This window comes from Balaenoptera acutorostrata, chromosome 17 (assembly GCF_949987535.1).
Source record: "Balaenoptera acutorostrata chromosome 17, mBalAcu1.1, whole genome shotgun sequence".
Lineage (NCBI taxonomy): Eukaryota > Metazoa > Chordata > Mammalia > Artiodactyla > Balaenopteridae > Balaenoptera > Balaenoptera acutorostrata.
The window spans coordinates 49,466,810-49,538,898 of record NC_080080.1 but is presented as its reverse complement, the minus strand read 5'-3'; the positions used below and the strand labels follow the sequence as shown (position 1 = coordinate 49,538,898).

General features: G+C 37.5%; 1 protein-coding gene and 1 long non-coding RNA gene across 3 annotated transcripts; one reads left to right on the top strand and one right to left on the bottom strand.

The window, feature by feature from the left end:
- Window positions 1-19,173: 19,173 nt before the first annotated feature.
- Window positions 19,174-24,020, bottom strand: LOC103016612 (uncharacterized). Its single transcript, XR_450981.3, has 4 exons — window positions 23,880-24,020; window positions 23,615-23,661; window positions 22,496-22,679; window positions 19,174-20,799 (listed from the first exon to the last, which is right to left on the bottom strand). It is a non-coding gene; the product is annotated as an uncharacterized LOC103016612 (long non-coding RNA).
- Window positions 24,021-24,605: 585 nt separating this feature from the next.
- Window positions 24,606-55,614, top strand: RIPK2 (receptor interacting serine/threonine kinase 2). Of its 2 annotated transcripts, XM_007182112.3 has the most exons (11): window positions 24,606-24,825; window positions 29,534-29,687; window positions 32,017-32,172; window positions 41,553-41,710; window positions 42,791-42,840; window positions 43,683-43,844; window positions 48,198-48,283; window positions 51,233-51,316; window positions 52,424-52,517; window positions 54,090-54,245; window positions 54,819-55,614. In XM_007182112.3, exons 1-11 carry the CDS (start codon window positions 24,653-24,655, stop codon window positions 55,154-55,156), a joined length of 1,611 nt encoding a protein of 536 aa, XP_007182174.1. In that variant the 5' UTR covers window positions 24,606-24,652; the 3' UTR covers window positions 55,157-55,614. The 2 variants fall into 2 exon arrangements, with proteins under 2 accessions (XP_007182174.1, XP_057388153.1); XM_057532170.1 differs by lacking the exon at window positions 29,534-29,687 and having other exon boundaries at window positions 24,698-24,825.
- The last annotated feature ends 16,475 nt before the right edge of the window (window positions 55,615-72,089 follow it).

Genomic DNA, 72,089 nt, shown 5'->3' with positions numbered 1-72,089 from the left:
TAAACTAGAACAAAGAAAACCTTAAAGAAGAGCCATGATTCAGAACTAAAATTAATTAATATGTCACAGTTCATAAAGTACTTCCCTTACGGATGAGGAAAGCAAGTTTCAGTAAGGATAAGCAATGCAGGTACTAAAATAGAGACTGGGGTTAAAACCAAACATGATCCTGTTAACGTGTTTTTATATGTGTGATTAAGGCCAAGCCTTTGCCCATCTACCCACAAATTATAGATAAGATGTTACAAACTCATATTATGGAACCTTAAAACATTTTATTGCCCCAGAGTGTAGTGAGGTACAGACTTCATTCACCATGCTATTGCTTCTTTGCAACATGCAGACCCACCAGTTGTCCTGGTGGGACATGGTTCTCATACTTGGATTTTGTAGCCCTCTCTAAAATGTACCAAAAACTCTCTGGAAGCAGCTAAAAATGATTCTCTCCTTTGAACTGACCTTCAGATCACCTCTTTCTGTAAGTTTTTCTCAATCATTTCATTTACACTCTACAAAATAATAGTGATTAAATTCCTCATTCACTAACTCTCTGGTAACCTCCATACTTCAGCATGAATATAATTGAACATCTTTACAGTGTTTCTGTTAAATATTTGTGTGCATAAACATATGTACACTCTATTACGTCTCCAATGATAGCTTCTTAATAACTGAGATATTTCAGGCATTTAATTCAGATGTATGCACCATTTGAGTACTCACTAAATAAAAATATATTCAATGCTTTTATTCTAGTAAGTTCATTACCTCATCACAAAGCAAATATAAAGAAAGCTGCAAATTTATGATATTCGGCTCTGACTTTTACATGTATAGGTCCTGGTTTTACTGTGATTCTAGGATACTATATCATGTACCTCATTAATAAGGGCCCTCTGATAAACCTGAAATAAACCATCTGGTTTACTCCCAGTTCTATCACCTTTTACTTGTAATACTTGAAGCTAGTCAATCTACTCTTAGACTTAGTTTTCCCATCTTTAAAATGGGAATTGTTGGGGAGAACACTTACCACCATCCCCTCATTCCAGGTATTTTCTTCCAGGAGGAGTTCTTTCGCTGGAATAACATACCCAGGCTCTCGCTGTACCATCCATTCCCCTTCCCTCATCAGGCCAGTACTCCTTCCTAGGGGAAGAGGAGTACCTTACCTGACTTGTAGGTTTGGTAATGTAGTAGCTCATCTTTTTTTCTTCCCTTTCTATTTGGAATCTTCCTGCCTTTATAATATCATTTATTAGCCCCATCATATCTCAATAGGGATAATAGTTACAACTCAAGCTTGTCTTAATGATATTGTATTTGGTAGAATGTAAAACACTTTTATGTGTGAAAAGTTAGTATTTCAATTTTAATACTTCTTTCATCTATTTATTTCATAATAAGTTTTTAAAGAAGATTGATATATTCATTCAATCAGATGACTAAGTTTTCACTAAATCTACTAAAAGGAATAAACTTAATACCTAATTATGCTTAAAATAAAATATCTTTTATCTAACATATTCAGTTGCACATGGTTTCTTTAATAATATTTTAATTTTCTAAGTAGGTGAAAGAAGATACTACTGCTACTTAGACTACAGTCTAAGAGTTTAGAGATAGAGTTTAGATTCAGAGAGTTATCAGAATATTGGCTGCAAAGATTTTTAAAAATCTGGTACTTTTGTCATAATTTTACCTCTATGAACTATAACGATTTTTAAACATGAACTTGTAACTTTGAAAAAACAAAAACTTGAAGTGAGCACACCAGAGAATTCTGCATGCTTTTCACCCAAGAACTGCAGTCTTCTACTGGCTGTAACATCCTTCCACAGCCTAAGGTGATAGTAGGTGGATTATTATCACTTTCATTGTCCTAGGCACTGTTGAACAAAACAGATATGGCCCATGTCTTCAGAGAGATCACATTTGAAACAAGATCATGCCTACACAGTTTTTAAGTCATTTTTCACTAATTCATAAGCCAGTCTTGACAATCATAAAGTTGATAATTCTCACTTAGACTAAAATTGGCAAGGCCCAAATATTTTACTTTGAGAAAGAAAACTAATACTTATTGGGTATAATCTTAGGCACATTATCCTATTTAATTCTCCTAACACCCTTAAGAAAAGTATTATTTTCACTACTTAATATATGAAGGAAATGAGACTCACTGAGATTACAAAATACTGAAGAGGTCAAACACATAGATTAATGAAGAAGGAGACTTTTAACTCCATTGGGTGCCAAAATCCCATATTTTTCTGCTAGAATCAGATCAGTTAATGTCAATTATATTCCAATTCCAAGTTGTTATTATAATAAGGAAGATTTCTAAACAATAAAAATGATGTATATAAAGACTTAAGTCAAGAGATTAACCAAGATGGTGGAGTAGAAGGAAGTGCTCTCACTCCCTCTTGTGAGAACACCAGAATCACAACTAGCTGCTGGACAATCATTGACAGGAAGACACTGGAACTCACCAAAAAAGATACCCCACATCCAAAGACAAAGGAGAAGCCACAATGAGATGGTAGGAGGGGCACAATCAGATTAAAATCAAATCCCATAACTGCTGGGTGGGTGACTCACAGACTGGCGAACACTTATACCACAGAAGTCTACCCACTGGAGTGAAGGTTCTGAGCCCCACATCAGGCTTCCCAACCTAGGGGTCTGGCAACGGGAGGAGGAATTCATAGAGAATCAGACTTTGAAGCCTAGTGGGAATTGATTGCAGGACTTCGACAGGACTGGGGGAAACAGAGACCCCACTCTTGGATGGTGCACACAAAATAGTGTGCACATCGGGACCCAGGGTAAGGAGTGGTGATCCCGGGGGAGACGGAACCAGACCTACCTGCTAGTGTTGGAAGGTCTCCTGCAGAGGAGGGGGTTGGCTCTGTTTCACTGTGAGGACAAGGACACTGGCAGCAGAAGTTCTGGGAAGTACTCCTTGGCATGAGCCCTCCCAGAGTCTGTCATTAGCCCCACCAAAGAGCCCAGTGTTGGGTTGCCTCAGGCAAAACAACCAACAGGGAGGGAACCCAGCCCCACCCATCAACAGTCAAGTGGATTAAAGTTTTACTGAGCTCTGACCACCACAGCAACAGTCAGCTCTACCTACCACCAGAGCCTCCCATCAAGCCTCTTAAATACCTTCAAACACCAGAGGGCAGCCAGCAGAAGCAAGAAAAACTACAATCTTGCAGCCTGTGGAACAAAATTCACATTCACAGAAAGATAGGCAAGATGAAAAGGCAGAGGGCTATACACCAGATGAAGGAACAAGATAAAATCCCAGAAAAACAACTAAATGAAGTGGAGATAGGCAACCTTCCAGAAAAAGAATTCAGAATAATGATAGTGAAGATGATCCAGAACCTCAGAATAAGAATGGAGGCAAAGATTGAGAAGATGCAAGAAATGGTTAACAAAGACCTAGGGGGGAGGAAGAAGATGGTGGAAGAGTAAGACGCGGAGATCACCTTCCTTCCCACAGATACATTAGAAATACATCTACACGTGGAACTGCTCCTACAGAACACCCACTGAATGCTGGCAGAAGACGTCAGACCTCCCAAAAGGCAAGAAACTCCCCACGTACTTGGGTAGGGCAAAAGAAAAAAGAAATAACAGAGACAGAAGAATAGGGATGGGACTTGCACCAATGGGAGGGAGCCGTGAAGGAGGAAAGGTTTCCACGCACTAGGAAGCTCCTTCGTGGGCGGAAACTGTGGGTGGCAGAGGGGGAAGCTTCGGAGCCACAGCGGAGAGCACAGCCACAGGGGTGCGGAGGGCAAAGCGGAGAGATTCCCGCACGGAGGATTGGCGCCGAGCAGCACTCACCAGCCCGAGAGGCTTGTCTGCTCTCCCGCCGGGGCAGGCAGGGGCTGGGAGCTGAGGCTCGGGCTTCGGTCGGATCCCAGGGAGAGGACTGGGGTTGGCAGCGTGAACACAGCCTGAAGAGGTTGGAGCACCACAGCTGGCTGGGAGGGAGTCTGGGAAAAAGTCTGCAGCTGCTGAAGAGGCAAGAGACTTTTTCTTCCCTCTTTGTTTCACGGTGCGTGAGGAGAGGGGATTCAGAGCGCGGCCTAAACGAGCTCCAGAGACCAGCGCGAGCCGCGGCTATCAGAGTGGACCCCACAGCAAAAGGGGCGCAGAGGGATAAGCAGAGAGATTCAAGCACAGAGGCTCAGCGCCAAGCAGCACTCACCAGCCCGAGAGGCTTGTCTGCTCACCCACCTGGGCAGGCAGGGGCTGGGAGCTGAGGCTCGGGCTTCGGTCGGACTGCAGGGAGAGGACTGGGGTTGTTGGCGTGAACACAGCCTGAAGGGGTTAGCGCACCACAGCTGGCTGGGAGGGAGTCCGGGAAAAAGTCCGCAGCTGCCAAAGAGGCAAGAGACTTTTTCTTGCCTCTTTGTTTCGCGGCACGCAAGGAGAGGGGATTCAGAGAGCCGCCTAAATGAGCTCCAGAGATGGGCGCGAGCCGCAGCTATCAGCGCAGACCCCAGAGACGGGCATGAGATGCTAAGGCTGCTGCTGCCACCACCAAAAAACCTGTGTGCGAGCGCAGGTCACTCTCCACACCGCCCCTCCCAGGAGCCAGTGCAGCCCACCACTGGCAGCCTCCCGTGATCCAGGGACAACTTCCCTGGGAGAACGCACAGCGCGCCTCAGGCTGCTGCAACGTCACGACGCATCTGACGCCGCAGGCTGGCCCCGCCCCCTCCGTACCGCTCCCTCCCCCCGGCCTGAGTGAGCCAGAGCCCCTGAAGCAGCTGCTCCTTTAACCCCGTTCTGTCTTGGCGGGGAACAGACGCCCTCAGGCAACCTACACGCAGAGGCGGGTCCAAATCTAAAGCTGAACCCCAGGAGCTGTGTGAACAAAGAAGAGAAAGGGAAATCTCTCTCAGCAGCCTCAGAAGCAGCGGATTAAAGCTCCAGAAACAACTTGATGTGCCTGCATCTGTTGAATACCTGAATAGACAACGAATCATCCCAAATTCAGGAGGTGGACTCTGGGAGCAGGATATATTAATTTTTCCCCTTTTCCTTTTTTTGTGAGTGTATATGTATATGTTTCTGGGTGAGATTTTGTCTGTATAGCTTTTCTTTATAATAGCTTTATTTTACTTCACTATATTTTATCCTCTTTCTTTCTTTCTTTCTTTCTATTTTTTCTCCCTTTTACTCTGAGCCATGTGGATGAAAGGCTCTTGGTGCTCCAGCCAGGCATCAGGGCTGTGCCTCTGAGGTGGGAGAGCCAACTTCAGGACACTTGTCCACAAGAGACCTCCCAGATCCACGTAATACCAAATGACGAAAATCTCTCAGAGATCTCCATCTCAACAAAAAGACCCAGCTTCACTCAACCACCAGCAAGCTACAGTGCTGGACACCCTATGCCAAACAACTAGCAAGACAGGAACACAGCCGCATCCATTAGCAGAGAGGCTGCCTAGAATCATAATAAGGCCACAGACACCCCCAAATACACCACCAGACATGGACGTGCCCACCAGAAAGACAAGATCCAGCCTCATCCACCAGAACTCAGGCACTAGTTCCCTCCACCAGGAAGCCTACACAACTCACTGAACCAACCTTAGCCACTGGGGACAGATACCAAAAACAACAAGAACTACGAACCTGCAGCTTGTGAAAAGGAGACCCCAAACACAGTAAGATAAGCAAAATGAGATGACAGAAAAACATACAGCAGATGAAGGAGCAGGGTCAAAACACACCAGACCTAACAAATGAAGAGGAAATAGGTAGTCTACCTGAAAAAGAATCCAGAATAATGATAGTAAGGATGATCCAAAATCTTGGAAATAGAATAGACAAAATGCAAGAAACATTTAACAAGGACGTAGAAGAGCTAAAGAGGAACAAAGCAACGATGAAAAACACAATAAATGAAATTAAAAATACTCTAGACGGGATCAATAGCAGAATAACTGAGGCAGAAGAACAGATAAGTGACCTGGAAGATAAAATGGTGGAAATAACTACTGCAGAGAAGGATAAAGAAAAAAGAATGAAAAGAATTGAGGACAGTATCAGAGACGTCTGGGACAACATTAAACGCACCAACATTCGAATTATAGGGATCCCAGAAGAAGAAGAGAAAAAGAAAGGGACTGAGAAAATATTTGAAGAGATTATAGTTGAAAACTTCCCTAATATGGGAAAGGAAATAGTTAATCAAGTCCTGGAAGCACAGAGAGTCCCATATAGGATAAATCCAAGGAGAAACACGCCAAGACACATATTAATCAAACTGTCAAAAATTAAATATAAAGAAAACATATTAAAAGCAGCATGGGAAAAACAACAAATAACACACATGGGAATCCCCATAAGATTAACAGCAGATCTTTCAGCAGAAACTCTGCAAGCCAGAAGGGAGTGGCAGGATATACTTAAAGTGATGAAGGAGAAAAACCTACAACCAAGATTAATCTACCCAGCAAAGATCTTATTCAGATTTGATGGAGAAATTAAAACCTTTACAGACAAGCAAAAGCTGAGAGAGTTCAGCACCACCAAACCAGCTTTACAACAAATGCTAAAGGAACTTCTCTAGGCAAGAAACACAAGAGAAGGAAAACACCTACAATAACAAACCCAAAACATTTAAGAAAATGGGAATAGGAACATACATATCGATAATTACCTTAAATGTAAATGGATTAAATGCTCCCACCAAAAGGCACAGACTGGCTGAATGGATACAAAAACAAGACCCATATATATGCTGTCTACAAGAGACCCACTTCAGACCTAGAGATACATACAGACTGAAAGTGAGGGGATGGAAAAAGATATTCCATGCAAATGGAAATCAAAAGAAAGCTGGAGTAGCAATTCTCATATCAGAAAAAATAGACTTTAAAATAAAGACTAGTACAAGAGACAAAGAACGACACTATATAATGATCAAGGGATCGATCCAAGAGGAAGGTATAACAATTGTAAATATTTATGCACCCAACATTGTAGCACCTCAATACATAAGGCAAATACTAACGGCCATAAAAGGGGAAATCGACAGCAACACAATCATAGTAGGGGACTTTAACACCCCACTTTCACCAATGGACAGATCATCCAATATGAAAATAAATAAGGAAACACAAGCTTTAAATGATACATTAAACAAGATGGACTTAATTGATATTTATAGGACATTCCACCCAAAAACAACAGAATACACATTTTTCTCAAGTGCTCATGGAACATTCTCCAGGATAGATCATATCTTGGGTCACAAATCAAGCCTTGGTAAATTTAAGAAAATTGAAATCGTATCAAGTAACTTTCCGACCACAACGCTATGAGACTAGATATCAATTACCGGAAAAGATCTGTAAAAAATACAAACACATGGAGGCTACACAATACACTACTTAATAACGAAGTGATCACTGAAGAAATCAAAGGGGAAATCAAAAAATACCTAGAAACAAATGACAATGGAGACACGATGACCGAAAACCTATGGGACACAGCAAAAGTAGTGTTAAGAGGGAAGTTTATAGCAATACAACCTACCTCAAGAAACAGGAAACATCTCAAATAAACAACCTAACCTTGCACCTGAAGCAATTAGAGAAAGAAGAGCAAAAAAAAAACCCAAAGCTAGCAGAAGGAAAGAAATCATAAAGATCAGATCAGAAATAAATGAAAAAGAAAAGAAGGAAACAATAGCAAAAATCAATGAAACTAAAAGCTGGTTCTTTGAGAAGATAAACAAAATTGATAAACCATTAGGCAGACTCATCAAGAGAGAAAGGGAAAAGACTCAAATCAATAGAATAAGAAATGAAAAAGGAGAAGTAACCACTGACACTGCAGAAATACAAACGATCATGAGAGATTACTACAAGCAACTCTATGCCAATAAAATGGACAACCTGGAAGAAATGGAAAGATTCTTAGAAATGCACAACCTGCCAAGAATGAACCAGGAAGAAATACAAAATATGAACAGACCAATCACAAGCACTGAAATTGAAACTGTGATTAAAAATATTCCAACAAATAAAAGCCCAGGACGAGATGGCTTCACAGGCGAATTCTATCAAACATTAAGAGAAGAGCTAACATCTATCCTTCTCAAACTCTTCCAAAATATTACAGAGGGAGGAACACTCCCAAACTCATTCTACGAGGCCACCATCACCCTGATACCAAAACCAGACAAAGATCTCACAAAGAAAGAACACTACAGGCCAATATCACTGATGAACATAGATGCAAAAATCCTCAACAAACTACTACCAAACAGAATCCAACAGCACATTAAAAGGATCATACACCATGATCAAGTGGGGTTTATCCCAGGAATGCAAGGATTCTTCAATATACGCAAATCAATCAATGTGATACATCATATTAACAAATTAAAGGAGAAAAAACATATGATCACCTCAATAGATGCAGAGAAAGCTTTCGACAAAATTCAACACCCATTTATGATAAAAGCCTTGCAGAAAGTAGGCATAGAGGGAACTTTCCTCAACATAATAAAGGCCATATATGACAAACCCACAGCCAACATCGTCCTCAATGGTGAAAAACTGAAACCATTTCCACTAAGATCAGGAACAAGACGAGGTTGCCCACTCTCACCACTATTATTCAACATAGTTTTGGAAGTGTTAGCCACAGCAATCAGAGAAGAAAAAGAAATAAAAGGAATCCAAATCGGAAAAGAAGAAGTAAAGCTGTCACTGTTTGCAGATGACATGATACTATACATAGAGAATCCTAAAGATGCTACCAGAAAACTACTACAGCTAATCAATGAATTTGGTAAAGTAGCAGGATACAAAATTAATGCACAGAAATCTCTTGCATTCCTATATACTAATGATGAAAAATCTGAAAGTGAAATTAAGAAAACACTCCCATTTACCATTGCAACAAAAAGAATAAAATACCTAGGAATAAACCTACCTAAGGAGACAAAAGACCTGTATGCAGAAAATTATAGGACACTGATGAAAGAAATTAAAGATGATACAAATAGATGGAGAGATATACCATGTTCTTGGATGGGAAGAATCAACATTGTGAAAATGACTCTACTACCCAAAGCAACCTACAGATTCAACGCAATCCCTATCAAACAACCACTGGCATTTTTCACAGAACTAGAACAAAAAAGTTCAAAATTGTATGGAAACACAGAAGACCCCGAATAGCCAAAGCAATCTTGAGAACGAAAAATGGAGCTGGAGGAATCAGGCTCCCTGACTTCAGACTATATTACAAAGCTACAGTAATCAAGACAGTTTGGTACTGGCACAAAAACAGACATATAGATCAATGGAACAGGATAGAAAGCCCAGAGATAAACCCACGCACATATGGTAACCCTATCTTTGATAAAGGAGGCAAGCATATAGAGTGGAGAAAAGACAGCCTCTTCAATAAGTGGTGCTGGGAAATTGGACACGTACACGTAAAAGTATGAAATTAGAACACTCCCTGACACCATACACAAAAATAACTCAAAATGGATTAAAGACCTAAGTGTAATGCCAGACACTATCAAACTCTTAGAGGAAAACATAGGCAGAACACTCTGTGACATAAATCACAGCAAGATCCTTTTTGACCCAGCTCCTAGGGAAATGGAAATAAAAACACAAATAAACAAATGGGACCTAATGAAACTTAAAAGCTTTTGCACAGCAAAGGAAACCATAAACAAGACCAAAAGACAACCCTCAGAATGTGAGAAAATATTTGCCAATGAAGCAACTGACAAAGGATTAATCTCCAAGATTTACAAGCAGCTCATGCAGCTCAATAACAAAAAAACAAACAACCCAATCCAAAAATGGGCAGAAGACCTAAATAGACATTTCTCCAAAGAAGATATACAGATTGCCAACAGACACATGAAAGAATGCTCAACATCATTAATCATTAGAGAAATGCAAATCAAAACTACAATGAGATATCATCTCACACCAGTCAGAATGGCCATCATCAAAAATTCTAGAAACAATAAATGCTGGAGAGGGTGTGGAGAAAAGGGAACACTCTTGCACTGTTGGTGGGAATGTAAATTGATACAGCCACTATGGAGAACAGTATGGAGGGTCCTTAAAAAACTAAAAATAGAACTACCATACGACCCAGCAATCCCACTACTGGGCATATACCCTGAGAAAACTGTACTTTAAAAAGAGTCACATACCAAAATGTTCATTGCAGCTCTATGTACAATAGCCAGGACATGGAAGCAACCTAAGTGTCCATCATTGGATGAATGGATAAAGAAGATGTGGCTCATATATACAATGGAATATTACTCAGCCATAAAAAGAAAAGAAATGGAGGTATTTGTAATGATGTGGATGGAGTTAGAGTCTGTCATACAGAGTGAAGTAAGTCAGAAAGAGAAAAGCAAATACAGTATGCTAACACATATATATGGAATCTAAGGGGAAGAAAAAAAAGGTCATGAAGAACCTAGTGGCAAGATGGGAATAAAGACACAGACCTACTAGAGAATGGACTTGAGGATATGGGAAGCGGGAGGGGTGAGATGTGACAGGGTGAGAGAGTGCCATGGACATATATACACTACGAAATGTAAAATAGATAGCTAGTGGGAAGCAGCTGCATAGCACAGGGAGATCAGCTCGGTGCTTTGTGACCACCTAGAGGGGTGGGAGGGAGGGAGATGCAAGAGGGAAGAGATATGGGAACATATGTATATGTATAACGGATTCACTTTGTTATAAAGCAAAAACTAAAAAAAAAAAAAAAAAAAAACTAACACACCATTGTAAAGCAATTATACTTCAATACAGATGTTTAAAAAAAACAAAAAACAAACAAACAAACAAACACCTAGAAGAATTAAAGAACAAACAAACAGAGATGACCAATACAATAACGGAAATGAAAACTACAGTAGAAGGAATCAATAACAGAATAACTGAGGCAGAAGAACGGATAAGTGACCTGGAAGACAGAATGGTGGAATTCACTGCTGCGGAGCAGAATAAAGAAAAAAGAATGAAAAGAAATGAAGGCAGCCTAAGAGACCTCTGGGACAACATTAAACGCATTATAGGGGTCCCAGAAGGAGAAGAGAGAGAGAAAGGAACAGAGAAAATATTTGAAATGATTATAGTCGAAAACTTCTCTAACATGGGAAAGGAAATAGCCACCCAAGTCCAAAAAGTGAAGAGAGCCCATACAGGATAAACCCAAAGAGAAACACACTGAGACACATAGTAATCAAATTGGCAAAAATTAAAGACAAAGAAAAATTATTGAAAGCAGCAAGGGAAAAACGACAAATAACATACAAGGGAACTCCCATAAGGTTAACAGCTGATTTCTCAGCAGAAACTCTACAAGCCAGAAGGGAGTGGCATGATATACTTAAAGTGATGAAAGGGAAGAATCTACAACCAAGATTACTCTACCCAGAAAGGATCTCATTTAGATTTGAAGGAGAAATCAAAAGCTTTACACACAAGCAAAAGCTAAGAGAATTCAGCACCACCAAACCAGCTCTACAACAAATGCTAAAGGAACTTCTCTAATTGGGAAACACAAGAGAAGAAAAGGACCTACAAAAACAAACCCAAAACAATTAAGAAAATGGTTATAGGAACATATATATTGATAATTACTTTAAACGTGAATGGATTAAATGCTCCAAACAAAAGACACAGGCTTGCTGAATGGATACAAAAACAAGACCCATTTATATGCTGTCTACAAGAGACCCACTTCAGACCTAGGGACACATTCAGCCTGAAAGTGGGGGGATGGAATTAGATATTCCATGCAAATGGAAATCAAAAGAAAGCTGGAGTAGCTATACTCATATCAGACAAAATAGACTTTAAAATAAAGAATGTTACAAGAGACAAGGAAGGACACTACATAATGATCAAGGGATCAATCCAAGAAGAACATATAACAATTATAAATATATATGCACCCAACATAGGAGCACCTCAATACATAAGGCAACTGCTAACAGCTATAAAAGAGGAAATTGACAGTAACACAATAATAGTGGGGGACTTTAACACCTCACTTACACCAATGGACAGATCATCCAAAATGAAAATAAATAAGGAAACAGAAGCTTTAAATGACACAATAGACCAGATAGATTTAGTTGATATTTATAGGACATTCCATCCAAAAACAGCAGATTACATGTTCTTCTCAAGTGCGCACGGAACATCCTCCAGGATAGATCACATCGTGGGTCGCAAATCAAGCCTCAGTAAATTTAAGAAAATTGAAATCATATCAAGCATCTTTTCTGACCACAATGCTATGAGATTAGAAATGAATTACAGGGGAAAAAACGTGAAAAGCACAAACACACGGAGGCTAAACAATACGTTACTAAATAACCAAGAGATCACTGAAGAAATCAAAGAGGAAATCAAAAAATACCTAGAGACAAATGACAATGAAAACACAATGATCCAAAACCTATGGGATGCAGCAAAAGCAGTTCTAAGAGGGAAGTTTATAGCTATACAAGCCTACTTAAAGAAACAAGAAAAATCTCAAGTAACCAATCTAACCTTACACCTAAAGGAACTAGAGAAAGAAGAACAAACAAAACCCAAAGTTAGTAGAAGGAAAGAAATCATAAAGATCAGAGCGGAAATAAATGAAATAGAAACAAAGAAAACAATAGCAAAGATCAATAAAAGTAAAAGCTGGTTCTTTGAGAAGATAAAGAAAATTGATAAGCCATTAGCCAGACTCATCAAGAAAAAGAGGGAGAGGACTCAAATCAATAAAATCAGAAATGAAAAAGGAGAAGTTACAACAGACACCGCAGAAATACAAAGCATCCTAAGAGACTACTACAAGCAACTTTATGCCAATAAAATGGACAACCTGGAAGAAGTGGACAAATTCTTAGAAAGGTATAAGCTTCCAAGACTGAACCAGGAAGAAACAGAAAATATGAACAGACCAATCACAAGGAATGAAATTGAAACTGTGATTAAAAATCTTCCAACAAAGAAAAGTCCAGGACCAGATGGCGTCACAGGTGAATTCTATCAAACATTTAGAGAAGCGCTAACACCCATCCTTCTTAAACTCTGACAAAAAACGGCAGAGGAAGGAACACTCTCAAACTCTTTCTATGAGGCCACCATCACCCTGATACCAAAACCAGACAAAGATACTACAAAAATAGAAAATTACAGACCAACATCACTGATGAATATAGATGCAAAAATCCTCAACAAAATACTAGCAAACAGAATCCAACAACACATTAAAAGGATCATACACCAAGATCAAGTGGGATTTATCCCAGGGATGCAAGGATTCTTCAATATATGCAAATCAATCAATGTGATACACCATATTAACAAATTGAAGAATAAAAACCATATGATCATCTCAATAGATGCGGAAAAAGCTTTTGACAAAATTCAACACCCATTTATGATAAAAACTCTCCAGAAAGTAGGCATAGAGGGACCCTACCTCAACATAATAAAGGCCATATACGACAAACCCACAGCAAACATCATTCTCAATGGTGAAAAACTGAAAGCATTTCCTCTAAGATCAGGAACGAGTCAAGGATGTCCACTCTCACAACTATTATTCAACATAGTTTTGGAAGTCTTAGCCACGGCAATCAGAGAAGAAAAAGAAATAAAAGGAATAGAAATTGGAAAAGAAGAAGTAAAACTGTCACTGTTTGCAGATGACATGATACTATACATAGAGAATCCTAAAAATGCCACCAGAAAACTACTAGAGCTAATCAATGCATTTGGTAAACTTGCAGGGTAAAAAATTAATGCACAGAAATCTCTTGCATTCCTATACACTAACGATGAAGAGTCTGAAAGAGAAATTATGGAAACACTCCCATTTACCATTGCAACAAAAAGAATAAAATACCTAGGAATAAACCTACCTAGGGAGACAAAAGAACTGTATGCAGAAAACTATAAGACACTGATGAAAGAAATTAAAGATGATACCAACAGATGGAGAGATATACCATGTTCTTAGATTGGAAGAATCAATATTGTGAAAATGACTATACTACCCAAAGCAATCTACAGGTTCAATGCAATCCCTATCAAATTACCAATGGCATTTTTTACGGAGCTAGAACAAATCATCTTAAAATTTGTATGGAGACAGAAAAGACCCCAAATAGCCAAAGCAGTCTTGAGGGAAAAAAACAGAGCTGGAGGAATCAGACTCCCTGACTTCAGACTATACTACAAAGCTACAGTAATCAAGACAATATGGTACTGGCACAAAAACAGAAACATAGATCAATGGAACAAGATAGAAAGCCCAGAGATAAACCCACGCACCTACGGTCAACTAATCTATGACAAAGGAGGCAAAGATATACAATGGAGAAAAGACAGTCTCTTCAGTAAGTGGTGCTGGGAAAACTGGACAGCTACATGTAAAAGAATGAAATTAGAACACTCCCAGCACCATACACAAAAATGAACTCAAAATGGATTCAAGACCTAAATGTAAGACCGGACACTATAAAACTCTTAGAGGAAAACATAGGAAGAACACTCTGTGACATAAATCACAGCAAGATCTTTTTTGATCCACCTCCTAGAGTAATGGAAATAAAAACAAAAATAAACAAATGGGACCTAATGAAACTCAAAAGCTTTTGCACAGCAAAGGAAACCATAAACAAGATGAAAAGACAACCTTCAGAATGGGAGAGAATATTTGCAAACGAATCAACAGACAAAGGGTTAATCTCCAAAATATATAAACAGCTCATGCAGCTCAATATTAAAGAAACAAACAACCCAATCCAAAAATGGGCAGAAGACCTAAATACACATTTCTCCAAAGAAGACATACAGATGGCCAAGAAGCACATGAAAAGATGCTCAACATCACTAATTATTAGAGAAATGCAAATCAAAACTACAATGAGGTATCACCTCACACCAGTTAGAATGGGCATCATCAGGAAATCTACAAACAACAAATGCTGGAGAGGGTGTGGAGAAAAGGGAACCCTCTTGCACTGTTGGTGGGAATGTAAATTGATACAGCCACTATGGAGAACCATACGGAGGTTCCTTAAAAAACTAAAAATAGAATTACCATATGATCCAGCAATCCCACTACTGGGCATATACCCAGAGAAAACCGTAATTCAAAAAGATACATGCACCCCAATGTTCATTGCAGCACTATTTACAATAGCCAGGTAATGGAAGCAACCTAAATGCCCATCGACAGATGAATGGATAAAGAAGATGTGGTACATATATACAATGGAATATTACTCAGCCATAAAAAGGAACGAAATTGAGTCATTTTTTGAGACGTGGCTGGATTTAGAGACTGTTATACAGAGTGAAGTAAGTCAGAAAGAGAAAAACAAATATCGTATATTAACGCATGTATGTGGAACCTAGAAAAATGGTACAGATGAACCAGTTTGCAGGGCAGAAGTTGAGACACAGATATAGAGAACAAACGTATGGACACCAAGGGGGGAAAACCGCAGTGGGGTGGGGATGGTGGTGTGCTGAATTTGGCGATTGGGATTGACATATCTACATTGATGTGTATAAAATTGATGACTGATTAAAAAAAAAGACTTAAGTCATCATGATGTATATAAAGACTTTAGTCATCACTTTTGTAGATAGCATTGTAGAGCTTATTTATTCTGTAGATAGCAATGTAGAGCTTGTGTCCCATACTACATACCAACGAGCCATTCACATCATAGACAGTCAATAAATGCTGAATTGAAATGTTAATATGTAAAAGAAAAAGCAAATTATAGCCAATGGAATTAGTTCCATAAAGTTTAAATTATTCCTAACAGACACTATTATTAAAGAGACACATCAACACTTTAATATTGCTAGACTGAACTTCTTTAAAAGATATCCTTGCTCACATATAAAATAACTCTTCATATAAAAGTGTGTTGAGTGGTGCCAAATCATTCACACTCCATCTCTCAGTACTCTATTACTTCATGAGAACAGATGAACTGATTCAGAATACAGCAATATAATTTCCTTTGTTCAATTGCTGGCTATGCCTCTTAATAGCTGTGGGACCTTACACAAGTAATTAACATCTCTGTGCCTCAGTTTCTACATCTGCAAAGTTAGAGTGATAATAGCATCTATTGCATAGTGTTGGTGTACTAAGTGAGTTACTCTATGGAAATTGCTTAGAAGAGTCCCTGACACGTAGCAAGCATTATATAAGTGTTAGGGTTTTTTTTTTTTTAATTCATTTATTTATTTACTTATTGGCTGCATCGTGTCTTCGTTGCTGTGCGCGGTCTTTCTCTAGTTGCGGCGAGCGGGGGCTACTCTTTGTTGCGGTGCGTGGGCTTCTCATTGCGGTGGGTTCTCTTTGCTGTGGAGCACAGGCTCTAGGCACGTGGGCTGCAGTAGTTGTGACACGTGCACTCAGTAGTTGTGGCTTGCAGGCTCTAGAGAGCAGGCTCAGTAGTTGTAGCGCACAAGCTTAGTTGCTCCGCAGCATATGGGATCTTCCCGGACCAGGGCTTGAACCCGTGTCTCCTGCATTCGCAGGCAGATTCTTAACCTATAAGTGTTAGTTATTATTGCTGTTGTTGATATTGTTGTTGTTGTTGCTGTTTTAGAAATTCAGTACCTCATGTCCATATCCCCATAATCCACAAAGGACTTGAAGGGTGATATTATGGCCAACCAGAATCTCTTCCTCAGGAGTTCTGGGCTATGAAAAAGAACCAACACCGTAGACAAGTCCCTAGAGAAGTTAGAGGAGCCAGTTCTTTAACTGAAATGCAGATAGTGTGGGCTCCAGGCTGGGTAATAACTGCTCTATGAATCTGCCAATGTCCTCTATCCAAAGACCACCAGGAACACATCTGCAGTTCTATAAATCTGGGTTTACTGACTCATTGCAAGCAGGAGTTATGTGTACCATGAAGAATCAGGACATCTCAGTAATAGGATGTTTGTTAGAAATAATTTATTATAGGATTTGGACTTCTTGTAGGTGATTCTGAGGAGCATTCAAGGAAACAGGTATCTTCCCTGCATTGGATGCTCTCCGGGAGCAGGAGTGATTCTCTGATCAGGTATCTTAATAATTTATATCTAGACAGTGAGAATAATGAAATTGAGATAAAGCTATAATTGGTAAAGAAGAAGCAGGTACTCATTATTAGCCAGGAAAGGGCAATGTTTGCTCATTTTTGTGGTTTGAACAATGTTTTTACCTCTGTCTGTTCAAACATGATAATGAAGTGGTCTTATTTTTTCTTGCTCCACTACAGTGACAAAATAGTCTTATCTAAGGTTGGTGTTCTATGAAAGTGTTTATATTGAACAGGAGAATGCCACAGATTCATTGGGAGTGCCAGGCCAGCTCCCAGCTAATAAGGGTTGCTTTTCTCTTTCTTAAACTAGGTAAGAATGTTTTGCTTGAAGGGCAGAGCTGGCCAGGAAAATAACTATTATGATTATTATCTACATAGATTGACAGGTTTATAACTTATAAAGTTCTTTTATATTCATTGTATAACTTGAGTCTCTCAGAACAATCCTAGGAGATAGGTAGGCTATAGGGCCTCCACATCGCACAACTCTAGGGGGCCCATTCATAACGTATTCCACATGAATGGCACCTCCCCACTGTGAATAGTGTCCTTGGCAGGAGTTGTGCAACAAGGTTTCCCTGGCAGGGCAGACATTTCTATTCCTTTTTACAATTATAAAAATTAAGTCAAAGAAGCTTCCTGAGTGTTCCTTAGTTCCCAATAAACCTTAGAGTTCTCTCTGGCAACCTGTTCAGCTGCTGACGTTGGATCCCTGCTTCAGTCATGTTTCCGATTCCAAATTGCACCAGCTGGCGCTGTTATGACCTAGACTAGAGGTCCCCAACCTTTTTGGCACCAGGGACCGGTTTTGTGAAAGACAATTTTTCCACGGACTGGGTGGGGGGAATGGCGAGCAATGTGGAGCGATGGGGAGCAGCAGACGAATCTGTGCTCGCTTGCCCGCCGCTCACCTCCTGCTGTGCGGCCCAGTTCCTAACAGGCCACGGACCGGTACCAGTCTGCAGCCCGGGGGTTGGAGACCCCTGACCTAGACTATATTGGCTACTACAGTAAGAAAAGCTCTGCCTTCTTCCACAACTTTGTCTATGCTTGCCCAAAAAAGGATGCTAAAAAGGGTTACTGAATTTATAATCTCTTTCATATAGCCACTGCCTAAAGCAGAAAAAAAAAAAAAAAGGTGTGTCTTTGTCTCTGTGTGTGTGTGTGTATATATTGCCTAAAAAATATATCTTAGTATATTTTGCTTACAAGCTAGGAGTGACAGCTGGAGAAAATGATTTTGAGTTCTGAAGACATTTGAAAAAGCAAAATATCCTGCTTAATTCAGGAGCTAACATTTTTAAATGCAGACTGTGCTACTGGTAACATATCTTTCCACACTCTTGGAAACCTGCCAAGTAAAATGTCAAAAGAAAATGGAATTTCCCATGAAATGTCCATTAATTATAAATTTTTGTCCATCACTGTCTTTTTGTAGCTGGGAAATTCCCTCTTGCTACTAAATTCCTCTCCTGAGACATCATATAAAGTGAAACCGAAAATGTACTACCCTAGTGATACAGCAAGCAGCTCCCGGAAAGAATATGAGCTTTAATTCAAATAGATTTGTGCAGGAATCACGTCTCTGTAATTTAAAAACTCTATGACTTTGGGCAGTTTGCCTTACCTCTCTTCATTAAATTACCATGCATTGCTTCTTTCCCCTAATTTCTGAGTGTGCCCTGGACTTCACTATCAGACCCTGGACTTCCCTATCAGAACATTTATCGCACTCTACTGTAATTGTATGCTTAGGTTCTATCTCCCTTAGAACGCTAAAAGCATTTTAAGGACAGAGACCATGTGTCTTTTGTTATCCCTGTATTTCCAGCACCTAGCATTATGGCACATAATATTTGTTAAATTTATTTGTTGTCTTAGGGGAGGTGAACTGGAGATCTGAAGAATCAGGAAGGCTTACCTTTCATTTACATACCTTTTTATAATTCTTGTGGTTCTTTGTTATGGCAGTCCCTGGAAACTAATACACCCAGGTACAACTTTTTAAAACTTTTTATTTGGACATAATAATAGACTCACAGGAAGTTGTAAAAATAATACAGAGCGGTCCCACATATCCTTTACCCATTTTCCCCCAATGGTTACCAGATGCTTTTAGACCAAAAAATAGAAAAAATTAGAATACGAGATGTTTTTAATTCTTGCATTTGTACTTTTTTAAGTAGTTTATTTTTCAACTTTTCGGTCTTGTTTCTAATTTAAAAGACTATGAGATATATCCCCTCTTTTTTTGGATTTCCTTTCCATTTAGGTCACCACAGAGCATTGACTAGAGTTCCTTGAGCTATATACAGTAGGTTCTCATTAGTTATCTATTTTATACATAGTATCAATAGTGTATATATGTCAATCCCAATCTCCCAATTCATCCCACCCCCCCACTTCGTCCCTTGGTGCCCATACGTTTGTTCTCTACGTCTGTGTCTCTATTTCTGCTTTGCAAATAAGATCATCTATACCATTTTTCTAGATTCCACATATAAACGTTAATATATGATATTTGTTTTTCTCTTTCTGACTTACTTCACTCTTTATGACAGTCTCTGGCTCCATCCACATCTCTACAAATGACCCAATTTCATTCCTTTTTATGGCTGAATAATATTCCATTGTATATATATACCACATCTTCTTTATCCATTCCTCTGTCAATGGACATTATATGTATACATATAGCTGATTCACTTTGCTGTACAGTAGAAACTAACACAACATTGTAAAGCAACTACAATAAAAATTAATTTAAAAAATAAAATTAGAAAAATAAATAATAGCACTTACAGGAATAAAAGGCATTGAAGCTTAAAAAAACAAACAAACAAAACAAAAAACAGACTATGAGAGATTTCAAGCATGCCATTTGAAGCTACCATGTCCCTAAAATAGCACATGCAGATATAAATAACCTTTATTCTCAGTAAATGGAAAATATGACTTAATATGATTCTACAGAATTTTGAATAGATGAATTCAACATACAGGTGCTGAGGCTTGTTTTTTAGCCTAATTTGCATAATTTTTCTCATTTTTTTGTTTCTCATTTAGGTGATGTAGTTTGCATCAGTATTCTTTAGGTTTTCTGTCATCAGCCTTTCATTATGGGCATTAATTAAACAATGTACATATCACTAAGAATACATATATTTTAAGCTGTATAATGGTGAAACTATCATGAAAGCTAAAGGTTTGAGGTTGTGATAAACAAATTGAAGCCAGATATTTAGAAGGGCTGCAATAAAAAGAATCTTAGCATTTAAATGAGTTTAGAAGCACTGAAATCCAGGAATCAGCAGATCAACATTATACTATCTATCTCGAAAAGAAATGAAAGAAGGTGTGTGGAGAAACAGCACTCTCATTTGTCTGCAGAAAAAAAAAATTGGAAGAACCTCAGTGAAGATCAATTCAACAATACAAACCAAAATTACAAATGAACATAACTCTTTTGTCCAGCAATTCAGCTTCTAGGACATATATATGGATACACTTGCACATGTATGAAATGACATATGTAACGATTACTTATTGCAGCATAATTTGTAATAGTAAATATGTGGAAACCAGCTAAGTGTCCACCAATGAGGGGTACATTATGGTATATCCATCATCTAAAAAAAAAAAAGATGAGAAAGCTTTTTATGCATTTGTATGGAAAGACATCCGAAATAGATTACTAAGTGAAAGACAAGCAAGGTGAACAGGTATATACTGTAATACTAATTAAATAAAAGTAAGAGACATAATATACACCCACATATATTATTTATTTTGTATTTAAACCTATTAACCTTTTATTGAAGTATAACATATATATATATACAGAAAAGTGCACATTGTATAACCTCAAAGAATTTTCATAACTGAACATACCCATGTAACTGGCACCAAGAGTCTAGGTCCTAGATCAAGAAACAGAACATTTCTATCACCCCAGAGGCCTCATCATGTCCCTTCTAGTCACTATGACCACCCTACAAGAGTAGACATTATCCTGATTTTTAAAAGCATAGGCTAGTTTTGCTTATTTTTGTACTTAATAGGAATTGACTCATAAAATGTATACTCTTCTGTGTCTAGCTTTTTCATCCAGTATTGTATTTGTGCAATTCATCAATATTGTACACTGCTCAATATCATTGCTGTTTAGTATTCCACTGTGTAAATGGGCCACAAATCATTTACCCATTCTACTATTTATGGATATTTGGGTAATTTCCAGTTTGAAGCTATTATAAATAGCACTACTATGAACCTTCTAGTATATGCATATGCATGTCCATATACCTAGGCAAGGAATTGCTGAGGATCTGCATATCTGCAATTTTAATAGTACTGCCATACAGTTTGTAAAATTGATTGTACCAACTGACACTCCCACCAGCAATGTACAAGAGTTCCAATTGTTACAAAACCTCACCCACACTTGCTATATTCTGTCTTTTTAATTTTAGTTATTCTTGTATTTGTGTAGTGATATTGCACTGTGGTTTTAACTTGTAGTTCTCTAATGACTGATGATGTCGAGCACCTTTTCACATTCATTTGCTATTTGCTATTTAGATATACCCTTGTGTGAAGTATCTAGGTCTTTTGCCTAATTTTCTATTGAATTATCTGTCTGTTACACTTTTAAATTTTGAACCATGTGAATACTAATTTTTTAAAATTTAAAAGTAATGTAATTAAAAATTTAAATAGGGGTTTCCCTGGTGGCACAGTGGTTGAGAATCTGCCTGCCAATGCAGGGGACACAGGTTTGAGCCCTGGTCTGGGAGGATCCCACATGCCGCGGAGCAACTGGGCCCGTGAGCCACAACTACTGAGCCTGCGCGTCTGGAGCCTGTGCTCCGCAACAAGAGAGGCCGCGATGGTGAGAGGCCCGCGCACCATGATGAGGAGTGGCCCCCGTTTGCCGCAACCAGAGAAAGCCCTTGCACAGAAACGAGGACCCAATATAGCCAAAAATAAATATAAAAATAAATTTTAAAAATATATAAATAAATTTTATAGCATTCTATGCTGCATGTTCTCTCCTTCTGGAATTATAATATACTAGTATTTCAGAAGCTCTAAAAAGTCTTAAAGTTTTCACCACCACAGAACAGTTGGAGAAACGCTGTTTCCATTCTTGTCTAATTTTTAGTTTTCATGGAATTAATAATTGCTTCCTTTTTTCACTTGCTTATATTTTTTAAGTTCTCTCTCGAATTTTATCACGTATTTCTTTAGATCTATCAAACATCTATCAATATAACTACCCAAATACTCAAAATTAGTAATCTAAATAAATTCAATTACACTAACCAGTCTTCCTTCTTGGAGTCTGCCATCTTCCTTCTCCAGTGAAAACGATTGCTAATTCTGCCACATATCTTTCACCCTGGCATTTCCCTTCACATTCTCCTGGTCCTTTTTTCTGGATCCCATGTCTTTCTCTTTCTTGTCTTGCTCTCATGTTTTGTTGGAGCACATCCTCTAGTAACTTTCCCTAAAAAAAAAAAAAAAAAAAGGTGGATGGATGGATGGAAAATAAATGTTTTCATCCTTGTATATGTGAAAATGTTTTTATTCTACTCTTATACTTGATGGATAGTTTGACTATAGGATTCTAGGTTGGAAGTTATTGTCTTACAAAACTTTAAATTTCACGGTAGTGTTTTAGCATAAAAGTGTTATTGTTGAGAAACCCAATGCCATTCTAATTCCCATCCGTTTATTCCTGCTTCTTCCCTCTGAAAACTTTTAGAATCTTCTCTTTGTTCTTAGTGTTCTGATCTTTTTAATGGTGTGCTTTAACATAGGTCCTTTTTCATTCACTGTGGGTAGCTGGTGGGCCCTTTCAATATGAAGATCTTTGTCTTTTGGTCCTGGCAAAAATTCTTGAATTATTATTTTGATCATGTCCTCCCTTCTTAATTTTTGTTCACTTTCTCTAGAATTCTTAGTTTGTAAACTGACGGGATGAATGAATGAATGGGAAAAGTTTTCTGAGCCCTTTTTTAGCAAAAAGCTTATTAAGGAATGAACCACAGATTATCAGACCATATTTTTAAAGCTAAGTATTTTATTTTAAATTACCAAATTTTAAAACACACTCTTTCATTACAGCTTCCATTTATTGTAAAATGTAACACTGCTACTCTCATTTCAGGCAATACAAAAATACAGGAAGCACTGATTTTCTGTAGGCAGAAATCCCTGATTGAAGTCAGGCATTCCCTATTACTTTTGCTTTAGAATTCATTAAATGCCTAGCATGGACTTGGTCTTGTGTATAATATTTGCACCACACTTCGCAAAATAGTCATTTCAGGTGTAGAAAAGTGTTTGTTTAAGGTAAAAAGATCTTTGCAGTCTTTTTTGGTTGGCATTAAACACCGCATTCTTCCCAGATCTATAAGAAAGAAATGTTTGCAGTCTTACCTGGAATCAGGGGAGGGACTCTCTCAAGGTTACTTTTCAATCTCTGTCTATAATTATGGACGTCAGGAGAGAAAAAAAAAAAAAAGAGTCAGAAAAATACGTCCCTAGTAGAGAAGCACTCAACAGGAACTAAACATCTGAACTTTTAGACAGGATTAAACTCTGACAGGGCTTATCAGCCACCCCCACACGACTGAAGTAGTTGGAAGTGAGGTTAGATTGGAGTCCAGATAAGCAAGTGAATCTACACCCCTACCTGACTCACCGGGCTGAGAAGTGCGGAGCCCTAGTAAGTCAGGACCGCACTCCCTCAAAGGGCTTTCCGCGCAGGCGCGGAGTCAGGAAACGGCAGCTGCCACACCCACCCCGCTACCTCCGGTGTTTGGCGACTCCCGGAAGACGCCCCGATGGGACCAGAGGAGATCCCTCCTGGATGGGAGGGTCCGCTGACTGGGTGTGAGGCTGCGGAGAGGAAATTTCCCCAAAAGAAAACCTTTCCAACCTAGCGGGTTGGGGGGAGAGAAGACAAATTGAGCGCCCCTGACTCACTTCCCCACTCCCAAGCCCCCGCCCGAGCCCCGCCGGTGTGGCACACGTCGTCTGGGCACCACAAAGCGGAGATCTCGGGCCTCAGGCCGAGGCGGGAGCCTTGCTGGGAGGATCGCGGGCCAAGGGCCCTCATCCACGCCTCGGCATCCGCCGCTGACGTCGCCTGAGAAGTCTGGGGAGGGAGGAGCTCCGACAGGCGGGCTCGGGTGGCTGGCAGCGCCTGGGAGGGCCAGGTCGGAGAGAGGAAGCTCTTCCCCTGTGCGCCCCGCCGCCGCAGAGTTGACCCGTCTCTAGAAGAGAAGAGTCCGCTCCGGCTCCGGGTAAGCAGCGGCTTGGCGTGGGCTGCGCGGGGAATGGACGACCTCGTGACCTAGTGTCCCGCAGCCTGTAGGGCCTGCCGACCCGGCTTGCGCAAGGGGTGGAGCCGCGGGAGCGGCGGGCACTTCCGGAATCGACCGGCTTGCCTGAGTGCCCGCGCCACCCGCTACCATGAACGAGGAGGCCATCTGCAGCGCCCTGCCCACCATCCCGTACCACAAGCTCGCCGACTTGCGCTACCTGAGCCGCGGCGCGTCCGGCACCGTGTCTTCTGCCCGCCACGCAGACTGGCGCGTTCAGGTGGCCGTGAAACACCTGCACATTCACACCCCGCTGCTCGACAGGTAGGGCGCCCCGGCGGCTCCACCGCGGAGCCCCGAAATCTGCGTCCCCCACCCCACTGGCTCTAACCCCGGGCAAGCGGGCTCTGAAGCCCAAACGACGGTGACCACTTGGGATCGGCCGCACACCTCGTCACCTCTAGGCAGCCGTTCAACGCTTGGGCTAACATGGTGGGGAGAGCAGGCTTCGCTGGAGATGCAGCAATCACGCTTCTTTTCACTGCCCTCTCCTTTTTTTCTTACTCCTGGGCCTCCTTTCTCCAGACACCAAAAATCAGCAATCACAGCCCAACTCTAAACGTCCTCTTTATTGAAATTGGGTTTTTGTTTGCTTTGTTTTTCCCTTTTTTTTTTTTTTTTTTTCTGAAGTCGAATTCTAGGGCTGCACTGCCCAACAGGTAGCTCTTAGCCACAGGTGGCTATTACTTTTTTTTAAAGTGGCTATTAGAAAATTTCAAATTGTATATGTGGTTCACATATTTTTATTGAACAGCACTGCTCTAGAGTCTGGGACGTTTTGGTTTGGGCTTTTTGTTGTTTTTGGTTTACACATGTAGGCATGAAAGTTTAGATATCAAACTCAATTTAGTTTCTCCTCTTACCGTCACAGGGAAGGAGACCTGTCTCTAGAGGAAACTTGTATTATTTTTGCTAACAATAAACTGAAATCAGAAAGCTGTTAAATGACCAAAAATTTTGAATGTCTCTCCCATCCTGGAACAATTTTAGTGCAATGTCCAGATTTCAAGGGAAGGCTAGATTAGTTCCTGTTTCCAGAGAAACCTTTCAACCATATATATTAATCAGTGAGTCTAGTCACTAGTCTTGTGTATTTTCCTTCCAATAGGAATTTAACTAGGCCCTGCATTCAATTCTTAGTGAGTTAACATCCACGATTGCAACATTCTCCTCTCCTCCCCCTATATCTAAAGTGAAAATATGTCATGCTAGATGCCTGATTAACCAGAGGCTGTCAGTATCCAACAGCAGATAAATTCCTCAGCTTCAGCCCTGCTAATGTTATTGACTTTCATCTGCCTGTGGCTTTTATTTGCTCTCTTGCTATCAGGCTTGGATGGGCTAGATCTCACAGTAAGTTTGAGACACCTCTAGAAATTGTTCCCGCTTTTAGTGTACCATAATCCTGATTTAGTGATATACAGGGTATATTTACCCTGGGTCTTGAATTCTGTGGAGCAATTACTGGGAAATTATGTGTATGTGTATGTAGTCAACTTTGAAGGGTGGTGGTTGATTAGAGAGGGTAGATGTATTTTAGAATCAACTATTAAAATATATGGAGATCTAGCACTGATGGACTCATTAGGTATTTTAAAGGAGATTGATCCTCCTATTTTGGATGCTGCTTCTCAAGATTTTAATTTATCTAAGTTTTGTGCCATTTGGGGCCAAGAAATGAAGAGAGTTCCCTTTCGTGCTCATTAACAATTTCATAATCTAAAATTCTTCACTAAATCGGGTAAGAAATTAATTCTGCTGTCAAAGAAGCCATAAGGACCAGTGCAACACTCTGGCATTACTGTATCACATTTTTTCTTCCACTTGTTACCTAGAATGTTAACATTAGCAGTATTTATGTAGTCTGAGCATAGGACTGGGCTATGCAGTTGACTCACAGGGTGTCTTATGTCCTCACTTACAAAGTGGGAATAACAGATACATGTACTTCTTGGCTCTGGTGTGGATAATGTTTGCATTGTTCTTTGGGATCACAAAAGAAAAATAAGTTTATGTGCTGTAACATGTTCTTATTTTAGTGATTGGTGAATTATTCTCTGTAACCTGACTTCTGCCCAGTGAGTGGACCTTCCCGAACAATCTCCCAACTCCTTATGGTAGATGAGTCTGATAGGTTGTTCAAATACCTTGTGTAAACAGTGTAACTGTTTTGTAACTGAAATTTGCTATGGGTAATTTTGGTAATATGTCTATAAAAGCTGTTTTACATTTTTATTTTTTAAAATATAAAAACCTATTTTTAAACTGTTTTGGCTTTTTCTGTTTTCCCACTCATTCTTCCTGAAATCTGACTTCAAGAATTTTCCTTCTTTGATTAAGCAGTGAGTGGAAAAAACAAAGGCTTTAGAGTCCCACAATTGCAATTCAAATCTGATTCCAAATCCGCCACTTACTGTTGGCATGACCATTAGAAATTATTAATTTATGTGAGCCTTAGTGCTCTCATATATAAAGTAGGGATAATGAAACCAACTGTAGTAGAGTGGCCGACACATAATAGGATCACAAGAGAAGGAAGATTACATCATACTCTTAATGGGAGGAAGAATTAGTATATTAAGTATCACTAAGATATCCCCTAGCATGCCCTCTCTATAATTCTTTCTCAGAGTATCCAGGAATCTTCCCGGCAAAGGTGCCACTCAATAACTGTCTTGTTGACCTACATTTCATGAGGTAAATACAGACCTGTTTCAGCTTAGGAAATATAAATTTAATTAAAGCAGGTCTCACAAATTGGTATAATTGGTTGCCTCACAGTTGGGATATTAAGTGGCTAAAGGGCAGGGAGAAGAAGAGAAACTCTTTATGCATTCTTGTAATTCTTGTATTTTGAAACATGTAAGTATATTACCTATTCAAAACATAGATGACTAAGATTTTTTTGCTTTATTTTGCTTATTGTTTGTTTTTAAAGGAGGCTTCATAGTCTGGTCTGGAATGTCTGTTGCTTTTCTTATTTCAGCAGCCATTCATCAAGAGCTTGGGTGGTTTAAGCACCAACTAATCATCATCGCTTACCTAATAAGCTTCTCCTAGAGACAATTCTCTTTCTATTACTGCTGCTACCAATACCAAATCATCCATGGTAAAAATTGATGACAAATCCAGTTCCCTTCATATATATATGTACACACACACATACATACACACACATATACACATATATATATATGTATATACCTCCCTTAGTCAATCAGGTCAGTCAGTCAGCCACCAGAGCCTGGGTATTCTATTCAGCTCGTGTTTTTCTTTCTATTTCCACTGCAACCTTTATAGTTTCAGACTCTCATTGCTTCACATCTTAACTAGTATTATAATCTTCTAACACCTGGCTTTCAAACTCTACCTCCTTCTGCTGATCCTACACCTTGCTGCCAAGTTAATCATCCTAAAAGTTTGTTCCACTCATGTCATTCCTGTGCTCAATAACCTGTAGTCACAACTCAGTGACTACCAAATAAAGTGTAAACACTCTCACCTGGCTTTAAGGCTCTGAGATGAGGCGCTACCCTACCCTATTCACCTTCACTCCCTTTACACACGCTGTTACACATCCTGATTCATATTAAACAATTTGCCATTTTCCAGATATAGCCTGTACTTTAACTTCCTTGAATTCATTTGATACACATCTATTAGACAAATTCTGTGTGCCAGGTACTGTTCCAGATCCTGGGGATACACAGATGAAAAAGAAAGGCAAAATCTCTCCCATCTTGGAGAGGGACCACATATCTTGGATGCCCTTTTTCCAATGGTTGAAATTCTATCCATCCTTAAAATACTGTTGACATCTCTCTCTAAAGGCTGTAGCAACTCCCTTAGCCCAAATTTACTAGTTCTCTGAGCTCCCTATATTTATTTATTTATTTATTTGCTTGCTTGTTTGCTTGCTTATTTACTTGTTTTTGATGGCACTTATCACATTCTGCCTTATATTTTAAGTATTTGGTTTGCTTTTCTTATTTGCTTTTCTTATTTTTTAACGTTATTGAGGAATAATTGACAAATATAATCATATATATTTAAAGTACAAAACATGATTATTTGCTATACATATACATCATCATGGAATAATTACCAATATCAATATAATTAACACATCCAAAGACATACAAATGACCAATAGGTATATGAAAAGGTGCTCAACATCACTAATCATTGGAAAAGTGTAAATCAAGATCACAGTGAGTACTTATTTTTCTTAAAAAGATTTCTGGACAGTTTGAGGTCACAGACTATGTGTTTTGGTTTTTGTTTTTTTTAAACTTAATAGTCTCCATAATGCTGAGCACAGTTCTTTATTCATAATAAATGTTCAATATTTATTTGTTTTATGAATGAAAAATCAAATGAACCTGGGATCCAGAGTTAGCCCAGGGATCCATTATAAGCATTTACCTGTTCTCAGTGTCCTTTTCCTGTGTTCCAGTATATAATTTCTAAGCATTATTGACCCTATGCAACTATTATCATCTAGTCATTAAAATCTACAACATTTAAGTGTTTTAGTATTCAGGATATTTAGAAAATTTTTACATGGTATGCAACCATAAAATTTAATATAACAGTCTAATCAAATTTGATCATTTTTATACAACATAAACTTAATGTAATTAGTTCAAGCACCTATCATTCTAATATAGATAGACTTTATAAACTTAAACATTGTATTCTTTCCCTTTCCTGAGAAGAGTACAATAATAATCTGTATGTAGCACTTTTTTCTGTCAGTGGCTTATACAGGTATTTTGGTCTCTAAACAGACCTATGGAATATATAGGGTAGATATTATCCCTACTTTAAACACGAAGAAACTGAGAGAAGCTACATAATTTACATGAGGTCAAAAGCTAATGAATGAAAAAATCCAGGATTAATTAATATTTATGGGCATGATTGTATATTTTTCATTACTTTGAAATAATTATACATTTTCTTTCTTTAGTGAAAGAAATGATGTCTTAAGAGAAGCTGAAATTTTACACAAAGCTAGATTTAGTTACATTCTTCCAATTTTGGGAATTTGCAATGAGCCTGAATTTTTGGGAATAGTTACTGAATACATGCCAAATGGGTCATTAAATGAACTCCTACATAGGGTAAGTATTATACATTTTCAGTGGTTATAATTCTGTTATTCAACCTATATAGTGCTTTGGTTTTACAAATGATCAGATTATTTGGGGATATATAGATGAATCAAAATAAGAATAATGAAAAACGTCACCATTTATGGCTTCTTTTGTGTTGTTAAAAATACTGTGGAGTCAGACCCTGCATTCTAAGTGACCTAGATTATTTTGCTTAGGTTACTGTTCCTGAGGTTTGCACTGAATTCTAATATCCACATGTATATATATGTAGGAGAGGAGCAGGAGAGAGAAAAGATAAACTCTGCACATCATACAATTTATTGTTAGTTTAAGCCAGATTTCATTTTATGTTAAAGACAATTTAGGGTTCAAATTAAATGTTAATAATACCAGTTCATAATGTTCTGAATTAATAGGCCAAATAAATCTGAGTATCAAATATATGAGCTTTTCCAATAATAGACAATGGCATGAGCCATGTAACTTTTTCTCAAGGTATCAGTTATCTGGCTTTAATTGTGAATCCCATCAGTAAACAAATATTGCCGGGGTGGGGGGGTGTCCTCATTCTCAAAATGTGTGTATTCATCTATTGTTGTTTGCTTGATCTCATATTACTAAGATTATCTCTAGCCTGCAGTTTCTGTCAAGAAATATTTTTCAAGAACTCGGTCTATTTTGTGAGGGTTGCTTTAGTTAAAACTGAGTAGTAACATAATCTGTAAAATCTAGTCACTGGACACTCCTAAATTCTGATACATCACAGTGTTCTATAAGCAAACAAGGGAGAATGGGTGCCACTGTCACCACTCATGGAGTGACTTCCTCTTTATTTCAGGATACTACACATTCTGTTTGTGACAGGACCATCTGAAACAAGGGCAGAGTAAAGTAACTAGTGTCAGTGTATAAGATTTGTGTAACCAACACAGCAAGTAAGATACAAATACTAATTAAGCACAGTTTCCTTTTGTTAAATGAGTATAAGCATAAATTCTAATGTTGTCTTCCCATACCCCAGCACCCCAGTAGATGCTCTGGTACCCAAATTTGGAGCCCATTAGAAATTCTAGAGCCTCCTACAGGGGGATTGCTAACTCCTGGAAGGAATCATAAAATACATAGTGAGCACTCATCTACCTTCCTCTCCATGATCAAAAGCTTCCATATAGCACTATACTGCAGAGAGGCCTTGTTACTTCTTTAAACTATATAATTTTCAGAAAAAGTTACCTTTTTAAAGATTAAAAGATTCAGTTACTCAAGGGGATGGGAACCTGTGTATACAAGAGGAATTAATGTTGAACATTTGTGTTTTGTGTTTCTTTTGGTGTCCTGTATTATTAGGTCAGGATTTATCTTGAAGCACCTTCCCCCAACCTCACAAAAGATTGTTGAAAAAAATCAAAATACTATGTAAAGAGAAGTATTTTGAGCCATTCCCCTGCCAAGTTAGTTAAGCTGACCCATTTGCAGAAAAATTCTTAAGAACAGTTTTGAGCTCAGTGGAAGCATACTTTTTCATATTATTTAGTAAAATGTACCCAGTGGCATTGTCCCTGATGATTCATTGTTGGATTTTCCCAAATTATCTAATTTTTCTGAGTATGTTCATTCTCCTGGGAAGCTGTATTAACTTTTATGTTCAGAAAACATTTAAGAAAGTTCAGATGACTATCACTTGTAAGTACCAGGAAATATGAAGATGATTTTTGTCTCCTTCACAAAAGCAAAACTCCCAAATGCTAATTTTTCAAGCTGAAATGCAAGTAAATATATGATTTTAAATTATGAAGTATTAGTGCTTAGTAAATAAATATGGTCATAATTTTAATTGATGCAGTGGTTATCATAATCAAGTATGGTTTTATATTAATAGGAAATTTAAAATATAAGTTTTGAATAGAAACAAATTGTGTGTGTGTGTGTGTGTGTACACATTCATGGGCACAAGTTATTTGATAGAAGCCATAGAATGGGAAGATGGGTATGAGTATAAATATATGTCTGGGTATTATACAGATAAAAAATAATTTAAAACTGTCTCAACTGAAGAAAGACCCCATACCATGTAGTTGCATTACCAGTATAAACTAAAAGGAAATATCAGTACTGTAAAGTCATTATTTTCTCTAAAAATTGAGGAAAGTAAGATACAAGGATGTTAAATAACGTCAAATTGATACTGTATAACAAAATGAGTATTTTTTGCCCTGAATTTAGTTATACCAGATATTTAGTTTAATACTATATTTCCTCATGGAATATTTCATTTTCTAAGTGGAAATAAATTTGGCCACTAATTTTAGTTTTGTTTCTTTCCATATATATGAAGAAAAATGAATATCCTGATGTTCCTTGGCCATTAAGATTTCGTATTCTGCAAGAAATTGCACTAGGTGTAAATTACCTGCACAATATGAATCCTCCTCTACTTCATCATGACCTGAAGACTCAGAATATCTTATTGGATAATGAATTTCATGTTAAGGTAGTTACTTTTTTTAAAAAAAAGCTTATCTGCATCCTTGTGTTTAATAGTTTTAAAGACTTTTTAGTTATTTCTTCTACCTTGCCAATTTAATATCTCTGCCTTTTCCATAGCCCCTAATTCAGTGCTACTTCTTCCTGCTGCAGTGAGTTAGTTATTCCTAGACTACAGACATTGGTAAAATTATGGTTCAAAATATAGTCATTATGTTCTTAATTTAAATTGTCAAGTAGACCTTTGTTAACTTTTTATTTTGAAATTATTATAGATTCATAGATGGTTGCAAAGATAATACAAAGAAGTCCCATGTACCCTTCGCCCAGTTTCTGCCAGTGGTTACATCACATATAATTATAGTACTATTTCAAGACCAGGAATTTGGCATTGGTACAATGCATGTATATAGTTCTGTATTACTTTAACATGTGTAAATTTGTGTAACCACCACAGCAATCAAGATATAGCAGTACTCTATCACAAGAAAGATATCACTTATGCTTCCCCTTTATAGTCATACCTTCTCCCCTCCATCATACCTAACTACTGTCAACCACTAACCTGTCTTCCATCTCTATAATTTTGTCATTTTGAGAATACTATATGAATGGAATCATACAGTGCGTGTTATTGTGAGATTGCTTTGTTCACTTAGCATAATGCCTTTGAGATCCATTTAAGTTGTTGCTTGTGTCAATAGTTGGTTTCTTTTTCATTGGTGAATAGTATTCCATGGTATGGGTGTACAAAAGTTGTTTAACCGTTCACCTATTGAGAGATATTTTGGTTACTTTTAGTCTTTGGTAATTACAATAAAGCTCCTATGAACAGTCCTGTGCAACTTTTTGAACAAACATAAGTTTTCATTCCTCCTAGATGAATGCCCAAGAGTGTAACTGCTTGGTCATATGGTAAGCATATGTTTAGCTTTTTTTTTTTTTTTTTTTTTTTTTTAAAGTAGAGTTTCTTTTTTTTTTTTTTTTTTTTATACTTTATTTATTTATTTTATTTATTTATTTATGACTGTGTTGGGTCTCTTAGTTTTCGTGTGAGGGCTTTCTCTAGTTGCGGCAAGTGGGGGCCACTCTTCATCGCGGTGCGGGGGCCGCTCTTCATCGCGGTGCGCGGGCCTCTCACTATCGCGGCCCCTCCCGTTGCGGGGCACAGGCTCCAGACGCGCAGGCTCAGCAATTGTGGCTCACGGGCCCAGCTGCTCCGTGGCATGTGGGATCTTCCCAGACCAGGGCTCGAACCCGTGTCCCCTGCATTGGCAGGCAGATTCTCAGCCACTGCGGCACCAGGGAAGCCCATGTTTAGCTTTTTAAGAAACTACGTAGCTACTTTCCACAGTGGCTGTACCGTTGTATATTCCACCAGCAATGTATGAAAGACCCAGCTTTTCTGCACCCTCACCAGCATTTGGTTTTATCATAGTTTTCTATTCTAGCATTCTAGTAGATGTATAGTGATATATCACCATGGTCTTAATTTTCATTTTCCTATAATGTTGAATATTGTTATTTATTTATTTGCCATCTCTATATCCTTTTCAGTGAAACATCTCTTAATATCTTAAGACCATTTTCTACTTGGATTCTTTGCTTTTTTACTATTGGGTTTTAAGAGTTCTGTATATTTTTTAGATATAAGTCCTTCATCAGATATGTAGTTTGCAAAAATTTTCTGCCAATCCAAAGTTTGTTCTTTTCATCCTTTTAACAGGGTCTTTAACAGAGCAAAAGTTATAATTTTTTTCTTTTATGATCATGCTTTTGCTGTCATGTCTAAGCACTCTTCACCAAGCCACAGGTATTGCAGATTTACTTCTATGTTATCTTCTAAAAGTTCCATAGATTTATATTTTACATTTAAGTCTGTGATCTGTGATCTATTTTGAATTAATTTTTTGCATAAAGCATAAGATTTAGATACCTAAAGGCACCAGAGGAGTAGTGATTTCAGTTACCCTATATGTAACTGATGACAGCAAATAAAAAGTAGTTGCTGAGGGCTTCCCTGGTGGCGCAGTGGTTGAGAATCTGCCTGCTAATGCAGGGGACACGGGTTCGAGCCCTGGTCTGGGAAGATCCCACATGCCACGGAGCAGCTGGGCCCGTGAGCCACAACTACTGAGCCTGCGCGTCTGGAGCCTGTGCCCCGCAACGGGAGGGGCCGCGATAGTGAAAGGCCCGCGCACCGCGATGAAGAGCGGTCCCCGCACCGCGATGAAGAGTGGCCCCCACTTGCCGCAACTAGAGAAAGCCCTCGCACGAACCGAGGACCCAGCACAGCCAAAAATAAATAAATAAATAAATAAAGCAGCTATTAAAAAAAAAAAAAAATGAGGATGGGGAAAAAAAAAAAAAAAAAAGTAGTTGCTGAGAAATTAATACTAAATGTAACTCACTTTATTTTTGCATAGTATTTTGCTACACTTCTTCAAATAATATACATAATTGAAGATTATTATAAGTATCCAAAAATGTTCAAATAAGTAATAAGGAAGTTGGAACAATAGAAAAATAAATATAAAAAGTGTGAGAAAAGTTGTGAAAAAATAAACCTTTATTGAAGGCACTTCCTCTCCCTAGAATAAAATGGAAGGAAAAGGAAGAGAGAAGCAAGCTGCTGCCTCAATATTGCTTAAAAAAAAGAGACAAATCTATTATATCAGTTACAGAACCATACAGGTAGAAGTGACTTATTCTAGTCCCCTGATCAGCTGGTCCCCTGAATCCTCACTACAACAATCCCTCATCTCCCAAGGGAGTTACCCTGTGACAGCAGAGTCTTTAAGATCCATAACTGAATGACTGTGACATTTTTTTATATGGTCAGTCAAAACTCCTTCTCTGTTGCTTCCACTCAGCGGTCCTAGTGATAAAGTGAGTTCAAAGTCCAATTTTATTTCCACCTGACAGCCCTTCTGAGATTTGAAGTTAGCTATAATCCCCCTACTTCTCACATACACTTCTCCCTTATACACATCTTTAGTTTATTCAACCAATTTCCTTATTACATAGGTTTTAATCCCAGGTGCTATCTAGATGCATCTGTGTTTAAATCTCTTAATTTTTGATCCTCAGAACTAAACAAAGCACCCATATTACCTAACACAAGTTTGTGTGGCCAACACATAGTGAGGTCAAACAAACCAAAATGTCAGAGTTTGGAGCAGAGAAAGGTTTATTGCAGGGCCAAGCAAGGAGAAGAGGTAGCTCATGCTGAAAAAACCCTAACTACCCAAAGGGTTTCAGCAAAGCATTTTTAAAGGCAAGGTGAGGAAGGGGCACACCTTGGGTATGTGGTCAGCTCTTGCACAAATTCTCTGGTTGGTTGATGGTGGTCAATCCTTAGGTGCTAGAAGGTCTGGGGGTTACATGCCCATGATCATCAAGTAGTTAATTTCTTCCATTTGGTGGTGGTTTTAGCATCTGAAAAACTCAGGAAATATGCATCGGATACTATTATCTAGGTAGTTTAGAAAGGCGCTAAAGCAGAAGATATGGGGTTGGGGGGGAGGTCTATCCCAGGAAGGCCTCATAGGGTCGTGCTCAGTTACACCCTTGATGTGGTGTGATAAATGTAGAATGGTCCTTAAGTACTTTACTTCGTATTCATAGTTCCTTACTAATTCGTCTTTTGGGGGGCAGTCCTATAACAACATTCAAATTGGGCTCAGTGTCAACAAAAAGCACTGAGAGGTTTTCTTTCTTTTTTTTTTAATGTATTGTTACTTAAGTCATGTCTCCTTGTCATGTACTTTACAGAATATTTTCTGGACATCATCAAAGTTTATCTTGTTAGATTTGGGTGATAACTTCAGCTCTTAAGACCTTTTTGAATGTTTTTTCTGTAGTCCAAGGATTTTTAACTTTGTCCTCCAGCTTTGTGTCATCTTCAAATTTAATTAGCTGCTTTTTTGTATCTTCAAGTCATGATTAACTATTAAGCAGTACAGAGCTCAAATCAGAGCTACACAACATGGTCTGAAAACCTCCCTTCAGGTCAATATCAATCCTTTTATTAATTAGGACTTTTGGAGAATAAGCATTCATTTTGTTTGGAATACTAAAAGAGCTGTTATACAGCCCATATTTCTCCATTTTTTTCCATTAGAATATTACAAAAGTCCTTGCTTGACTGCTTTCCCAGGTGTCCTTGTTACCGAGTCCAAGTTCATACTGCTCACTGCAGGACAGGGCCAGTAAATCAACAGACGAGGTGTTGGGGCAAGGAATAGCAGCTTTATTCAGAAAGCCGGTAGACCAAGAAGATGGTGGACTAGTGTCCCAAAGAACCACCTTACCCAAGCTAGAATTCAGGCTTTTGTTTTTATACTAAAAGGGGAGAGGGTGTGGTTGGTTGTTGCAAATTTCTTGGAATCTTTTGTTCTTGCAGCAGTCCATGTAGGTCAGGTCTTGATGTTCCTGTAAACCTCCAACAAGACAAATGTAATTGTCTGTTCTGTAACTTTTTTTTTTTTTTTTTTTTTAAGGATTTTCTTATTTATTTATTTATTTATTTTTGGCTGTGTTGGGTCTTCGGTTCGTGCGAGGGCTTTCTCCAGTTGCGGCAAGCGGGGGCCACTCTTCATCGCGGTGCGGGGACCGCTCTTCATCGTGGTGCGCGGGCCTTTCTCTATCGCGGCCCCTCCCGTCACGGGGCACAGGCTCCAGACGCGCAGGCTCAGCAATTGTGGCTCACGGGCCCAGCTGCTCCGTGGCATGTGGGATCTTCCCAGACCAGGGCTCGAACCCGTGTCCCCTGCATTAGCAGGCAGATTCTCAACCACTGCGCCACCAGGGAAGCCCTCTGTAACTTTTTTATCTCTGTATGAATAGAAAAGTGTTATACCCTTAAAGGTCAGAGCCTTGAGAATGGGCTGTCTTGTATATTTCAGGCTATAGGCAACATTCTTAATTTGTAGCAAAAGCAATAGAATACAAAGGTTAAAGTAAAAGAAACAGATCCAATATGGAGTCAGATTTATTCTTCCTTGTTACATACTCATGACTTACTCCCTTTCCTTTTCTTCCTCATTATCAGAGTGGCTTTCCCTGACAACCCACCTAGTTCCTCTGTATCCTCATACCTTGATTAATGCTTCTCTGTAGTATTTTTCACCATCTTACAAAACATTTTTTATTAATGTGTTTATTGACCATCTCCCCCAATTATAATATAATAAGCTTCACAAAGACTAAAATTTAGTCTGTTTTATTCACTGCCACCTGCTTAGCATATGCCATGTAGAAGCATTCAATAAGTAGTTGTTGAATGAACAAATGAATGAATTCCAGATCTTCTATATATACCCAATAGGCCTGATAATTTAATAGTCAAGGATATTATTAAAGTACCTCAGAATGTTTTATAATATACAAACTGTTTTAACGTTTACTCTTTGACAGTAGTACTACTGACAAAAAAGGAAATGAAGTCTGTCATTCCTTTATTAAGTGTTTGTGGAGCAACAGTGTTGTGCTAGATACCCCAAGTACTTGGGATATGTCACATGAGGTCTGAAATTGATCACTGGGCTGATATAATTTTTCATTAGTTCTTTCTGGCTCTTTTATCAATTAGTCATAAAGTAACCCTTTCATTAAATTTTCTAAATTTTTAAACCTGGGATTAAGGATAGTCTCTGCCAATATATAGATTTGCAAAATCAATATTATTTTCCCTTTTTAAAAATCAGAATGACATTTGCTTTTCTCGTATCCTGTAATACCTCCATCACCATGGAGGTATTTGCAAGTATTCTAACTAAACCTGAAATACATGTAAAATGACCTGAGATTTGTACTTTATAAACTTTTCAACCTCCTTGGACTTTATTTTCTTCATCTCAGTTCAGAAACTATTCTTGATAGAGAAAACAGAAGCAAAGTAATAGGTGATGATGATCCCTACTTTCTCTTTTTCATTGATCAGTAGGGTACCCATGGTCTTTCTTTGAAATAAATAGAATTTAAAATAGTTTGGCTTTGTGTGTATTTTTAACTTTTATTAGCTTTAGCACATACAAAACTGTGACCTTTCTAATACTATTCTTATAAATTATGACACTCTTTTATATGCATCCTGTGTGTCTCTACTTTTTATTTTATAAATGTTCCTTAAAAGTCAAAGTTTAGGGGCTTCCCTGGTGGTGCAGTGGTTGAGAATCTGCCTGCCAATGCAGGGGGCACGGGTTCGAGCCCTGGTTTGGGAAGATCCCACATGCCGCAGAACAGCTGGGCCCGTAAGCCACAATTACTGAGCCTGCGCGTCTGGAGCCTGTGCTCCGCAACAAGAGAGAACACGGTAGTGAGAGGCCCGCGCACCGCGATGAAGAGTGGCCCCCGCTTGCCACAACTAGAGGGAGCCCTCGCACAGAAATGAAGACCCAACACAGCCATAAATAAATTAATTAATTAATTAATAAAAATTAAAAAAAAAAAAAGACTACAGGGCTTGTTGATGGATGGGGAGTGAAAGAAAGGGAGTCAAGGATACTTCAAGTTTAAAAAAAAAAAAAAGTCAAAGTTTATCAGTGACTCATGAAAAAGTAACAGTTACCTGATCTACCTATCTTCTTGGAAGGGCCTTTAGATGAAGTGCAAAAAATCTTTTAAAATACTTAATGAAATTAAATGGAAACACACCTTGCTACAGTTTTTTGAAGTAAATTTTTATACTGGAATGCTAACCAGAAACATAGTATCTAAAAGAAAAACATTTACTACCAATTAAGATCAACCAGGACTTTTCTACTTTAAAAAGAATACATTCAATTTGTTTATCTGCTGGTATCAATTAGTGTACCTTAAATACAAATGAACCTGTGGTAGACTTATTTGAAATAAATATTTATATGTACCATGTTTGATTTCTCAACTGTTCTGTCCGTCATGTGTGGAAACCAGAATACTTAGAAGTTATTCCTCATAGCTTCTTACTGATAACTTTATAATTTTACAGACATGTATAGTATTATGTAAATGAAAATAGGTATTCCGGTAGGGTAATAAGATTATGGATGATTTTTATGAATAGTGTGTTTTAATTTCCTCTAGTTTTTTAATCTTTTTTTAAATTGAAGTATAGTTGATTTACAATATTGTGTTAGTTTCAGGTGTACAGCAAAGTGATTCAGTTTTATATATTTTTCAGATTATTTTCCTTTATAGGTTATTTTGAGATACTAAATATAGTTTCCTGTGCTAATACAGTAAATTCTTGTTGCTTTTATCATCTTTTTTAACTAAAAAGAACCTTTACCTTTGAAATGCATGTTAAGATCTTGTATAGAATAGAAAAGTTCCTATTCTCTGTCTTCATTGCTGAATGATATCAGGACCCTCAAGAAATCATGGAACTTGTATTCCTCTCATCATATTCTTCACTTTTTTTTCTTCTCTGGAAGATCCAGATTTAATGAATCGTGTCTTTGGTATATGGTGTTTGTAATAGAGAAGGGGAAGAAATATGGTTCCATGTAAAAGCCAAACTAAATTAGCTGATAAAGGGAATTCTGATTCAGTTTTCTAGGTGAGATTTGAAAACATAGATGAAGACCTTAGGTGAAGTAAAAGGAGCACATAAGGAAGCAAGCTCAGAATACATTTTCTCCAGCACTGTATTCAAACCAGTATTTAGCCCAGTAGTTTGCAATTTGTGGGTTAGGTATAAGATGGACCACATCCCAATTTTTTTTTTTAACATTTCTCACTGTGGCACAGAAATAAACTTTGCTTCTCATAGTAATGCTTATTATCCTAGAAGATGTGCAACTGAAGTACTGTTTTTGCTTTTAGAGAATGAGTGGGAGGAATAAGAGTTTGTAGTGGCAAGTAGAAGTAGGATATACAGTTCCCCAGTCTTAATACCACCTCAAAGTGTATTAAAGACCCTGAAACTATGTACTGTGCTTGTTGGTATTGTATGAATAAGAGCAATCTTTAGAGGTTTATTCCCATGTACAAAACATTAATAATACTAATACACAGGGGTCATTTACTATGTGTCAGATACTGTTCTGAGTGCTTCACTTAGAATAACTAGTTTAATTTTCTCAGTACAACCCTGTGTTATGTTATTATCCCCAGTTTAAAGATGGGTAATCTGAGGCACAGAGAAATTAGAAAACTTGTCCAAGGTTGCACAGCTAATTAAGGGGTAGAAATGGAATGTAAATCTAAGTAATCAAGGCTCTAGAACCCATGTTCCAGAACACATATTATATTGCCTTTAGAAATCAATCCAACTTATCTTCATGTAGTGGCACCATGTTTCCTCTTGGTTTTTTCTAATTTTTTTTCTTAGACTTACCCTTTTATTATGATAATGTATGAAAGATTCATATAGGCTACCCCCTCCCTTTTTGGAGTGGGGCCATAATTTTTTTTTCATCTCAAATTCATCTAAACACTAAATAAATTATTTCTTCTCTTAAAGCTAGTAAACATTTTAAGAGTTAAATGATTGAACCACAAATGGTGTGCTGGATGGAGCTCATTCCACTCTGTTGACTCCTAAATTGTGCCGCATAAAGGTCTAAGTGATTTAAATTAAATGTCTTCAAAGTTTTCCTATACTCTTTTGTTCACTAAATATTGTTTCTGTTCTTATATTTTTGTCTCCCTTTAAAAAAAAAAACATTGGAACGTTTAGATACTTAGTTATAAGATATTGTGTATTGATAGTATCTGCACAAAATTTACAAGTGAAGTAAAACTGTAAAGGACATATCAAAAGTACAGAATGTTTGTCACTGATAATGCTTTAGGCACTCCTTGTCATGGACATAAATATGTTTTATATGCTAACTATACTATTGTCAACAGGTATTCTTTTAGTGGTAGGCATAAATCATATAATAATGAGTTATACTACATTGGAATTTTACTTATTTCAAAATTTAAGGATACTATTTTTAGCACATTATAAATAAGAACATATAAACCTGAGTTGTAAACAATACCCAGTGACAATCATATTAGATATGAGTAGTTTAGCAGTTCTGTGAGGTATAGGTAAATTTTGAAAGCACATGATATAAAGCTACTTGTCACAAAAAGTGAAGTGTATATACTCGTTCAGAATAAAAGGCAAAAATACTCCTGTTTAATTTTTCAAAACTTAGTCTCTTTTAAAATTTGTAATATTATGCTGAACTTCAAGTCAGTTTATATTGCTTTTAGAGTTGTTGGGTTCAGCACTATGGAATCCAATTTGTTAAGAAACTAATAGACTATTATAGAAATAAAATATTAATATATATAGCATTTACTCTGGTCTCATGTTTAAATATAATAAATATAAACAAAAACAATCAATTCTTGAATTTTTTTAAAGAGAAAATTTAAAAATTCAATTACTCTTTTCCCTTCCAGATTGCAGATTTTGGTTTATCAAAATGGCGCATGATGTCCCTCTCACAATCACGAAATAGTAAATCTGCACCAGAAGGAGGGACAATTATCTATATGCCACCTGAAAACTATGAACCTGGACAAAAATCAAGGGCTACTATCAAGCATGATATATATAGGTACACCATGTTACTTTTGCTCAGAGTTAACCTTGTCTAAAAAACAAGATTAATCAATCAGAATTTTGAAGCTACATTTTAAAAGTATGATTTTTATGCTTCTCTCATAAGTGTGGTGAAAATAAATTAGAGACAGTGGTTAATGTTTTTCAGATTAAAGATGCCTTGCTTTGGGAGTTCCCTAGTGGCCTAGTGGTTAGGATTTCAGTTTTCACTGCCGTGGCCCATGTTCAATCCCTGGTCAGGGAACTGAGATCCCACAAGCTGTGTGGTACGGCCAAAAAAAAATAAAAAATTAAAAATATGAAAATAAAGATGCCTTGCTTTTTTAAAAAAAAAATATTTATTTACTTATTTATTTGGTTGCGGCAGTGGGCTCCTTAGTTGCGGCACATGGGCTCCTTGATTGCAGCATGAGGGCTCCTTAGTTGCAGAATGCATGTGGGATCTGGTTCTCTGACCAGGGATCAAACTCGGACCCCCTGCATTGGGAGCACGGATTCTTAACCACTGTGCCACCAGGGAAGTCCCGATGCCTTGCCTTAAGCTACTTTTACATCCTTAAAAATTATTAAAGCATATCTTATTGTCCTATCAATTTATAATATTCAAGGGTTTTTATCATATGTGACCTTGATAGGGGGAGGGAAACAGTACAATTAACATTTAACACTACCAAAAGAGACAGTACTTACACCAGAAAAAGAGTCAATAGAATAGGGCTACATGAGACAGCCTTTTTTATTGCTCTTTATTTTGTGTGAATAATAGAATCATGTAATTAAAGGGCATAGCTTATCTAGGTGTTAAAGAATCATCCACAAGTTATCCTTGCCTATAACTTCAAGTTTTTATTACAGTAATTTCCTGATTTTTCAAATTGAATTAATTCCCTTTCAAAACAAAAGTGTATATGAATATTCATCATCTTGGTTCTATATAGTGATTCTTTAAGCAGCATTTCACTACATTATTACTTTAAAAAATGGTATCTCCACAGTCAGCTTTTAAAATCAGTACCATTTTAGTTTATTATGAATAGTTTATAAAGTACTATATGTATATTTTTATCTTAAACAGCTATGCAGTTATCACATGGGAAGTCTTATCTAGAAAACAGCCTTTTGAAGGTAAGTGTACTTTGACTTCCTTATTCTAGGTGACATCATATTGGTAAGTCATACTCAGAACTATCTGAATAAAGACCACTTATTTTAAATCTGCCTAACAGTCATTTTGTGGAAAACACACTAGAAAAACATAACAATTTATCAATGTGAATCCACTGTATGTTGGAAAGTACTGGATTAAGGATCAGAAAAATGTAGATTCTTCTTGTTCTGATAGTAATTAACTCTATTATAAGCCACTGAATCTCTTAAGTCCTCATTTTTTTTTCATCTGCAAAGTAAGAATTTTGAATTCTTATTTCTAAGATTCATTCCAACTATAAAATCGTTTGTATGAAAATTTAACTAGTGCTTCTTCTAAAGACCAGCAAACACTGAAGAATACTTCTCAAATTTTCTGATAATAGTGTCTCTTTCTTTACTTTGAGGTTCATTTCGGTCAGTTTGCTGTGTAACAACCTCAAAATCTCAGTAGTTTACAAACTAAACATTTATTTTTCATTCACATTCAGTTATTAGTTGCTGTGGCCCTTCTTGGCTCTGCTAGGTTCTGCTCAGCTCTGCTGAGCTCTGTTTTACTCTACTCTCTTCATACTCCATTGGCCAAATCAAATCGCATGGCCAAGCCCAGAATTAAAGAGGTGAAGATATAAACTCCTCCCATGAGAGGCAGCAAGTCTGGCAATAGCTGGGATATAAATATTCCTTTGACAGAAAGGGAAGTAATGAATTATTCCTAAGATTTTAAGATTCCCTCATGCTCATTTGGTTGGCTTTAGAATGTATTTAATATATTAAATCATAATATATTTCTAATGAATGAAATATATTTGTTTTGACAGAAGTCACCAATCCTTTGCAGATTATGTATAGTGTGTCACAAGGACATCGACCTGACACTAATGAAGAAAGTTTGCCATTTGATATACCTCATCGAGCACTTATGATCTCTCTAATAGAAAGTGGATGGGCGCAAAATCCAGATGAAAGACCGTCTTTCTTAAGTTAGTGTACAGTTTTAATCTGGACCTTTTGAATTACAAAAATAACAAATACGCTATAAATAAAATATTCCTTGAACAACTATACAAGTTAGATGACAAGCTCAAAGTTTTTTTTTAATTCAAAGTTGTTTTTATTTTATGAGATGAGCTTGAAGTGGTAAGGAGAGGCTGTTGACTATCATCATAAAAAGGTTAGAAATTTATTCCAAGTACAATGGAAAGCCATTAAAGTGAGTTTTTCAGGGAAATAACATGATTAAATTTAAGTTTAGGAGATATCACTCGCTGCTATGTATAAAATTGATTGGAGAAGGGCAAGAGTAGAATTTCCAGACCAATCCTGGAGATCGAAAAATCAGATAGAATTAAGATTTATTTCAGAGGTAGAATGAATCATGACCTAAATGTAAACATAGAAGAAAATCTTCATGATCTTGGGTTAAGCAAAGAGCTCTTATATATGACATCAGAAACAAGATCTGTTAAAAAAATTCTTTGATAATTGAACTTCAAAAAAATTGAAAAATTTTACACTTCAAAAGATGCTATAGAAAATGAAAAGACAAGCTGTAGACTGGGAATCTTCTTTCCAACTAAAAAAAAAACAAATATATTTTCCATTCAAAACTTATGTCTAGTGCTCATCAGCATTGTATTTTAAAAAAATCAAAAGTTGCTCTAATAATGGATTAACATTTTATCTCTTATCTCCCAGAGCCATGTAATAGGGTGTGTGTGTGTGTATGTATGTGTATATATATGTATACATATGTATGTATGTATTGGCTTAGCCAAAAAGTTTGTTTGGGTTCTTCTATAAGATCTTAAAAAAACCTGAACGAACTTTTTGGCTATCCCAATATATATCTCCTTTGTCCCCAGTGCCACTTCCAAACTGTAATTTCTTCTCCATTCCCTAAAGACTCCAGCTCTTCTGAAGATCATGCCATTAGGCAGTACTTCTCTACAAACTTCCTGGTTTTTCCCTATTGTTCATTGCAGAACAGTGGTTTTTGGCTTACTGACTTCTACATCCTGCATTGATCAGTGCTGCTGAATATTTGAGAGGAACGCTCTGCGGATCTCTGGAGTTCTCTCTTTGTGTACCTCTCCTCTTTGGTGCTTTGTCCTATAAACTCTATCTGCCTCCGTCTACCCTAACTCCCAGCCCTGTCTCTTCAACTCTGAGCTTCCACTGGGCCCCGCCTTACTTCCCTACCCTGTAGTATAGCTGGAAACTCTCCCAAGGCAGTAAGCTTGGGTAGTCAGGCTGTCATAAGGCTGACCTGCGTTGTTTCCTATCACTTAGAGATCACTGTCCTTTGTTGCCTGATATCTAGTGTCTTGAAAACCACTGTTTCATGCATTTTATCTGGCTAATGGTTGTTTAAGGCAGGAGGGTGAATTGGTCCTTGTTGCTTCATCTTGGCCAGAAATGGAATTCATTGTTTTCTTTTTAAATTAATGGCTAAAACTGGGCACTAAACACTACTTAGCAATTCTGTTATGTTTCTCAAATACATCTACTATTCCATTCTCATAGATCACCTGTTCTTAAGTTGTGGTGCAGGGACCTCTGGAGGTGGGGTTGGTTCCTGAGACTTATAAGGGGTTCATAAAATCAAAACTTTTCAAAATAATAAATATTAAAGTATTATCTTCCCTTTTTACTCTCATCCTCTGGAAAAATCTTTCCAGAGACTAAATTAAGTTTGATGATATCATTGCTCCAACAGATAATGGAATGTGTTTTCATATACTCTGATGTGTTAAAATTTTGTTTTAATCTAATGTAGTAAATATCAATAGATATGATCAACATATACAAAAGCTCTTAATAATTTTGAAGAGTTCTGAGACCCAAAAGTTTGAGAATTACAGACTTAGATGATCATCTTGTACTACTGTAGGAGATGCGTAAGTCCCATACGTCATGTTTCCAAAGTGAAGATGAAATTCCATTTCAATCCCCAGAAGGAAAGCATGGGAGGAACATTTCTAGGTCCTATCTGCCCCTCAGCACTCCTCCTCATCTGTTAGTTTTAGAGAAAAAGAAAGCACACTTATCTAGTCCCTTCTCAGTTTTCTCCTCCTTTTAGAAGTAAGCTTGTCTAAAGAATGCACATTTTGTGCTTCCCCATATGGAAGCAGATGAGGCCTGTAGCTGAGTGAGTAAAACTGTCAACTGAAGGGACAAAGTATTACTAAGCCCATATGCTACAGATCTAAAAAGGGACATATTCCAATTAGCTTTATCAGTAATAAAGGTGATATTTTGATCATCATCTATCATTATTGTGTGGCCTTTCTTAATAGATTCTGAACTTAGGAAGAGAAGACAGGGGTAATGCATATTGTACCTTATCTTCCCTTCTTAAACCTCCTACACTCTATGTTCTGTATTTCTTTTGAGCATTGAGAAAGTAGAAACCATGAGAGAGCACTCCCTCATAGTTTCACTACCAGATCTATAAACTTAATTGTACTTGACCTGTCTTTCCTGCTTTATCTCTTTTACAGTGGGAAAAAAGTGTACTTATACAATTGTAAACAGTATTACTTGCGCTCTGGATGCCATTCCCTTACTCTCTCCAGCATTCTGTTCCTTATATTCTCTCTCTGCTCTTGCATTGCCAATCTCTGCCTGTCTACTGGATCGTTCATCTGTCATACAGATCTATGCTATTATTATATCCTATCTTTATATAGGAAAAAAATTCTTGACCCCATATCATCCTTCAGCTACCACCTCATTTTTCTACTCCCATTTAGATCTAAACACCTTGTAGGAATTGTCCATACTTATTGTCTCTACTTCTTCATCTCTAATTCAATTTTTAACAAACTTGCATCAGTCTTCTGTTTTCATATCTCCACTAAAGCTGCATTTGTTCAAGTTACCAAGGATGGCAATTTTGGAAAATACTGCTTATCTTACTTGGCCTCTCAGCAGATTAGATATGGCTGACTCTTCCCTCCTTGAAACTTTCCCTCTGATAGCTTCCAAGACACAAGAGACCATACTCCCTATTATCCTCTCTTCCTCTATCTCTTTTTTTCTTCCTCTGCTCAGTTTCTAACTGTTGGAATGCCTCAGAGCTCTAATATGGGTCCTTTACTGTTTGCCATCTGTACTTTCCCCCTAGATGATCCAGACCAGACCATGGCTTTTATACCATCTATATGTTAGTGATGCTCAGTTTTATATCCAGAGCCCTGGCCTCTCCCTTAAGCAACAGGTCCATATATTATTGTAGTAATAGTGGTAATTATGATTGTTTCTACTCGTTGGCTATTATGAATCATGCTGCTATGACTGTTCATGTGCAAGTCTGTGTGTGAACATATATGTTTTCATTTCTCTCAGGTAACTACCTGAGTGGAATTGCTTGGTTGTATGGTAAATTTATCTTTCATTTTTAAGAAACTGCCAAACTGTCTTCCATAGTGGCTGCATCATGATACATTCCCACCAGCAATGTGTGAGGTTTTCTGTTTCTCTACATCATTGTCAATACTTGTTATTTTCTGTCTTTTTAATTATACCTATTTTAGTGGGTATGGAGTGATGCCTCATTGTAGTGTTAATTTGCATCTCCTAATGACTAATGGTGTTTAAGCATATTTTCATGTGCTTTTTAGCTATTTGTGTGTCTCCTTTGGTGAAATTCAATCTTTTACCCATTTTTAAATTGGTTTGTTTGTCTTAAGTTGTTAGAGTTCTTTTTATATTCTAGATATAAGTTCTTTAGCAGATACATGATAGGTAAAAGTGTTCTCCTAGTCTGGGGCTTATCTTTTTGTTTTTCTAAATAGCATCTTTTTAAATGCCAAAGGTTTCACTTTTTTTGAAGTCCCATTATCAAAAAATTTTTATGGATCCTGTTTCTGATGCCATATCTAAGGATTATTTGCCAAACTCAAGGTCATGAAGATTTTCACCTATATTTACATTTAGGTGCATAGTCCATTTCAAGTTAATTCTATGTATGTTGTGAGGTAAGAATCTAAATTTTTCTGTTTTTGTGTGGATATCCAACTGTCCTAGTACCATATGTCGAAAAGACTATCCTTTCCTCATTGAATTGCCTTGGCAACTTTGTCAAAAAACAATTGCCCATACTTGTAAGAGCTTTAGACTCTCAATAATGTTCCATTGATCTATCTTTAGATATGTCTATCTTTATGCCTGTACTAAACACTCTTAAGACAGTTGAATGTCATCAGTTTGGGGAAAAATTTACTTAGGGCCTTATCAGTTAAATATTAGCGTTTATGTTTTTCATTTTAATGGTTATAAGCAACCTGAACTCATTTTTTTTTTTCTGAACTCATTTTATTTATCTTATTTAGAATGTTTAATAGAACTTGAACCAGTTCTGAAAACATTTGAAGAGATAACTTTTCTTGAAGCTGTTATTCAACTAAAGAAAACAAAGGTAAATTGTTAAATGTAATACCGGAAATTAGAATGTTAAATCATGGAGAGTTTTAGTTTAGTTTAATTTAGTTTTTTTCTACATACCTTCCACAGATACAAGCTACAGTACTGGGGCAGTAGTTATCAGAGAGTATGAACGCTGTCTTGAATCTGTCACCAAAGAACTTTTCCATTTCATTCAAACAGCCACCTCCAGATTTCAAGGGATTTTCAGACCTCTCATATAGCAAATGTAAATTTAAGATGTGTAATGAGTGCCAGTTGTATACAGTTAATGCCCTAAATTACTACAGTTGTTGTTGTTTTAAATCTATGTTTATTTCTCTGAAGTTTTGATATATAGAGAGTAAAAGATGTCTGGGTTATTGCACTTTATTGCCAAGTTAAGCTGTAGAATTTTTATTAATAATTGAGGCCCAAATGTGTATTTTCTATGGCTTGTTTATATCTTTTTGTTTTCCTACTCAAACACTCCATGTTGCATAGACCAAAGTAGCAGTTGATATGAATTACCTAGAACAATTGTCTTATTTACTCATTCTGCTCTTGTAGATCAGAAAAACAATTGAAGGAACCCATTACTGCAAGGTTTTCTTGCTGCTATCAAAAATTGTTTAGAAAGCAACTACAGTCCTTTAGGGACAAAGTTAGCCTAGTTTAACACTTTCTGGGTTTCATTAAGTTGCATTTGAGATATGATAATAAAAACCATCAGTTATTAGCCAATCTCTTAGGTTGTGAACAGGCATAATCTACAATTGATTTATCACTAAATGACATTGCTTGCCTCTTGCAGTTTGCTGTATCTGTTAACATAATCTTTGGTTTAAAAGGGAAGTGCATAAAGGAAACAACTGCCCTTAACCAAACTTAAAATTGATGGTGGCAATATTAGTGCCTGAGTTTTTTAAGGAACTGAGGAGGAACTGTGCTTTAATCCTTTGATAAGTTTTCATTGACTTCTCCGCTTCTGAGTAGGTAGTCTTTTCCAGAACATTCCAATCTCTCCACTTCTTAGTAGATACAAACTTCTGTTAACATTTATTTTTGCTTTGTCTTTTCAGTTCCCTTTTCTCTCTTCACAACTTTCTCCTCTTCTGCCAAGCAAAGGTGGATAGAAGCGTCTGTTTTCTTGGTTCTAAGAAACTGAACTGGAAGAGAACCAATTCAGTTCCTTTTTTTGTCCCCAACCAACTTAAATACTAGGATCTATATTTAAAACTGTGAATTTGGGGGAGAAATTTTGCTTCTTAAATAAAGTAATTTTGTGTATACTTTTAAATACTTGAGTATCATTTAATAGCATTACTTTCTTTGGTCACTGTTTTAAAGTTGCTGTATTGTTTTCACTCAGAGTTGTTGTTATTTTTTTTCTTTTTTTTTTTAAATCCTTGTGTTAATTCTGTAAAACTGTTAGGGAAAGAATATCATCTCCATTTTATAGATGAGATAACTGAGGTATAGGGAAGTGAGTCACATAACACTCTACACAGCTAACTAATGGCAGGGCCAAGGGTAGAATGCAAATTTATTAAGATAATAAGATTTTTCATAAAGAAATTTCTGAAAACAAAGATCACAGTTTAGGGTGACTTGTTTTGTTTGAGTTTCCTACATTTTTTTCAGTTCTTTGAACTGGCTCCTATAATTCATGTTTTCACAAATAGTATCTCTTATGTCTTGAGCAGTAAAAACTGAATCAAAAAAAGTTTTTCTTTGATATGTCATTTTATTTCTTTCTAGGGACTGACTCACTAGTTCATAAATAATTTGAATTATCATTAACTGATCGGTTATGAAAAGTGATGTTAGTAATTAATGATACTGTATAACAAGAAATATTTTAATAAATTTAAAAGAACAGAAGAAATTTATATAACAGAAATGGATCCAAAGATGAATTTTAAAGGTTCATATAAAAATGTATTTAACAAATGTTCACTGGACTGCTGTGTGTAAAGTACTATGCCCCATAGATTATATACATAGATGAATAGTAGTTTTTTTCTCAAAACTTCTTAGACATGTTATGGAGCAGACAGTTGTTGAGTATGAATAATGAAGGGCTGGGTGTGGATCCCACCAATTTCTAAAGTTCTGTAGAGCATTTGACGTTATGTTGGTTTGGGGAAGAAAAGCAGACTAATGGTTTTGTTTTTAAATCACTCAATAGTGATGGCAGCTAATCCAAGTCTGGCTTAAAGAGACAGGAGTGAATCACTAAACAATTTTAGTACAAAGGCATAGTGTTTAAATAAATCATCTGTTTAATAGCTACCATTTATTGAATGCTTACAAAGTAATCTTAGGGCCTCTGCATATATTATAATCCTTCTTACAGTGATCCTGCAAAATATGTATTCTCATCTCCAGTTTACAGATAAGTAAACTAAGTTTAAGTCTCATGCCCAAAGTCAAACAGGTATCCTGGGATCTAAACCAGATCTCATTGGCCCCCATTGTTCCATTAGGGCACTCTGCCTCCTTTAATTAGTCCAGCCCTCAATTTCTTATCTATAAAATGAAAATAATAATAGTACTTAGAATCATGGTGCCTAAATTATAGTAAATGCTTAATAATTATGGATAGATAGATACACACACAAATTGAAATATATTAAGTACCTAGTTTGAACCAGATACTTTATATTCATTATCTCAATCTCTAGAATGATCCTGCATGTAGATATTATTCCATTTTAAAGGATGAATTTGCTCAAGGTTACCAGTTAATATGAGGCAGGATTCAAAGACTGTGTCTCTAAAGTTATTTCCCCTATTCTACACTATCTCTACCTTTAAGTTAGATATTATATTCTCAACTGATTGAGATTTTCTTTCTATTGATTTTGTATAAACATATAAAATATGTTAAGTAGATTGTATTTTACTCATATAATTTTCTAATTATCTCTAATTCAAGTACATATATTCATTCTTATTACAGAGTGCTTCAAGTACCATTCACTTATGTGACAAGAAGAAAATGGAGTTATCTCCGAACATACCTGTAAATTATGGTCCGCAGGAGGTAAAAATAATTATGTTGATTAAACTCAAAATGTGAGCAGAATATGAGAAATCATTTAGTCTATCTCAGTCTTTTATAGATGGGAAGCTAAAGTCCAGGGAGATTTTAGGATTTTAGAATGGGAATCTCCAATTTGAAATCCAGCTCTTCTGATTCTTAGTTCATTGTTCATCTCATCAAATCACAGTCCTTTCTTTCTTGGGCATTGACTTCTATCCCTGTCCTTGTTTTATGTAATGGATGGTGTTCCAGGGTAGTACATAGACAAATCATTGGTACAGTTCTGCCACTATATTTATACCTTCTTATTCAAATGTAAAAAAGCTATAATACCTGCCTTGTTCTTAACCTCTTACAATGATTAATAGAAAGAAAATGTCATTTGTGTGGCTATCCAAAAAGAAGGATTTCTTTAGTAGCATTTATTCAGAATTATTTCATATTAATGATTTCTTTTAAGAATATATAAGATATGTTCTCTTTACAGATTCAGAAAAGTAATAATACCTTCAAAATGAATCTTAAAACACAGTATTTAGTCTTTGAATCACCTTTATATTCACTATCTCATCACTGGATCTTTGAGCCCATACATGCTCATTTTTAGATAAATACACAGAAAAAGAACCTGAGAGCCAAATTATTTAAATGCCTTGTCGAAGCTTAGGTAGTAATTCCATGACAGAGCTAGGATTGGATCCAACTTCTATATTACTTTTTCCATGGATTCCCACTCCTCCATGTTGAAGGAACCTGAGGCATTGAGAATAGGCATGTGCTCTAAATCAGTAGGTAATCAGAGTTGCAGATCTCAAATTTCTCATGAGCTGGACAGAGTCTCTGAGATTATGTACAAAATATTGAAAAAATAATGATTTCTAATATATTTAACTATTGCCCCACCCATCCAATTGACCTGATAAAGAAATCAAGTTCACTTTTTTTGTTACTTCACATATGTGTTTAATTTTGTAAAGTGTAATTTGTATTAGTTTTGATTCTTTGTTTATAATAAGCCAAAAGCAGGAACTGTTTAGAAATTAAAGCTGTATAACTTTTAAAATGATTTTTCATTAACCTAAGTCATTTATCTTCTATTTATTTTAGGAATCATGTGGATCCTCTCAGCTCCATAAAACTAGTGTTTCTCCTGGAACTTCAAGGTCCCTGTCAGCTCCTCAAGACAATGATTTTTTATCTAGTATGTAAATTTTTCAGTCAGTATTACTTGCAAGTTTTCAGTTTTCTTTCAAGATCATAATCTCGCAAACAGTCTTGGTTTGTATGGAACATGTCTTTCATTTGCATTTATAACTCATTTTTTAAAAGTGACAGTCTAAAGATGTGAAAATAGTAGTGGGATGTTAAACAAATTATTTAAGTATTAAAAGCATTATGTTAGACACTACAGAAAGATATTTTTAAAAATCTCTTGTAAGAAACAGGAGAAATGTTTCTAAGTCACCATAATATTAGACAAAGAGCAATGTATTGTAAAAGATATAGGGATATAGAACTATGGTAGTATAGTGGAAGAGTAACATTTTTTACAAAGTACTGTCACAACAACCTTGTGAGGGAGATATTCCTCATTTTACAGATTCTTAAGATCAAGACTTCTGGATCACATAGTTAGTAGCTGGCAAATCCAAGATTCGAAGCCAGGTCTTTTTGATAAATATTTTCATGTCACTACTACACCATGTTATCATCATGAAGAAATTATTTCTGGCTGAAGGTTGGACCTATAGTTATAAAGGATGGGCATTCCAGGCAAAAGGAACAGCATAGAGGCAAAGAAGCAAGAAAACAGAGAACAGTGAGTAGTTGGGTTTAGCTGGTGAAGAGGGTGAATGAAAGGTGATAAAAGATCAGGAGGGTGGAGTCATATCATGATGAATTCTAATACTATGCTAAGCCAGTCAGGCTCTTTTGCTTGGGTAGGGAGCAATTACTGCAAATTTTTGAGCAAGGGTGTGACATGATAAAATTTTTTGCTTTAGGAATATTTATCCTGGCTGGAATATGTAGGATATTTTGGAAGGGAAAAGGAGATTCAAGGTGGGGAGACCAGTTAGGAGACAATTGGTCTATTATTGTACTACAGATGAGAGATAATGAGACCTGCTCCAGAGTGTGAAGGAGAGAATAGTGTGAGAGATGTTACAGAGGACACACTTTTCACTTGCAGGAAGGAAGAGAGAAAACAAGATAAAGCTGAACAAGTTTAGCTGGAAGAACATTGGTGCTATTAACAGAAATAGGAGTTGAAACACGTTTTAAAGTTAAGATGAATAATTAAGTTTTTAATTTTTTTTCTTTTTTAATTTGAGCTGTTGAAAATGTAAGGTTCACTGAAGACAGAAAATTTAATTACATGGATTTGGGAAGGGAGGTGACAATTGAGGCCCTGAGGTTGAATAAGTTTACCAAAGGAGAGTGTAAAAAGACACATCATATGTAAATTTAGAGGACACATTTGAAGTGCAGAAGGAGGAAGATGACACAGAAGAAAAAATATGGTACCACACGAAGAAGTAAAATTCTATGATTTATAATTTACATAAGACAGAAATATGGTAAAAACATTAAGCATAAACCTTTTTGTTCCAAAAAATATTTACTTGTGGAATTAGGTTTATGAACCAGCTTATGCAGTAAAAAATTAAGAGACACTGAATACTACCCTCTCTATGACCTGGATGTTCATATTTTAGCTAATAGGAGTAGCTAAGGAATATTCTACCCTTAATGAAAATGTTGTGTTTTATAGGAAAAACTCAAGACTTTTCTGTGATGCATCAATGTCCAGTAAATCACAGTTGTGACAGTAACATTTCTGTGGCTCAAAGAGCAACATTCTGTGATCACAGGGCTGCTCCATGCTCTTTAGCAATAATAAATCCACTCTCAGCTGAGGGAAATTCAGGTAAATATGTACTATGAGATACTTTGTAAATGATGCCATTTATCTCACAACCATATGTTCAGTAGATCTGCTATACGATGTTTTATTTGTCTTTATTTCTTCAGTATGATATATACATACCATAAGTAGGAAAGCACTTCCAATCCCCGAAGACATGAGTGTTGATATGTAATAATAGGCCAAAGTGGTATTCCATGAACATCTATCTAGGGAGGGAGTGCTAAGAGGAGGTGTGACTTAATATGTTACTAAAGGTAAATATATTTTTGTTTATCAAATATGCAAGTATTCTTTATGTTTAAAAAAAAACCTGAGAAAAAGTGACATTTGCCCCCATGATTTATAGTGTATAAAAATGCAGTGCTTTTTCTTGGAGGGAAAGGGAAGAGATAACCCAACTATCTGAATGTTTCTTGAAAATAAATAGCATCCCTCAAAATACTGGTGTTCCATATGAGCACAATCATAGTAAAGTTAGGTTTTATGCCTTATTATTTTGTTTTTCATCTAATGTTACTCATAGCTATATATCTGTCCCCACCTTCTTACTTGTCATCCCTTGCTTTTCTACAGAGCGATTTCAGCCTGGTATAACCCAACAGTGGATCCAGAGTAAAAGGGAAGATATTGTGAACCAAATGACTGAAGCCTGCCTTAATCAATCTCTAGATGCCCTCCTGTCCAGGGATTTGATCATGAAGGAGGACTATGAACTCATTAGTACCAAACCTACAAGGACCTCAAAAGTCAGACAATTATTGGATACTAGTGACATCCAAGGAGAAGAATTTGCCAAAGTTATAGTACAAAAATTGAAAGATAACAAGCAAATGGGTCTTCAGCCTTACCCAGAAATACTTGTGGTTTCTCAATCTCCATCTTTAAATTTATTTCACAATAAAAGCCTATAAGTAACTCTTTTTCAAGAAGAAAAGTCAGTGCATAAAAGGGTATTTTATATTTCTTTTGCCTTGATAATGTTGTTTTTATGAGATTCATATGAATATTAGAAACTTTAATGAAATTTCTTCTTCAGATAAATATTAGTCTCCTTCCAAGACATTATAGTATTTTTAAAATTAATACAGTAGAAAGTTTGATTTTTGCTGCATAGTTCAATTCTTTTTGTCTCTGGTTAATTGATGCTATTTTTTCAATGTAATAATTATATTTTTATTGTACAAAACAGTGTCTTCAGGTTTCATGTGTTTCTCATGGAAACCATTTTCACATATACTTTCTTTGTGGATTATTTATTGTTTAAGATGCTTGACTTTCTGAAGACTTAAAGAAACTTTTAAATGTTATTTATTGAGTTCTTTAGAAAATTGTTTCAAAGATAAGGAATGCAAAGTGTATAAAGAAAAAATCCTTCAACATGTGTTTCTACTTCTATTTCTAGCCTCAACTAACAACCAAGGTAACAACCAAAGTTAACAGCATGATGTGTATCGTTCTATCCCTTTCTTCCTGCTCATATTTAAAGTATATGCCCGGGGGGGACCTTCAAGATGGTGGAGGAGTAAGACGTGGAGATCACCTTCCTCCCCACAAATACATCAAAAATACATCTACATGTGGAACAACTCCTGCAGAACACCTACTGAACACTGGCGGAAGACCTCAGGCTTCCCAAAAGGCAAGAAACTCCCCACGTACCTGGGTAGGGAAAAAGGAAAAACAGATACAAAAGAATAGGGAGGGGACCTGCCCCTCTGAGAGGGAGCTGTGAAGGAGGAAGTTTCCACACACTAGGAAGCCCCTTCACTGGCGGAGATGGGGGGTGGGCAGTGGGGAAGTTTCAGGGCCATGGAAGAGAGCACAGCAGCAGGGGTGCGAGGGCAAAGTGGAGATATTCCCACACAGAGGATCAGTGCCTACCAGCACTCACCAGCCAGAGAGGCTTGTCTGCTCACCCGCTGGGGCAGGTGGGGGGCTGGGAGCTGAGGCTCAGGCCTCGGAGGTCAGATCCCAGGGAGAAGACTGGGGTTGCTTGTGTGAACACAGCCTGAAGGGGGCTAGTGATCCACAACTATCTGGGAGGGAGTCCGGGAAAAAGTCTGGACCTGCCTAAGAGGCAAGAGACCATTGTTTCAGGGTGTGCGAGGAGAGGGGATTCAGAGCACCGTCTAAACGAGCTCCAGAGACAGGCATGAACCACAGCTACCAGTGTGGACACCAAAGGCGGGCATGAGACACTAAGGTTGCTGCTGCAGCCACCAAGAAGCCTGTGTGCAAGCACAGGTCACCATCCACACCTCCTCTCCCGGAGCCTATGCAGCCCGCCACTGACAGGGTCCCGTGATCCAGGGACAACTTCCCCAGGAGAACACACAGCGCGCCTCAGGCTGTTGCAACCTGACAGTCAGGCTCGCCCCGCATTCCGTACCCATCCCTCCCTCCCGGCATGAGTGAGCCAGAGCCCCCTAATCAGCTGCTCCTTTAACCTCGCCCTATCTGGGCAGGGAACAGACACCCTCAGGTGACCTACACGCAGAGGCGGGGCCAAATCCAAAGCTGAACCTCAGGAGCTGTGCAAACAAAGAAGAGAAAAGGAAATCTGTCCCAGCAGCCTCAGGAGCAGTGGATTAAATCTCCACAATCAACTTGATGTGCCCTGCATCTGTGGAATACCTCAACAGACAACAAATCATCCCAAAATTGTGGCGGTGGACTTTGGGAGCAACTGTAGATGTGGTGTTTGCTTTCTGCATCTAATTTGTTTCTGGTTTTATGTTTATTTTAGTTTAGTAGTTAGAGCTTATTATCATTGGTAGATTTGTTTATTGATTTGGTTGCTCTCTTCTTTTTTTTTTATATGTATTTTTTCCTTTTTCTCTTTTTGTGAGTGTGTATGTGTATGCTTCTTTGTGTGATTTTGTCTGTATACCTTTACTTTTACCATTTGTCCTAGAGTTCTGTCTGTCCATTTTTTTGGTTTTTTTGTTTTGTTTCTTTTTTTCGGATAGTTTTTAGGCTTTTAGCATTGGTGGATTTGCTTTTGGTTTGCTTGTCCCTTTTTTTGGTACATTTTTTTAATTTAAAAAAATTGTTTTTTAATTTTTTCTAATTATTTTACTTTATTTTATTTTTTTCTTTCTTTCTTTTTTATTCTCCCTTTTCTTCTGAGTCGAGTGGCTGACAGGGTCTTGGTCCTCTGGCCGGGTGTCAGGCCTGAGCCTCTGAGCTGGGAGAGCCGAGTTCAGGACATTGGTCCACCAGAGGCCTCCCAGCCCCACGTCATATGAAATGGTGAAAGCTCTCACAGAGATCTCCATCGCAATGCTAAGACCCAGCTCGACTCAACAACCAGCAAGCTACAGTGCTGCACACCCTATGCCAAACAACTAGCAAGACAAGAACACAAGCACCCATTAGCAGAGAGCCTGCCTAAAATCATAGTTCACAGACATCCCAAAACACACCACTGGACGCAGTCCTGCCCACCAAAGACAAGATCCAGTCTCATCCACCAGAACACAGGCACTAGTCCTCTCCACCAGGAAGCCTACACAACCCACTGAACCAACCTTAGCCACTGGGAGAAGAAACAAAAGCAATGGAAACTACGAACCTGCAGCCTGTGAAAAGGAGGCCCAAACACAGTAAGTTAAGCAAAATGAGAAGACAGAGAAATACACAGCAGATGAAGGAGCAAGGTAAAAACACACCAGACCAAACAACTGAAGAGGAAACGGGCAGCCTACTTGAAAAAGAATTCAGAATAATGATAGTAAAGGTGATCCAAAATCTTGGAAATAGAATGGAGAAAATACAAGAAACGTTTAACAAGGACCTAGAAGAACTAAAGAGCAAACAAACACTGATGAACAAAAATAAAATTAAAAATTCTCTAGAAGGAATCAATAGCAGAATAACTGAGGCAGAAGAACAGACAAGTGACCTGGAAGATAAAATAGTGGAAATAACTACCGCAGAGCAGAATAAAAAAAGAATAAAAAGAATTGAGGACAGTCTCAGAGACCTCTGGGACAACATTAGACACACTAACATCTGAATTATAGGGATCCCAGAAGAAGAAAAAGATTAAAAAAGGGATTGAGAAAATATTTGAGGAGATTATAGTTGAAAACTTCCCTAATGTGGGAAAGGAAATAGTCAATCAAGTCCAGGAAGCACAGTGAGTCCCATGCAGGATAAATCCAAGGAGAAACACTCCAAGACACATAATAATCAAACTATCAAAAATTAAATAAAAAGGACAAATTTTAAAAGCAGCAAGGGAAAAGCAACAAATAACATACAAGAGAATCTCCATAAGACAGTTTATCTTTCAGTAGAAACTCTGCAAGCCAGAAGGGAGTGGCAGGACATATTTAAAGTGATGAAAGGGAAAAACCTACACCCAAGATTACTCTACCCAGCAAGGATCTCACTCAGATTCAACAGAGAAATTAACACCCTTACAGACAGAAAAAAAGCTAAGAGAATTCAGCACCACCGAACCAGCTTTACAACAAATGCTAAAGGAACTTCTCTAGGCAGGAAACACAAAGAAGGAAAAGACCTACAATAACAAACCCAAAACAATTAAGAAAATGGTTATAGGAACATACATATCAATAACTACCTTAAATGTAAATGAATTAAATGCTCCAAACAAAAGACATAGACTGGCTGAAAGGATACAAAAAGACCCGTATATAGGCTATCTACAAAAACGGAGCTGGAGGAAACAGGGTCCCTGACTTCAGACTATATTACAAAGCTACAGTAATCAAGACAGTTTGGTACTGGCACAAAAACAAGAAAGATCAATGGAACAGGATAGAAAGCCCAGAGATAAACCCACACACATATGGTCACCTTATCTTCGATAAAGGAGGCAAGCATATACAATGGAGAAAAGACAGCCTCTTCAGTAAGTGGTGCTGGGAAAACTGGACAACTACATGTAAAAGAATGAAATTAGAACACTTCCTAACACCATACATAAATATAAACTCAAAAGGGATCAAAGTCATAAATGTAAGGCCAGACACTAAAAAACTCTTAGAGGAAAACATAGGCAGAACACTCTATGACATAAATCACAGCAAGATCCTTTTTGACCCACGTCCTAGAGAAATGGAAATAAAAACAATATTAAATGGAACGTAATGAAACTTGAAAGGTTTAGCACAGCAAATAAAACCATAAAAAAGACAAAAAGACAATCCTCAGAATGGGAAAAAATATTTGCAAACAAAGCAACTGACAAAGGGTTAATCTCCAAAATATACACGCAGCTCATGCAGCTCAATATCAAAAAAACAACCCAATCCAAAAATAGAAGACCTAAATAGACATTTCTCCAAAGAAGATATACAGATTGCCAACAAACACATGAAAGGATGCTCAACATCACTAATCATTAGAGACATGCAAATCAAAACTATAATGAGGTATCACCTCACACCAATCAGAATGGCCATCATCAAAAAATCTACGAACAGTAAATGCTGGAGAGGGTGTGGAGAAATGGGAACCCTCTTGCACTGTTCATGGGAATGTAAATTCATACAGCCACGATGGAGAGCTGTATGGATGTTCCTTTAAAAACTAAAAATAGAACTACCATCTGACCCAGCAATCCCACTACTGGGTATAAACCCTGAGAAAACCATAATTCAAAAAGAGTCATGTACCACAATGTTCATTGCATCACTATATACAATAGCCAGCACATGGAAGCAACCTAAGTGTCCATCAACAGATGAGTGGATAAAGAAGATGTGACACATATATACAATGGAATATTACTCAGCCATAAAAAGAAATGAAATTGAGTTATTTGCAGTGTGGTGGGTGGACCTAGAGACTGTCATACAGAGTGAAGTAAGTTAGAAAGAGAAAATAAATACCGTACGCTAACACATATATGAAATCTAAAAAAAAAGGGGGGGGTTCTGAAAAACCTAGGGGAAGACAGGAATAAAGACACAGATGTAGAGAATGGACTTGAGGACATGGGAGAGTGAAGGGTAAGCTGGGACAAAGTGAGAGAGTGGCATGGGCTTATATATACTCACAAATGTAAAATAGCTAGTGGGCAGCAGCCACATGGCACAGGGAGATCAGCTCGGTGCTTTGTGTCCACCTAGAGGGGTGAGATAGGGAGAGTGGGAAGGAGATGCAAGTGGGAGGAGAAATCCAGATAATTGTATATATATATAGCTGATTCACTTTGTTATACAGCAGAAACTAACACACCATTGTAAAACAATTATTCTCCAATAAAGATTTTAAACAGAAAAAAAAATATCCTATGATAAACCATAATGGAAAAGAATATTTAAAAAAGAGAATGTATATATATGTATGACTGAGTCACTTTGCTGTGCAGCAGAAATGAACACAACATTGTAAATCAACTATACTTCAATTTTTAAAAATTAAGGTTAATAAATAAATAAATAAATAAATAAATAAATATATGCCCATTTGGGTATGGATCTTTTCTAATATTATCATCCTTATAACACATCATACTGCAACCTGATTTTTGCGCTTAATAGTATATCATGTGCAGCCTTCCAGATCACATATAAGCTTAACTCATTCATTTTAATTGCCACATAATATTATCAGGGATGCTTTTTTCATTTTCTTAACTCTTTCACACCAGTAATATACAGTGTGAGTTCTTTTTTTGTTTAGTGTGTTATGTCACTAATGTGAAAACTTACAAGTAGTAATAGCCCTTTTCTGAAAATGTTTATTAGCAGTGTCAGCAAAAAGTGTGATACAAGATAAATTTGAAAGTACAAGTTTTCAAGTTGGGATATACAGTATGACCCACAGTTTGAAAAAAGAAAAGATGAGTAAAATAACTAGATGGCATTGAGGCAATTAAATATTTTATTAAAATAAGTATTTTAATCTCCATTTTGGAGCTGGACCTGTGGTGCCTCATTACTGTATCTCTGAGAAATATGGAAATTACTAGGGAAAGTTGGAAACTAAGCATATGAATTATCTTTTATTATATCTTATTTTTTTAAGTGTTTGGATAAAGATTATTTTGGGAAATGGGAGGAAAAATCTTTTGGAGGCTTTACCCGTTTCTCTATACAACTTTTTAAGTATTTTGAATCTTGATGGTTTCAAATTGACTTTTATCATTTGATGATGTGGTACCTGGATTGATAAAGTGAACTTTGCCCTTTTTTTTTTTTTTTCATTTTCTGCGTAGATCTAAAAACTCAAGATTTCCAATCAGTCTGTATGCTTATGGCTCCATGCATACCAACCACTTTCTTCCATAACTTAGGGAGGCACAGATGGAGTCATCCATCATTGCAGCTCTGCAAACTTTTTCTGCACAAATAACAACAATGTACAATGAAGAAGATGATGACAAGGATCAAGGTGAATCTACAATGAGCTCTCAGCCATTAGTAGAATTGTTACAGTCTCAGCAACCAATGTTCATTATACCAGTAATTGATAACACAGTGATGTTTAGGGGAAGGTGCAACAAGGTATTCTGAGTATGACCTGTCAGTATAGAACAGGGCCTGGCGTAGACACTTTCTAAATATCTCTTTAATGAATGGTTCAGTGGAATGAAAGCAGGAGAAGGGAGGAGGAAGATGTTTCCTTGCAATCACATTTCCCAGGATGTAATGTGAATACAGCTGGTAGTAAATGGGATTGTTTTAGGTAGTACCCAGACAAACAGCACTAAATTAACATTTGACTCACAGAGGAATTTCTTTGTAATTGTTTATCAAGTCATCTAGTTAAGTAAAGCAGAATGTTACAGTTGTGCTATCATGCTTTATTGTTAACAAAAAGAGACTAGGCTTCAGGAAAAATAGTAGGAATTTTTATAATTTTAAAAATCATATTTCATTTGAAAATTACATATAACAAGTGGTACTGGTTTTCTACTTAAATAAAATTTTCATTTTATAATATTTAAATAAAAAATATGAAGTACTAAATTATAGGTGGTATACATGAATGTGAACAATAGAATTAATAAGAAAATGACTAAGATTCAATCACTCTAAGAAGGGGCCTAAAATTTTATAATAATCTACTTTTTAACTAGATAGTAATAGGTAATGCTAATGCATTCTTTGCACTGTATGTTAAGGCAGTGCTACGCAGAGGAGTAGTCCACAGAGCAGCTGCATTAGCATCACCTGGAGCTTGTTAGAAATGCAAACTCATGGCCCCTAACAGACCTTTTGAATCAATCTCTGGTAGTGAGTCCAGGAATCTGTTTTAACAAACTCTCCAGGCCATTATGCATGCTATAGTTTGAGACCCTCTGTTTTAAGAAACACATAGAGGAGGGGATCAAGATGGCAGAGTAGAGTGATATGGAACTTGCCTCCTCCCACAAATACATCAAAAATACATCTACATGTGGAACAATTCTCGCAGAATACCTACTGAAAGCTTGCAGAAAATCTCATACAACCTAAGCTACAAGTAAGACTGCCACATAACCAGGCAGAATGAAGGGAAAAGGGAGAAGAGGAATCAGGATGAGACCTGCACCCCTGGGAGGGAACTGTGAAAGAAGAAAGATTCCCTCACCCTGGGAACCTCCTTCACTGGCTGGGAAGTCTGGTAGGACAGATAGGGAGCTTCAGAAGCTCAAGAGGAGAGTGCAGAGCTGGCTTACAGCCCTGCAAGATAAAGAGAGGCCAGCACAGACAGTCCGTGACACATCGCCACACTTCCCTGCCCCAGAGGCGCACCTGCTGACGTGCACAGCTACTCAGTGCTGATATTCAGGCTTCAGCAGACAGATCCAGGGAGGGGACTCAGTTTGGCTGCACAGAAACAGCCTAAGGGCCTGGAGTGTGGCCCAGCTGCTACCTGGGTTGTGCACAGGACAGAGCATAGGTCTGCTATAGGAGCCCCATTGTCAACACAGGAAGGGAGGGGTGGGGCGTGGGTTCACCATAGCAGCCTCATTATCAGCTTGCTCATAGTGAAGCGGGGTGCCAGTCACAGCAGGTTTTGCCAACTTTGTGGGTGTGAACACATGGAGGCAGGCTGAAATCTGAGCCGATTACTGGCACTCCCACAGTGGGCACAGGGACCAGCTTCTGCAGGTTTTCATGCCAGTGGCTCTGTGAGTGCACATGCCTGCCTAAAGGACCTCCAAGCCAATTACCGGCACTCCCCAGTGGAGGTGGCCACGGACAACAGTGCCAGCAATTGTGATCTTTGTTGGCGTGCACACCAGGTGGCAGGCGGCATCACAGAGTCACACTTACTAGCAAACAGCTCCTGGAGAGAACACACAGCAGCTCCTTTCCCAGAGGGAGCCCTCCAGTCCTGTCTACATCACACCACAGCTTAGAACTCTATCTGGAGGCTTCTACTCCAACAACTGGGGAGCAGACACTGCCCCCAACAGGTTTGTGACAACCACAAAGCAAAGAGGAAGCCCTGTGCAACATCCATTGCAGGCACTGGTCACCATGGCACCAGTCACACCCTCTATCAAGGGGACAAGGGCCAGCACACCCTGAGGAAAGATGTGGCAAGCATCCACGCTAAAAACAGACCTCACACCAAAATATTGGACTCATACAGTCTACAGAGGTTGCTCCCACATAAAAACAGCCCTTCAAGACCATAGTAGATAACTGTTTCTCTTAAATTCATAGAGTCAGAGCAATATAAGTAAAATGAAGAAGCAGAGGAACTACTCCCAATTAAAAGAACAAGAGAAATCCTCTGAAAGAACAGTGAAACAGACCTCTCCAGTCTACGAGACCCCAAGTTCAAATAGGTGGTAATAAAAATGCTGAAGGGATTAAGAAAAGACTATCAATAGAAATGCAGATCACTGTAACAAGGAGTTAGAAACTTTAAAGAGGAACTAATCAAAATTAAACAACTCAATTGCTGAGATGAAAACTGAGCTGAAGGCAATAAATAGCAAACTAAATAATGCAGAAGAATGAGTAAGTGATCTGGAAGACAGGCTAAGGGAAATCATCAAATCAGAATAGCAGGCAGAAAGACAAATTTTAAAAATGAAAGCAACATATGAGATCTATGGGATAAGTAAAGCACGTCAACCTACACATAATAGGAATCCCAGAAGGAGAAGAGAGAGAAAAGGGGATCAAAACTGTATTTGAAGAAATTATGGCTGAAAACTTCTCAAACCTAAAAAAGGAAACAGATATTCAGGTACAGAAAGCACAGAGGGTCCCAAACAAGATGAACCCAAACAGATCTACTCTAAGACATATCATAATTAAAATGGCAAAAGTTAAAGATGAAAAAGAGGATTCTGAAGGCAGCAAGGGAAAAACAAAGAGTCAGTTACAAGGGAGCCCCCATAAGGCTATCAGCTGATTTCTCTCCAGAAACTTGGTGGGCCAAAAGGGAGTGGCAAAATATATTCAAAGTCTTGAAAGGGAAAAATCTGCAACCTAGAATACTGTACTCTATCCAGCAAGATTATCATTTAGGATAGAAGGAGACACAAAGAATTTCTCAGAGAGGCAAAAACTTAAAGAATAAAGCAATACTAAACCTATCCTAAAGGAAATATTGAATGGTCTTCTCTAAATAGAAAAAAGCAAGAATCTATAGGAAAGGGGAAAATCTCAACAATTCATCAAAAAATAAAATACCTAAGAATAAACCTAACCAAGGAGGTGAAAGGCTTATACACTGAGAACTATAAAACATTGATAAAGGAAATTAAAGATGATTCAAGCAAATGGAAAGATATACCATGTTCTTGGATTGGAAGAATTAATATAGTTTAAATGGCCATACCACCCAAAGCAATATACAGATTTAATGTGATCTCTATCAAATTACCCATGACATTTTTCACAGAACTAGAACAAATTATCCTAGAACTTAGATGCAACCACAAAAGACCCAGAATTGCAAAAGTAATTTTGAGGAAAAAGAACAAAGCTGAAAGCATAACCTTTCCAGATGTCAAACAATACTACAAAACTACAGTAATCAAAACAGCATGGTATTGGCACAAAAACAGCCATATGGGTCAATGGAACAGAATAGAGAGCCCAGAAATAAACACACACACCTACAGTCAGTTAATATTTGACAAAGGAGGCAAGAATACACACTGAAGAAAAGACAGTCTCTGCAGCAAGTGGTGTTGGGAAAGCTGGACAGCCACATGTAAATCAATGAAGTAAGAGCACTCCCTCAAACCATATACAAAAATAAACTCAAAATGGCTTAAAGACTTAAATATAAGACATGACACTGTAAAACTCCTAGAAGAGAACATAGGCAAAACATTCTCTGACATAAATTGTAGCAATATTTTCTTAGGTCAGTCTCCCAAAACAAAAGAAATAAAAGCAAAAATAAACAAATGGGACTTAATCAAACTTACAAGCTTTTGCACAGCAAAGGAAACCATAAACAAAATGAAGAGAAAGCCTATGGATTGGGAGAAAATATTTGCAAATTGTGTGACTGATAAGGGCTTAATTTCCAATATATGCAAACAGCTCATATGACTCAATAAAAAAAAAAAAAAAAACAACCCAATCAAAAAATGGGCAGAAGACCTAAATAGACATTTCTCCAAAGAAGATGTACAGATGCCCATCAGGCACATGAAAAGAAGCACAACATCACTAATTACTAAAGAAATGCAAATCAAGACTACAATGAGGTACCACCTCACACAGGTCAGAATGGCCATCATCAAAAAGTCTACAAATAATAAATGCTGGAGAGGGTGTGGAAAAAAAGAGAACCCTCCTACACTGTTGGTGGGAATGTAAATTGGTGTAGCCACTATGGAAAACAGTATGGAGGTTCCTTAAAAAACTAAAAATAGAGTTACATATGATCCAGCAATCCCACTCCTGGGCATATATCTGGAAAAGACAAGAACTCTAAATCAAAAAGATACATACACCCCAATGTTCATAGCAGCACTATTTACAATAGCCAAGACATGGAAACAACTTAAGTGTCCATCAACAGATGAGTGGATAAAGAAGATGTGGCATATATATGGTGAAATATTACTCATAAAAAAGAATGAAATAATGCCATTTGCAGCAACATGGATGGACCTAGGGATTATCATATTAAGTGAAGTAAATCAGACAGAAAAGATAAATAATAGTATATGATAGCACTTATAAGTGGAATCTAAAAAATAGTGCAAATGAACTTATTTACAAAACAGAAACAGACTCACAGACATAGAAAACAAATTTATGGTTACCAAAGGCGAAGCAGAGGAGAGATAAATTAGGAGCATGGGATTAACAGACACACAATACCATATATAAAATAAACAACAAGGATTTACTGTATAGCACAGGGAACTATATTCAATATCTTGTAATAACCTATAATGGAAAATAATCAAAAACATATATATATAAATATATATATATATAACTGAATCACTTTGCTGTACACCTGAAAGTAACACAATATTGTAGATCAACTATACTTCAATAGAAAGAAATTTTTAAAAAGAAACAGGATAGAATTGTGCATAAAATAATTTCTCTTTGGTTCACAGATCTGTTTTCCTTATGTCTGATTGCCACACTTGTCTTCAGAATGTAATCTCAGAACTGAGGTTTAATTTAAAATTTTTACTATTTTTTCATCCAACTTGAATTCCTAAAACAATTTTAGTTATATTTTGCATTTTGGAAAGATCACTTCATGTTAAACATGATAATCAGATCAGTGGATTAGAATCTGCAACTCAGCTCTTTAAGGAAGAACTTCAGAAGGGACAAACGAATTATGACAGTAGAAAAGCAGAGCTGATGTGGGACAAGACAAAATGCAAGACTAAATTATGCTGAAAGTTATACTAAAGAAATTGACATAATTATGAAAGACTAAGGTGTTGCATCAGCAGTATCAAGCAGTAGGGGGTGGTTTATATTTCCCTCCTTTGTCATTAATCCTCTGCCCACCCTCAGCCCCCTCAGTCAAATACTTAATTTCCTAATTTATGAAGAAAAATTAGGACCAATTGGGAGAACAGGAGAATCAGAAAACTTCCATGTTTATCCATTCTCACAAGCAACTCATTAGTTTCAGAAATGTGTTTCTTCTCTAAAATTGCACTTCCCATCTTTCATAGAGCCTACTTCCCAAACTACCTCCTGCCATTTCTCTCACTCTCCACTGGACCTTTTTTTTTTTTTTTTTTCCCAAAACCCGGATTTTCCTTAAAAATAAAATTCCTTTACTTGATCTGTTCTTCCCTTCTAATCCTTTTCCAGAAAATTTATTCTACAGTGCCTCTACTCTTGTTACCAATTTTGTCCTTAATCATTTTAAATTTGGTGTCAGAATTAACGATTTTCTAAGGTTGAAAGGAAAAATTATGCCTCAAATTCCTCTACAGCGAAGATGTTAAGTATGCATGCATGTATCATGATTAAAAACTTTCATTGATGATGGGGGACCTTATTACCTATCGAGGCAATGTATTTCATCTCCAGACCATTCTATCAGATAGTTCTTTCCTATATGAAATAAAATTGTTGTTAAGGCAGGACAAGAAAATTTTGACATAAAATTCTCTCTCTGCCTTTTTTAAGCCACTACTCCCTCCTCTGCAGTGTGCATTGTACATCTGCAATATACATTAATTAGATCTCCTTAGAAGACACAGGAATGCCTGCTGGCCAAAAACAAGCAATATCTTCCTGGAGCCAGCAAGGTAACTCCTTAGAAGATAACATTCCTTTCTCAATCCTGTAAGGGGTCATGATGATCCACTATTTGCCTTGTTGGACTATGTAAACTGTCAATATGTTACTTTGTTGTCTCAAAAGCTTATATAACTGTGCTTTCACCTCTAATGGACAGAACAATCCTCAGAGCTTTCTGAAAGACTTTCCCAGGTTATAATCTTCAGCTTGACTAGAATAAAGTTATCCATTTCTTTCTTAGATTGACTGTTGATTAATTTTTTTTCGATGACACCAACACCTACACTGATTTAAAAATCTATTTCCCTGTTGTATGTATCTATTGGTCCAAACCTTGGAACAGTATTGTTAAAAAGAAAACCACAGGCCCAAAATGGAGTCACTTGACCCAGGCTCACATCAACAAACTGGGGCTTAATAACTAAACTAATTGCAGTTTCAGCCTTCTCTAGGAATGTAATCTTAACTGGTCAGTATGGAATTATCTGGTCAGCACCAGTGAGGTAATCTGCCACATAGACCCTTTTTGTTCCCAAAAGGAAAAGAACCTCACCCAAAACAATCCTTTTGTTTGTTTGTTTACGACTTCCTTGTCCTACCTTTAAAAACCTTTCCCTTTCTGTAGCCCTTTGGAGCCCCTCTCTAGTCACTAGATGAGATGCTGCCTGACTTATGAATCATTTAATAAAACCAATTAGATCTTTAAAATTTACTCAGTTGAATTTTGTTATTTAAGATTATGGAATAAATCTAATCTCTCTTCAATATGACAGCCCTTTATATGTTTCCAGGCAACTTCTGTTCCTGATGACTTATTTTTCCTGCTTCAACATACTCCCTCTTTCCTTCAATGGCTATTTAAGAAGAGGCATGATCTCTATTCCTCTTAAAGTATGGTACCCATAACTGTACACAGTGCTCCTAGTCTAGTTAGGTCTTACCGGCATGGTTGGGATATCTCTTCCCTTATAGTTAATATACTAAAAACCTATTTTTAGCAGTCACATTTCATTGCTGAATTGATATTTAAATATTACCTAAAAATCCTTTGTCTTTTTATATCTATGCTATTTTGCCTTATTTCTACTTGGGTTTTTAGGCCCATATGTAACAATTTGCCTTTATCTCTCTTAAATTAATTTTTCTAACTTCATCCCTAGTTCCAGTCATTCAATATAATTTTGATTCCTAAATCTGGAATCTCCCAGCTTTTCATCCACAAATTTCACAAAGTTGCTCTTGGTAATTTTATCCACCAACTTTTCATTTTACTAAATAAAATGTTGAGTGATTCTGGGCCAAAGTCTGGAAAATGCCACAGGCTTCCTCCCATTAACTTGACAAAGCTCAATTAATCATCACTATTTAGGTACACCCATTCATCTAGTCACTAATGAACATAATTGAAATATTTTTAGTGTTTACATATTATTTATCATAAAGAATATGAAATCTACAAGTTTAATCAAAATAATTTCTATGTCCAGGTCAGTTTTTAAAGTATTGGCTTGTTTTTTCAATCTGAAATATGTATTTAGGGACTTCCCTGGTGGTGCAGTGGTTAAGAATCCACCTGCCAATGGAGGGGACACGGGTTCAAGCCCTGGTCCAGGAAGATCCCACATGCCACGGAGCAACTAAGCCCATGTGCCATGACTACTGAGCCTGTGCTCTAGAGCCCGCAAGCCACAACTACTGAGCCCGCGTGCCACTGAGGCAAGAGATCGATGGGCTCCAGGCTAGGCATTTACAACCGGCCTCCTGTTCACACCTCCTGGGGTGAGAAGAAGATGAGCTCCAGGCTGGACATTCATTACCAGCTCCCTGTTTACATTTCCTGAAGAAAGAGACAAACGGGCTCCAGACTACATATTTGTGACCAGACTCCTGTCTATATTTCGAGATCTGCACTTCGATATAAGAAACAACAACAGGAATAGGGTAGATAACCGGACATTGGACACTTTTATGGCAAGGACAGAGAGGGGGTAAGCGCTGTTAAAAGATCAAGAGGTCATACATTTCCCATCCTTAGGGCAAGGGAAACATTGCACATGTGCAGAAAGGTTCCTTGGTGGCCAAAAAGGAGGGGGCACCACCCCATAATATGTGATGCTAAGGCCGCCCCATACGCCTCTGAATTGCAATCCATCTTGGAAAAAAGTTGAGCACACATGTTGGGGAGGGTCCTAAGGTAGGTCAGGTGTGGGAAAAGAAACCAGATAATTAGTCAAAGGTAAACAAAGACCGGGAAGAACTGCCCTATATAAATGACTTAACCGCCTGTTTACTGCACGCCTCCTCATTAGGGAGGATGCCCACGCCCTTTCTCTCCGGGTGTGCATCTCTGCCTTGCTTCTATCTTAACTAAACAAACAGTTTCTTTGTGTGCTCTCCCACTTGTTGTTGTGCTACATCTCTAATAATAAACTTTGTACCTGTTTCTACAGCTTTGCCTCCGTGAGAAATGCATTTTTCACTGGGGGCAAAAGCCAGGGGGTGTGGTGGCTAGGACTCCTGGTTTTCATCCAGGCTATCCAGGTTCAGTTCCTGCGCAGGGGATTAATATGTTGCTTCATGCCACCATTTACTGCTGCCTCTCCAAGATCACCACAACTACTGAAGCCCGCACGCCTAGAGCCCGTGCTCCGCAACAAGAGAAGCCACCGCAATGAGAAGCCCACGCACTGCAACGAAGAGTAGCCCCCGCTCGCCGCAACTAGAGAAAGCCCGTGCACAGCAGTGAAGACCCAAGGCAGACAAAACTAAATAAATAAATGTGTATTTCAGTGTAAGCACACTTTTCTTTTTTTTTTTTGGCAAGGAGTACATTAAAATATTAAAAGAGACATGTCTCCTCTCCTTTCATAGAAACAATATGGTATTGCTCAGGCCCTGCTTATAAAATCTAGGTGCAAGACATTATGGCCACCAAAATCTCACAATTTAAGGATACCAATTGTATAAAGAATCCTCAAGTTTAATTTAATTTATCTAAAAAAAATTAAGAAAATTAAAGACTAAAGAGAAGACAATTTTAAAATATAAATAATACTCTTAGAGAGATTTGAGTGGATATATCTTTAAAACTAGAAGTTACTGTGAAACAGAAACAACTAGAAAATTTTTAAACTAGGATCCTCAAACTAATAATCCAGAAGCTGTTCATTCTTGAAAACTGTACCACTTCTTATTCAACTACTGACCTAGGTAGTTTGTTATGGTAGATAACCAGTCCAAAGTTCCAACTTCCATCACCTTTGGTTGATTCCTTTTTGCAGATATTCAGAAACCCTGAGGGAACTTATCAACAGAATAGCTGCAAGTACTTTTCATTTCCTGTTTGAAGTCTCTTCCCCTCACTAAGATCACTGAGCTCTCTCACCTTACCCTCCCTCCCTCATATTTGTTTCTGAGGCATTCTCCAAGTAGTTTACAACACTCAAAGTGTTGAAAAAAAGGATGCACTCACTAAGAAAGGCTCTAACTGGCAGGATGACCACCAGCCTTGTTTCCACCTCTGCCCCTTAGTAGAATGGCACAAAGTTTAAAAGGGTAAGGGGAATAAAAGGTTGAAAAATTGTCTCTATTATTGGGGGGATAGTCTTATCACAAACAAAGGAGAGATATTTCACCCAGGCACCCTACAAAGGTTAAATGACTCAAAATTCTAAATGTCTTCTATTCCCAGAAGTGAGTTAACAGTTTAGAATTTTAGGCTCATTATGAGCCATGGAGCTGAATCTACCCTAAGGGAGGAAGGTGGAAACTAGTCCTGGGAGCCTGGCCCACTTATCTGTTAAACGCAAAAGGCTCAGAGCCTAAGGCCCATGAAAATATTTTAAATTTAATTTCTTTTAAAATTAGGAGGAAAAAAATGAATATAACAACAACTAATACGAGCAGTTGTAAATATACATTTTTAAATAGTTTTTATGTATGGAGAAGCCTATGAAAGTCCTAAAGCAGCTCTAATTGAGCAGCAGCTTTCTTGATGCTCTGAGGATAGATGGTGGTTTGGGAAGTTTTCTTGGGTTGAAAAGACTGGACCCTTGCAAACACAGCACTCCAAAGGAACCAGGATGGGGGTTTGGGGCAGGAGAGTGGATAGCAATTGATAGTTGGGCTTGTCCAGGTGAGGCAGGACCAGTACCCAATATCACCAGCA

Excerpts from the sequence above, each read along its gene's own strand:
- RIPK2 (XM_007182112.3), top strand. The coding sequence starts at position 24,653 with ATGAACGAGGAGGCCATCTGCAGCGCCCTGCCCACCATCCCGTACCAC. Across the intron at positions 29,688-32,016 it reads TAAATGAACTCCTACATAGG|AAAAATGAATATCCTGATGT; the intron begins GTAAGTATTATA and ends ATATATATGAAG. Across the intron at positions 52,518-54,089 it reads AGACAATGATTTTTTATCTA|GAAAAACTCAAGACTTTTCT; the intron begins GTATGTAAATTT and ends TGTGTTTTATAG.